Genomic DNA, 69,140 nt, shown 5'->3' on the forward strand with positions numbered 1-69,140 from the left:
TGTGTCTGTGTGTTTGTGTGTGTATGTGTGTGTCTGTGTGTGTGTACATGAGTTATGTGGACAGGCAGGGACCTGTAGAGGACAGAGGAAGGTGTCAGATCCCTTGGAACCAGTTACAGGTGGTTGTGAGCACCAGTTGGGTACAGCAAACCGAACCTGGGTCCTTTATAAGAACAGAAAGTGCAGACCAGGGCTGGTGATGGTGGTGCACACCTTTAATTCCAGCACTGGGGAGGCAGAGGTAGGCAGATCTCTGTGAGTTCAAGGCCAGCCTGGTCTACAGAGAGATTTCCTGCACTACACTTCCATCTAATGACGTTGAGTTGAGTTTTTCTTTTGTTCCTTGTGTTTTTGGTGTGATAGCTAAGGAGTATTACCAAACCCAAGGTTACAAAGATCCACTCCCATGTTCTAAGAGTTTTATAGGTTAGACCTCATATTTATGGCTTTGATCCGTTTCTTTGCTCTGACTTTTTTTTTTTGCAAGATGCACAGTAGGGGTTTGGTGGCATTCTTTTCTGTGTGGTCATTCAGCCCTCCCCTTGTATGTTTACAAAACCCAGGGGACTCTAATGCCCCAGGAAATGCCAGCTGGGAAATGCCAGCCTACCAAGACCTCAGGCCACGTGACCTGGGAGGGTCACTGCCCTGGGCACAATGCTGTTCTCCCATCCATTTGCTTATCACCATGGCTCCACTCACCTCGTTTGTACCAAAATATATTTACTGAGCGCTGCCGTGTATTTGGCTGAAATAACAAGTTAGGGAGTGTGTAAAATAATGGGCCCGCTTTGTCAGAACTGGAAGAGACCCAAACGGTGGGGTGTGTTCCAGGACAGCAACTTGCTTTGAAAGTTTGAGGCCTCTAAGACTCACTCGGGGTCACCAGGTGGCACAGGGCCATGTGGTCTAATTACTCCCTTACCCGATGTGTTTGACCCCATGCTGGCTGCACCCCCAGGCAGGCAATGCCTATTCATTGAGTAGGTCCCCTGTGTCAGGCAGGATCCTCTGAAGATCCCTGGAACCTTGCCCTATGCCTCTTCTCCAGGGACCTAAGGCGGGGGCTAAGCCTGGCAGAGCTATCTTGGGCTTCTAGACCCTCCCTTTCCCGAGCACCCCCCTCCATGTAGGGTCATCCCTTGGCTCCAGCCCAGCCTTCTCTATTCCCTTAGCTGGAGCACTGGGAATGTGAGGCGGGCGGCAGGCAGCCAGGGGCACAGGGCGGGCCGAGAGGAAAGGCCCAGGTCCGGGTCATTTCCTGACACCCTTGTTTGCCGCGTGCCCCTGACTTCTGGTGGCTGTTTCCGCCCCGCCCACAGCCTCCCTGTCTGAGTGGGCAGCTGGCCTGGAACTGGAATCCTTCCACTCTTGGGTCCTTACCTCAAAGCCCAGAGGTCCCTAGACTCCTGTGAGAATGTACCTCCTGAACTTGGGCATTCACTTACCCAGTCAGGGCGTTGGCAACCTTTTTTGGGAATATGGCTTACTTCCCAGGCTTTTTGTACACCGTAAGGGATACGTAGACGCTCAAAGGGCTGACGCAAGGACCCATCCACTAAAATTGTCATCCCTCTTTCTCAGTCAGCGTCTCCGCATTTTCTTCCTTCACAGCCTTTCAGAATGCCTTTCAGGACTCCCTGTCACCACAAAGGGGTCTTAATCTGAGTTCCTGGGTAAGCTTTCTGGGCGCCTCTGTGATGGGGGCGGGGCACCTCTGATAGTTGCCTCTGTGCGGGTTAGCTATTGAGTATCAACTTCCTTAAACCTGTGGGGGGCCTGCAGGGAGTGTAGTTTTCAACCGAGCAGGGAAGATTCTCTCTAATCCAGGCAAAGCATTATGGTCAGAGCTCCAGGCATGGTGCCTAGGGAGAGGGTACGAGTTTGCTTTTCTGGAGCTCCTGGCTCTTAGAAGCAAATCCACCACAGCCTCCCTCACTCCAACGGTTACTGTTATCACTTCCCATAAAAATGCCATTTGTTGAGTGACTACTTAGTGCAAGGCACTGTACAATTTCTTTTCTTTTTCTTTTTCTTTTTTTTTTTTTTCGAGACAGGGTTTCTCTGTACAGTCCTGGCTGTCCTGGAACTCACTCTGTAGACCAGGCTGGCCTCGAACTCAGAAATCCATCCGCCTGCCTCTGCCTCCCAAGTGCTGGGATTAAAGGCGTGCGCCACCACTGCCTGGCCACTGTGCAATTTCTAATACACCTCAGTGAATCTATAACTAAGGCACGATGGTTTATTTACGAAAAGTGAAGCACAGAGAACACAGACACAAAATGCCCAAAGCTAATAGGTGACCAAATATGGCAAATGCTTCTCAGAGTAGAATTCATGGTAGGGCGGGCATGCAAGAAGCCTGGGGGGATGGTGAGTTTCTACTAGGCAGGAGAGGACTGGGACTTGGAAAGCAGAGAGTAGCCAAGCTACGGGTCTTGAGAAAGCAAGGAGCAGACATGAACTTGAGGCGGCACCTGCTTGCTGCCTGGGCTTCGTGGGGAGGACAATAGGGTGACTTGGGGAGGAACCCATGTTGTCTGGGAAGGGATTGTTCCCTATGTCATCAAATCTGGGGCTTGGGGGTGGGGGACAGACTGGTCCCCCAGAGCCCAGGTGAGAAGTCTCCAACAGAAGAGAAGTGAAGGCCTTGGGCCAGATGCCAGGGGCTTCCCTAGTTCAACCAGAGCCAGTCCTCTGGAGTCCTGAGACTCTGGCATGGTTGTCATTCTTTGCAAAGGAAGGGACTGGAGGTCTCGATGGGTTAGAGTCGAATGCGTACTGGGCTGAGTTATTTCTCTCTAAAATCCCCCACCCCAAATCTAACCCATCCCATTCCCCCACCCCCACCCTGCTGGCATCGGGCCAGGGCCTTGGCCGTCTTTGCACACTGGTAGGTAATGTGGATGCCATTTGTGGACAGGAAAACAAGATTATCCTAAATGAATAAAGTGGAGGCCGCCAGGCTGCAGCCAGGCCACCTAGAGAGCCGCACAGGACTGAGGGATTCAGGGCAGCATTTAAAGGCCTGCTGGAATCAGCACCCCCACGGGGACGATGTTGTCTGAGCTTCCGGTGGAAGCCAGGCCAGCATGGCCTGCTCAGCATCACAAGGAAAGGGCTTTTTGTTGGTGTGTGGATCTAGACTGCCATAGGGTCCCTCTGGGCTCTGGACTCCTAGTCTTCATCCCGGTCCTGGACCTTGGTCAGGTTGCCAGCTTGTGTTTCTATCTAGAAGGACCTCTTGGTTCCACACTCACTGCCCAGTTGCTTTGCCCTGTCTCAGCCCTCACTCTGTCTCCTCCGCATCCTTCTAGGTACCAGCTCCTGCTCACACACCCTAATCTAAACCTCTCAAATCCATCCACAGCTCTACGACCTCTCACCCTCTCTTACCGCCATCCACCCACACCTGGTCTCCCTGATGCTCTGAATAATCTCCAGGTTGTCAGCTTGTTGCCTGGAGGACCCGGATAAACTTCCCTTTGGGTATACGCTGATGAAGCCCTACTCTCAACGAAGCACCTAGGGCTTCTTGAACATGGCCCCCAGGAGTATCTGTGCTTGTGATTTTCACTGTATACTCTTACTCTTCTGGTCCTCTCATCTCTTCCACTGCATCTGCCTCTCTAACCCCTGGTCCTTTTCACTGTAATGACTTCAAGCTCTGCCCTGCCTCTGCGCTGCACCCCAAGAATGTAACCTAGAGCAGTTCTGCCCTGAGGGTGTAGCTTGATGCCTTCCAATCCACACCCGAGGGTTGGAGTGGGTGGGGGTGGGGATGGGCAAGAAGGAAAGAGCCAGAAAGTAAGATTTCCATCTCATTCCCCTTGGACTGGCCCCACTGGCCCCACTAAATCTTTCCTTGCCTCCACCCACTCCCAGGCTCTGGTCCTTCCTCTCTCCCCCTTCTCAGTGGTCTGACTCATCTGTGCCCTGGGCCCTCATCTCTGGTGATACTGTCATATCCTGCCCCCTCCCTGCCTGGGAGGAGGAGGGCTACCCATGTCAGGTGGGACTCCCTGCATCTTAATAGGAGCCCTCGAAGGCCAGGCCTTCACCTATCCCAGAGGGTCCTGCTGATGAGCTTTTCTGTGATTCTCACAGGAGAGAGCATGAGACAGGCTCCCAGCTCCAAACCCATGTGGGGCCAGTTGGCCTTGACCTAGGATGGCTGCCTTCTCAGCTCTGTACCAGCTTGCAAGGAATTTTCAGGTCCTTAGTACATATGTCCACTGCCTTTCTGCCAGGTGACCCCAGGATGGGAGGAGGGGGAGGGGGAGGATGCGTCTACCTGTATTACTCAGGCCCTAGGTTATGCAGCGTTGGCCCGGAGGAGGAAGTGAGTCAATGGGCACAGCAATTCATGCCTCAAAATTCTGACTTTCCTTTTCAACCCGCTGAGCCAAAAAACGTTTGTCCCAACAGGATCTTAGGGTGGGGGAGGGGCCGGCCGTGGTGGATGTTAAAGAGACAGAGCCTCTCTCGATCCTCTCAATCGGTGCCATTGAATTTTGTTTTTTGAGGATGAAAGGTTATAAGAGTGTGGCCTTAGAGCTAGACATATGGGAAGTCAAAGACCTGCTGAATGTCAAGGGATGTCACAGGGCTGGGAGATACAGGCGTCATCACAGGGAATATGACAGTTGCCCCTAGGATGTTAATGGCTGGGCCCTAGGTTTGCTGCTTTAACAAACCTGTGAGTTTGGTATCTTTGTTCCCAATATACAGATAAGGGAGTTGAGGCTAATGGGAGGAGAGAGACTTGACTTGTTTAAAGTCACAATCCCATCACTTAATAGCCACACTGCTATCTCAGGCTCGAAGTCAGTGCAAGGCCTGGAAGTTTCCAGTGACTGTGTGTCTGTGAGGGATAGAGTTGCTGAGAGTGGAAACTCACAAAAGATTTTGAAGAACAAACAAGCGGACATTTTCCAAGTGCTCCAGCAAGCAGAGGGCATTCCAGGCAGAGTAGCCATATGTGAAGGGTGGTGGCCTGGCCTGTCTTGTTTGAGGAATTCCCTTGGGAGTGGAATGAGATACAGAAACTTTTGGGGGTGGGGGGATGGGAGGAGTGGGCTGTGGGTGGGAAGGGATGTGTAGAGTCTGAGGCTGGAGCCTGGGGAAACTCTGCAGGGGTCATCAGCAGGTAGAACAGTAGCCCATAGGGGTCATGGGAAGGTGACCTGCACTGGGAGAACGGTGGGAGGAGACAGTGAGGGGGAGCCCAGGAGAGGAGGGGTTTGAATGAAACACGGAAGGCCAGCTCAACAGGTTAGGGCTACCGCCCTGAACAGGTCAGAGCCGCGGACCAAAGCTGACAGGGACTTTGTCCCCCTGAGAAAGTTTCATCTGGAGGGCGAGAAGAGCCTTCAAAGAGATGGAGGGACTGAGGCTATGTTGGAGTGGTAGGAGAGGGCCATGATAACCCAAGGTCCCTGCTCCAGAACTGGGTGGACAGGTGACTCAGACGCTGTGAGCTCTAAGCTGTGACCCTTGAAAAGACACAAGGTAGCTAAGAGGACTGGGGCTGAGAACAGGGAGTGACAGGAAGCTGGAGGTTCCCTGGGGATCTGGGAGGGACTCCGGAGTGGAAGTGAAAGTGTGAAGAACACACAAGGTGAGGTCAGCGGGGTGCAGTCATTGTCCCAGTGTGCCACTGAGCGGAAGGAGCCGGCTCCAGGCATCCAGCTGGGAGACCTGTGAAGCAAGAGATCTGGGAGATGCCAGGGGTTTGACATCTGCTTCTCACTGCCTTCCCATCAGGACTTAGATTCAGCAACTGAAACTAGGTTGCCAGAGCTTGAGGTGGATGCTGATTCAGGACTAACAGCCGTGGGGTCTCAGACAGTAAGAGCCAGAGAGCCAGGCAAGGCAGCACATGACTGTAATTTGAGTACTTGGGAGGACTGAGGCAAAGAGGATTGTGGGTTCCAAGATAGCTTGGGCAGCATAGGGAGATGCTGCCTCAAAAGTGAGCCAGTGGAGGAGTTAGCATGATCACAGGTACTTACATGTCATGTGCACACTACATATATACATATGTACATACATACATACATGCGTGCATACATACATGCATGCATACATACATACTTGGAAAATGAAGAGCCATTGGGACAACTTTTACCTAATCGCTGAGGAGACAACGGTTGCGTGGAGTGGCACACACCTTTAATCCCAGAACTTGGGAGTCCAAGGCAGGCAGATGAATCACTGAGGGTAGCCTGGTTTACATAGTGAGACCCTGTCTCAAAAACAAAATAAAACCCGAAAGGAGAAACCATGGAAATAGGTTTTCCCCGCTTTGGTGGTATTTGTTTTTGTCATGCTTGAAATGGAACTGGAGGCCACAAACATCATAGGCATCACCCTATAATCTACCTAGAGACCCCCTCCTCCCACTTTTTGTGTTGAGACAAGGTCTTGCCACGCAGCACAGTCTGGCTTCAAACTTACAACCTTCCTGTCTCCACTTCCCAAGCACTGAGATCCAGGAGGGCCTGACCATGCCCAGTGGTTTTGTAATCTATATCCCTGTCTGAATACATGATTATATTTCTTTATTGTGTGCTGTGGTCCTTTTTGTTTGCTTGTTTGTTTTATTTATTTTGTCACTGTGACAAATATCTGAGAGAAACAGTTTAAAAGAAGGGTTTATCCATTCAGTCTCAAGAATTTCAAGTTCCTGGTCACTTGGCTCTGTTGCTGCTGGGCTGTGGGGAGGAAGAGCATCACGGTATTCTGTGTATTCTGTGTCATTGACACATGAGGTAGAGCCAGGCAGCTTACCTCATCACAGACAGGAAGCAGAGAGGCAGGAAGGGGCTAGGGCTGTATATAGCCCCAAGATGACGCACTCAATGACCAACTTCCACCAGCTGGGTCCACCTCCTAAAGTTTACATCACCGTCCAGATTGACAGCTCAAGCTGGGGTCCAGCTCTCCAACCACAGCCTGTGGTGACACTTCATATTGAAACTGTAGCAGTGAAACACATAAGATTCCCACAAAGACGATCAAGTGACTCCTAAGCCAGGAGGACCTCAGCTTCTCACAGGGTAAGACCAGGTGCATTAGTTACATGCATTGCGCAGACCGGGAGGATGTATTTGTGCAAGCTGGATACATGCTACCATTATCTTCACCAAAGCCACTTGCTAGGACTCTCTCCCATTGTACCAGTCAGCCACTGACAGAGGGCAAGACATAGGCATGTAAACCACACATACCCTCTTCCTGAGGAAATTACTGTGGAGAAAAGGACCTGTGTCAGATAGCCCCAGGGGTGGCTGGCTCCAGTAATATCAGAGAGTGTTTGCAACTGCTGCACCTGGGCAATCTTAGTGAGTTCAACTGAAAGCTGGTTGATACCTCTGTCACAGGGCTCTTAGAAGAGACAACACATAAAGAGCCAGGTCATAATAGGTGCTCAATAAATATTGGATCCCTTTCCATAAGTACATAAAAGATTCAGGAATGCGAGCCGGGCAGTGGTGGTGCACACCCTTAATCCCAGCACTTGGGAGGCAGAGGCAGGCGGATTTCTGAGTTTGAGAGTTCGAGGCTAGCCTGGTCTACAGAGTGAGTTCCAGGACAGCCAGGGCTACACAGAGAAACCCTGTCTCAAAAAAAAAAAGATTCAGGAATGCATGCACACAGGCAAACCAGTGCTGATATATTATTGCAAAGAAGAGAACATTTGCAGAGTGGTATCCTAATGAACAATTCTATAGGGACTTTCCACCCCTAGTGAAAAGAGGGGAGTGTGTGGATAAAGTCCACACCTGCCCAGATTTTCTACCTGAGCTTAGAATCTGGCCAATGAAAGCCAAGGGAAGTCAGTCCCACACCCCAATACACACACACACACATGCAGGACCCAAACATGCACGCATGCGCACATGCACACACACAGGAAGGACTCAGCCTGTGGGCCCAACAGTCTCTCCTCAAAGGGGCCATCCTGACTCTAGAACACAGCCTGTTAGAGTTAGGAGCCAGACAAGAGAGGAGACGGACCTTGGGGGCCAAGCCAGTGTGGATACAAGGCTATGCCTTAGGCAGTAGGAGGAGACCCTGCTGGAAGAGTCTGGAAGACTGAGCAGTGGCCAGCTGTCAAGGAAGTTTCCTTTGTTTCTGGGGACCTCACTAGGTCCCCGTGAGGGCCACTGCGCAGCAACATTGCCGAGCTCCTTGCTCCTTGGCTCTCCTATGTCAGCACCCCCACCTCGTGTGCCTGACGTCCATTTTCTCACTCACAAACTCTTCGTTCTCCCTCTTTCCCTACCCCTGTTCCTGTTCAGTCATTTTACATCTTCTTCCATCATTTTCTTCTTCTTGAGACAGGGTCTCCCCAATGTAGCCCAGGCTGGCCTGAAACTTACCAGTTAGACCAGGCCAGCCTCAAGTTCTCAATCTTCCTACCTCCCAGTGCTGAAAATACAGGTGTGTGCCATTACATATGTCTTCATTGTCTCCACTGTTACGTACTGGCCCCTCTAAGTCTGTGCTGGCTACGTCAACCTCATGCTGTAACTAGTGCGCGCGCTCTCTCTGTCTCTTTCTTTTTTTCTTATCACATATAATAAGCGTGCTGATTCTAACAGCCTCCCTTGCCTCACACACACCAACCCTATAACACAAGTCACTATCCGTTTAGCCTGTTTAATATTGAATTCCCAGAATGCTTCTCGGAGGCTGGAAGGATAGCTCAGCTGTTAAACACTAGGCTCAAAAGCAAAAAGACAGAGAAGGGGGCCAGAGGAAGCCCTGGTTTCCTGGCAGAAATCTTCACCTTTGTTAGTCCCAGTGGGGGGGACTCAGGTCTGAGCTGATACAGAGAGGGATTTTGCCTGGAGGTTTGAGGTAGAGAGGGCCAAATCTGGGTCAGTGGAAAAGGAAATCTGATAAACTTATTCAGGCTCAGCCACTCCTCTCTCCCTCCCTCTCCGCTCCCTCTCTCTCCCTGCCAAGTAATTTGTATCTTCAGTCTGAGTCAGGGAGTGACCTGAGTTTAGGTTCAGTAGCAGAGCTGGTCCATTTAGTTCCACAGATCCGAGGAGCCTTGAGACATGCTGAATGCTGACGGAGAATACTAAGAAGACGTTTTGTTTAGCCTTTTTGCTTACTGGGTGGGATTCCAAGGCCTGGAGTAGGGAGGTGCCTTTCTTTGTTCAGGTAAGAAGACAGATTAGTAAGTGCTCAGCCCTAGCAACAGGCCACTATGTGACCTTATAATCCCTGCAGCAGCTAAGGGAGGCTGCGTAGTCACGCTGGTGCGAACACAGTCAGCGCTCCAAGAAGAACGGAAGCCGCCTTCTGAGAATATTGACATTGTCACTGCTCCAGCTGGGAAAACTTTACCCCAACTTAGGCCAACTTCTACATTTCTTCTTTTGAGGTCTCCCAGGCCCATCTCTCCTTTGAGCTCCTCTTCCTTCTCCCGGAAGCCTCCCTGACTCCTACACAGAACACATAGCTTGCATATTGGTGCAGTCACCTGCAAAGGCTGAAGGGATCTCAACGAAGGTTGCATTCAAACGTCACGGCGGATGGCACCACTCATGAACGAAGCAAGAGAGGATGAAAGGTTTAATTGTTTACACAATGTCAGTCTCTGAGGTCAGCAGCTCCCAAATGGCTTGAGAGGCAGGAAGGAGAATAACGTGGATTTTCACCATGGTTGGGGGTGGTGGTGAAGGTTCACTCGGGGAGGGGCTCTATGACTCTCCTTCCCTCAGACAATGAAAGAGAAGCCCTGTCCATGCTCGTGGGCTTGTCCAGGTGTGAGCCATTAGGGACGAGAACAGGGAGGGGCTTAAAGGCTGCAGGAACACATCAAAAGCTGAGCCGAGGCCCATCCTTTCACACACATCCTGTGTTTCTAGGCCGATCCATTCTCCAGGAGGAAGAGCTGATGATGTAGAGGCAACTGCATGGATGAGATGAAGCCCTTGAGATAAAGTGCTCAGGAACGAAGAGTTTCAGCCCTCCGGCACAGAACTGGAAGTTCTCTCTCCCGATCTCCAGCCTTGACTTAGGCAGCTCATGTCTCCATCCCAGTCCATCCCCCATAGGTCTGCCAGACACTTCCCACATTCCTCAGCTGGGTCTGTCTTCTACTGCTCTCCCAGCTCCTGCTCCCACATTCCCTCTGGACACTCCTTTAGACTGGAAATGTCATCCCTCATCCCTTTCCTGCTCCTGGTCCCCAGATCGGACATGCTGGTCCTTCCTGTTTGGGATGGTTTACTAGATAAGGCCTGGCATGGAGCCCATCTGTCATCATCACATGACTCAAAGCTATTTTGGGCAGGACCCTTGCCTATGTCGAGTGTCCACCCTGGCCGTCCTGGCCCTGGCTATCAACACTCCTCCAGGAATAGGGCCAAGAACCAAGAGAGAGCAATCCAGAAGGGCACATGCAACGGCTCAACTTCCATCTAGCTTCCTGTTCCTTGACCCCAGATGTCTTTGGTAGCTCTAGCCCACAAGTCAACCCATGAGAGAGACTGAGTGGCCCTGGAAGTCATAGCTCTCAGACTAGTACTGTTCCGAGGGCAGCCAGGGACAAGTGTCTGTTCCCAAATGCCACAGAGAAAATTGTTATCGCAGCTGCTCTTGTTTAGGTATGTCTGACTGTCTGAACAACATCTGCCTGGAGTTGGTCTCTTAAAGACACAGCTGTGGTCAGTGGCTCTAGTCCCAGCTCTGCCTTACGCCCTTCCCATGAGCTCTATGACTTTGGACATCCAGGTCCACTCCTGAAGCGTTGCTCCCTCACGAGTCAAACAAGGATGACAGTCCTGACTTTCAGAGGGCACCTGGAAAGATGAAGTAGGTCTGCACATTAAATGATTTGTAAGACGTGAAGCCAGAGGCCACTCCCCAGGTGCCAATCCTCATGTCATGCTCCTAACTGCACCTGGATAAGGATGCTCGATGCTCAAAAGCCAATATTCTGAGGCTAGCCTGGGCTACATGGCAGAAGTCATACCAGGCTGGCAAGATGCCTCAGCATGTAAAGCACTTGCTGTACAAGGCTGATGACCTGAGTTTGACCTCAGAACTCATGTAAAAGTGGAAGGAAGAACGGCCTATCCCATGAGGTGGTCCTGACTTCCATATGCAGACTGAAGCATGTTCTATATGCTGAGTGAGTGGTCTTTGCCACTTACAGCTTACATTTCTGGGATTTTTTTTGTGTGTTAGTTTAGCTTTTCCCCCTCTGCCCAGAACACTGCAATCCACTTTATCTCCTGGGACTGGTACCTGTGTGTTCCGAAAACAGACCCGTGTCTTATCAGGAGCTAAACAGCCCAGGAGTGAATATGCGTTAGTTTGTATGCAAAGACAAGGGAGCTGGGTTACAAAGGTCATCAGATCTTCTGGTATCTGCAAAGCTGAAGGAAGGTAGATAGTTTACCAGTTGCCATTTTAACCATTTAGGCGGGGCATCTAGTTAGAATTCGCTGTGCCAGGAGGGAAGTAGTAAGTAATGGCTGAGGACACTCCCGAAGGAGGGGCTCTGTCACACCAAGTCTCAACAAAATCTGATGTCTCCTAAGTGTTAATCATTAGCATAATGGGTTAAGAAGGGTTCTGGGGTTAGATATTATGCTATTAAAATCCTAGCTGTGTGGCCTTAGCCAAATATCGTAACTTCCCTGAGCCTTGGTGTTCTCATCTTAAAGCAGAGCTAACACCTTGATGACTGGTGTAAGGATTGAATAATCGTAGAACACGCCTTCCAGTGGCTCACCTCTGCTTTCCCATCTTTCTTTTTAACTCCAGATTCATCTGGGCTGCTCTTGCACCAACGTGGCCACAAGGGGCTGAAAAGATTTCAGACTTACTGTATGCAGGAAGAGTTCCAGGGTTGTGTATCCAGGGTTGTGTTTGATGGAGGGACAGCTCTGCTCCTATATGTAAATAGAGTGACAGGTACATACCTGGATTTACACAATGGTGGCAATGACAAACTGTCAGTAATTGTCATTAGCAAAAGGACAGCATGGTCTATAAGGGCTGCAACTTTGAGTGCAAGGGTTAAGATCATCTGTGTGGAAACGGTCGTACCTTCTAAGGTCACACTGTACATATAAGGAATCAGACCCAGAATGCACTGGCTTCTCAAACACCAGAGCAGAATCCCATTGGATGGGTCCATTTTCTGCTTTCCCTTTCCCTTATTGTATGTATATGACTAGTGATACATACATATATACATGCATACACACACATATACACATACATACACTTGTATAATCTATATTGCCTTGAAAAAGCAGTACTTGTAAAGCAGTTAGCATAATGCCTGCTGCATGTGCAGTTCTTATTCAATTATAAAAACATATAGAAAACGATGCTCAGGGAAAATGAGTCTTTGTTGCATTAGGGGAAATCTGAGTTAGACTTAAATAAAAAAAAAATCCCATAATGATCTCTTGGAATTCCCTTTCAGTTTGATTCTTTCCCGTACAGTGAGATCTTTGAGTTTAGCCCACCTGTCTCCACTGGGCATCACAACTGTGAAGGTTGAGGTCCCATTCACTGCTCTTAGAGACAAAGGGTGCTCTTTGCTAATTACAATTTCTGATGGGTTGTCATCACCATCGCTAAATATCTGTCTGGCTTTGCGGAGGAGCCGCTTCCAGCTGGGATCAGGATGAGAGGAGGCAGGTGGGCAGGAGAAATACTCCTTTATACATAACATTGAGGGCACTTAGCACGAAGAAGTTAAGTCCGGAGACCTGCAGTCACCTCTTAAGAGACTTGCAGCGCTGCGAAGGTCCGCATTCCAAGCAGCCGAACATAAACGACCGTTCCCCAAAGAGCCTGGTTTGTCCAGCGGGAGATCGCGGTGCTGGCTGTGCCTTGAACAGCCTTTCCAGTTGCAACCGCTGCGAAGCGCCAGGCAAATCCCACCTCCAGCCCCGCCCGTCCAATCCGTCTTGTAGTGAAGGCAAGGCTCCTAGGAAGAAGCTCGCCGCTGGAAGGGGAAATCCAGGCTTTAAGGGTTCCCGACAGGTGTCTGAGAGAGAGGGCGGAGTCGCGATCCGATTGATGGAGAGGGAGGGGCGGCGCTGCCCCTTTAAGAGGCGGCGGCCGAGCGGGGACCTTTTCTCTTTCCCCGGAAGGAAAGCGGAGCCCGGACTGGGCGCGCAAGGTGGGGAGGTGCGGGGCTGGGCGGTGGGGAGGCGGGGCGCGCGCCGGGGAGGATCCCTCCCTCCTGCCCTCCTGGCGATCTAGTGCTTGCCTTTCTAGATCCTCCACCTAGCAGAGATCCAAAGAGCTAACACCTTCAAGGGGGCGCGGCAGGGACCATCTAGGGTGCGGGGTGCCCGGAGCCCGGAACGGTGACCGGTCCAAGGGACCAACGGGAGAGTAGATCCACGGATCTGGAAAAAGGACTGGAGAAGCACCCGGAGCAGACGTGAAACTGACCCGGACTAGGGCAAAAAATTGCCTGACTCCGGGTGCAGCGGCTCTGCGGGCTCGGGTGTCCTCTGGCGGCTCCTGGAGCAGGTGAACCGTTCATCACTCCGGTGCCGAGCCCTCTAGCGATTTCGCCCGGCCCGGCCCGGCCGGCAGCCATGGGCCCCGGCCCTCGCCGCGCGCCCCGGGACCCTGGCTGGATGCTCCGCGCCCTGGCCTTGATGGTGGCAGCTATCGGCCGGGTCGCCTTTGCCTTCAACCTGGACACCCGATTCCTGGTGGTGAAGGAGGCGGTGAACCCCGGTAGCCTCTTCGGCTACTCGGTCGCCCTCCATCGGCAGACTGAGCGACAGCAGCGCTACCTGTAAGTCAGCCTGGCGGCGATGAGGTGGGGTGCAAGAGGGGCATGTGCGGGGATACCTGACCTAAGCTAAACTGGAGCTCCAGGCCCGCTGACTTCCAGGCCTGCTACTGCTGGCCTTTCCTTGTGAGGCAGGATTAAGAGGGCGGGTACGACGGCAGCCCTCAGATTGTGGGGCTTGGCGGCAAGTGGAGGATGGAGGGGGGGGGCGGCAGTAATCTTGGCAAGTGCTGACCTGGCCAGAACCTGTCTAGACGCAGCCGCTCCACGCTTCAGACATCTTCGGAAGTAGGGTCTTTGTTGCCCAGCACCCTGAGAATCCAGTACCTAACATTAGCTACTTTCCCTGGCTAGGAGAACTCTGTACATTAAACACCTACTACATCCCTCTTCCCCTCCTCCCGGAGAGAACCCGAGAATATACGCGTTTAAGCCCCTATTAGTCCTCTCATTTAGCCTGTGGCCAGAGCAGCCACGCCCTCTGCAGAACCAGGCTGGATCACACTTCTCAAGGGCTTGGCATTGCCGAGTGAGGTGATGAGGAGGCTGGGCGTTCGGAGCTGTCCAGAGGCTCCCTCTGACCCCTAGAGGAACGGACAGTAGAAGACAGAGGAGGAGCTGTCTTAAGCCTCCGAGGCCTGAGCCCACCCGGAAGCAGTGGGGGTCCTCCCACCACGTCTCCCTGCATTCCACAGATTCATGTTGAATCAGCAGCCCTGAGTGTGTGTTTGTTTTGGTTTGAAGAGGGAGATGGTGTTTTCTCTTTTCTTCTGCTCTTCTTTGCAACAGCTGCAAGAAGCGGGAAGAGCCTGGCAGAGTGGAGGAGGGGAGGAGATCGTATCCAGCCACCTGCCCCTCCTTAGGCACACTCATACCCAACGGGTCATGTCCAGGTGTCTGAGGTTTCTCTGCATGGGTGCTGTGTGCTGAGGTTGGCTAGCTGAGGGAAGAGGGTGGCCAGAACAGGTGAAACTGCCCAGGGAGGGACAGTGGTGATCAAGCATAAGCCCCTGCTACCTTTTTGAGCTGGGTAGCCTGCCAGGCCTACCCTGCCTCTGACAAGTTACTAAATCAGAAGACACAGTCAAGATAGAAGTGTTGAAACCTCTCCCTGCTCTGACTGGGGCCTGGAGAAACTTGAGGAAGGTTGGAATGTTCAAAGTCCAACTCAACTTCAGTCTTTGCCTCTGCCCTGCTGGCCCAGCCCCTGTCCGGACTGCCCACCTGGACTTGGTCTCTACCCTACCTGGCCCCTGCAGAAGCAGGTGGATCCACCACACCCTTCCTGCCCTGACCGGGCAGATTTAACCTTCTACCTTTCTGAGGCCCTCTGATGATAGATAGTTGCTACAGCAGTGCCGCTGCCTCCCCCAGCCCAACACAGAGTTTTCAGATGTTCTGATGTTGAATGCGCATGGCCGGAGGAACTAACACAACAGAAGAGATTCTGCAACACCTCCTTCTCTGTTCTGTGACTTTGAGGACGCTATTACCCTCTCAGGGGCAAGTTTCCCCCTGGGTGAGGTTATACCTGGACCTGTATGCCCCCTCATTTCTCTGCTGGCCTGTGAGAGGCACCTTGGCATTGTAGAGAGCGAAGCTGACCGCTGCCGTGTCTTGGCTCTGGCTCTAACACCTGAGCCTTAGTTTCTCCAGTCATGGAGAACACACCTTTTTAGAGTTAGTAGTACTTTAGTGTGATAGTGTGTCTAGAATGGTCCTGGCGTGTCCACTTCTCCAGTGGACACCAGAAGGCTCTGGGGCTGAGACTGGATGGAAGTGTACTTCTTTCACCTATGGGTCCTACCCAAGTTGGCCACATGAAAGGCTTCTGCTCTCCTCTCCAGGCAGCTGAAGAGAACGCCGAAACTTACCGACCTCTGAGGGCAGGTTGTTCTGGCCAGATGGGTCTTCTCTGTCTTGTCCAGAGCTGCTTCTGTGTCTCGGCTCTGTCTTCATCTTGCTGAATTCAGCTCTCCATCCTTTTGGGAGAAGCAGCTGGGATTCACTATAGCCAGCTGCATAGCCAGATGTGAACAGCTGCCCAAGCGTTCTAGGGAACTAATACATCAAACTGCAGCCTCAGATTCTCTCAGTCTCAAAGTGTCTTTGGAAGAGTCGGGGTGGCTCACAGTCCTTCCTTTGGGGTCTGCTAGCTCTTCAGAGAGCCCAGAGAGTGTACACACAACCATAGGATTGTATACAGTCTCTAGGAGTTCAGGGAGGGAAAGCATAGCTTCTATGTTCTTAAAGATTTCGGCCTAGAAGTGGTTAAAACTCCAAGATAGACTCTTTATCTCCATCCTGGGGTACCCCACCCATAACCCAGGTTCACAGAACTCAGTATCTGATAGTAAAAATCTGGGGCAGTCAGGTGGTGGTAGTGTATGACGTCAATTCCAGCACTCCGAAGGTAAAGGCAGGTGGATCTCTGTGACTTTGAGGTCAGCCTGGTCTACAGAGTGAGTTACAGGGCTACAAAGAGAAATCTTGTCTTGAAGAAAACAAAAACAAATCCCCAAAGCCAAAGCTCCTCCCCAAACAAAAACAAAAGGCAACAACACCTCCCCCAATGGATAGACCACTCACTTCAGGTCTATCTAGCTATCTATCTAGCTAGCTAGCTAGCTAGCTTTCTGAGACATGGTCTCTTATGTAGCTCTGGCTGTCCTAGAACTCAATTTGTAGACCAGGATGGCCTCAAACTCAAAGAGATCTATTGGCCTTCCTCTGGCTCCCAAGCTACCATTAAGAGCTTGTGCCATCCTGTCTGGCTCACCATTGTTCCATACGCCCCCTTGGAGGGAGAAGAGCTGCTCATCTGGGAGGTGGTAACTGACCCTTCCTGCACCTGCTCTGCTCTGCTCTTGCTCTGGCCTGATCTCATTAGCTGGATGTGGAGATTCCTCTGGGCTCCCCTCCCTTTCACTATTGGAAGTGAGGGTGTCTGGGAAACCTGGGAGGGAGCGGCTCCTGGAAATGAGGTCATGCTTGAGGTAGGCCGGAGCCTGGCTCACCTGCTGTGCTCTCTTGAAACATGCTCCCTGGGGAGGGCAGGTTCCTGGCAGCCTTCTCGGCTCGTGCCAGTAGGAATGGTACAGCAGCTGTGGCTGTGGGCACAAGGCCTGAATGTGGTTTATCCTTATCTTCTGGCCTTCTCCAGTGGCCACTGTAGGCCAAAGGACTGTAAGATGGGAAGGAGGTAGAGGAGGGCAGAAAAAGAAGCAGCGAAGAGGGATTGGCATCCGGAGGGGTATGGTGGGGTGCTCCACGACTCAGAGAGGAAGGCAGGAGGGTCGGCAGCTTGCTGCTAGTCCAGGCTACATAGTAAGACCCTGTCCATTGTGGTAAAAGGACTGAAGTTAGACAATTCAAAGGGTCAAATATGGAATACCCACTGAGAAGCCAGGAAAGAGGAGGAATGAGAAACTCAGCTTTATCCTTTTACTCCCGAGCTCCCACCAAGACACTCCTTTTTCCATCTTTCTCACTCTCCCCTTCCCCTACTCCCCAGCTCATTGCTCTGGTTCTAGGGCTGAGTCACCAGGGGAGAGGGGGCTGAGTGGGCAGCATGGGGGGGGGAAGGGAGGGTGGCGAGGGCAGCAGCTTCAGCCGCCAAAGGAGAGCCTCTGGGGAGGTGGCTAAATCAGGCAGCCTGGCATAGAGCTGGCGTCCACAAGTGGACTTCCCTCCTACCAGGGCTGGAGCAGCTTTTGCCTCTCCTCCTACTCCCATACCATCAGAGGTGAACAGTAACAAAGACCCCAAAGACCTCCCCAGGGGCTCCCCCAGATCTCCTCATAGGCGCCACCCCACTCCTCCCTGAGAGGAAGTTTAATCGGATAGACTTTCTTTGAGTGCCATCTCACTCCCAGAATCCCGAGGGCCTCTTCCTCTTCGGGGTGAGCCAGCCCGGTGCCCTGAACTCTCTTGGGTCCCATTCTCTGCCATTCTCAGAGAATGGCATTTTCGTGCAGTTATTCTATTAGTTTTGAACTGCTTGGGAAGAAGAGGTATAGAGGGCTGGGCAGCCTGAAGAGCCCTACTTGTGCTTGGAGCTCAGGGGCTCCCCAGAGGCCAGGAAGGGCTTTCTAGTCGGAGCCAAATGAAAGGGCGAGCAGGTGGCTGTTGAGAGCTCTTGGTCTTCCATTTCATCCACCCATTTCTTCCTGGGGTGCTTGCTGCTCCCCACTGCCACGCTTGACTCTAGGAGAGGGAGGTCCTATCTCCTGAGAGCTCTGTCTACTTGTCTTTGACCCCTCTGGCTGTGGCTGGGAGGTGGTGGTCTGGAGGAGATCCGTTTTTTAGATTTTTTTTTTTGATCTACACCCAATAGCATTACTTAATACTTTGCATTTTAATTTACATACCACTAGAGTTTGCTCCAGTCTCGGGATTCCCTAACCCTGACCTTACACATACCTGGCTTTGGCAGGAGGAATATGAACCCTACCCTCTGAACCCCCTTCCTCCATCTGTGTGCAGGCCTCTGGCTGTAGACCACTGCATCCCGGGCTGGGAGCCAGGGGGCCTTAAAGGGCCTCTGAGTGGGCCAAGTAGGAGCTAAAAATATTCCAAAGGGTGTGGGGGAGCTCCCGTTGGAATCTCTCAGGAGGGAGGAGCCTAGAGGTTAGGGAATTGGCTCCTCCCCAGTCCCCACCAGTGGGCACAAGGCTGGCACCGCACAGGAACAGGAATTCGAAGATTGTATGGAGTCTTATTCTAATCCAGCCATGGTTTGGGCTTGGCTCTGCCTGTTCCGTACCTCAGGCAGCTAAGAGGAGGGGGTCACTCAGTTCCCTCCTACAGAGACAGACTTGGGAGGCATGGAGACTCTGCTCCTTAGACACCTCCAGCTAGACAAGTTAGGCAGGACAGTGGCAGCCATGATGGTAGAGCATACATTACATTGTATGCTCCCCAGAGCCCCCTTTTATCCACTGAGCCTACAGGCTAATTGTAGGAGACCCCACCTCCAGCCAACTCTGAGCTTCTTTCAGATACTGGCCTATCTCTCCCCTCCCCCAGTGGCCGCCTGCTCGCTTCAGGATGTGGAAGTTCTACTTCTGTTCAGCCCTCATTCCTTCTAAACAATGAAGTAGTCTGTTCTTTTCTCTGTGTCAGGTTCCCTAACCTGCAGTATTGGAATTCCTGGGTCCCTGGAGAGAGTCTGGAGTAAAGCTCTGATCAGTGCTGGCACCGCAAAAATCCAGAGCAACAGTGTTCATGCGCCCACCGGTGCCTCCTTAGTCAGAGAGTCCTTTTGCAGGGACGCATGTGTTCCCCCCAAATCCTGGAATAGAGAGTTCATCTGGCATTCCCATTTTACAGATAAGACACTCAAGTCTCACAGGGAAAGTAAATCACTTCAGAAGCAGGGCCCTAGCTCCGGTTGAGGTGTTCCTTTCCCACAGGCCCTTTCTTCACTCCTTTGTCAAGCATGCCAGCGGGTGGGTGTGTACCTGTGGTGAGACAGGGTGGCCAGGCAGCTACCCTCCCTAGCCTGAACAGAAGTTGGCTAATAGTCTGGCTGTTATATCTCTTCCCTTACCCCTCCCTAGGGTGCTCAGAACACTACTCTGTTTGGGGAAGCTTTATCCCTGCCCTGAGGAACAGCAGCCTCTGAGGGTGATGTCTGAGCTGCTGTGAGATACAGGTCCACCCACTTCCTAGTACCTCCAGGCAATGCATTCCTGACTCCTCGTAGGTGGAGGCACCCCAAGCCCCAGCATGCCTGGGCCCCACCCTGCCTACTCCCTGCAGCCCTCACTCCCAGGTGCAAAGCAGGGCTGTAGGTACAGCCATTGCTCAGCACTTCCAGACGGGCCAGCGGCCTGGAGCCTGGGAGACTCAGGGCCACAGTGTCGCTGGGCTAAACAGAGAGGCACCTGGGAAGTTCTGCTACCCAGGAAGCTGAGTTGGCAGGAAGGTGCAGAGGGTATGTTATAAGAGGAATATTGGCTGGGCAGTGGTGGCGCATGCCTTTCATCCCAGCACTTAGGAGGCAGGGGCAGGTGGATTTCTGAGTTCGAGGCCAGCCTGGTCTACAAAGTAAGTTCCAGGACAGTCAGGGCTACACAGAGAAACCCTGTCTTGAAAAAAAAAATTAAGAAGAATATTGATAGGGAGAAGATACAAGGAAAAACTTGGTTCTGAAGCTGGACTGCCCCAGATACTATAGCCTGTGGGAGTTGGAGATTTTCTCTTATAAATACCCAGGGATTGTCTGAGATAGGATTTCAGGACTGATCTCTTGTCTGCCTTGCCTAAGTTACCCTTTTGGTGTGGGATGGGGCTCCAGAGTCCTAGCCCCCTTGTGGGAATTTCTTGGTGTCCCTAAAGATGGATTCTGAGGGCAAGGTGACAGAGCTCTTGTCCACTCCCACCATTGGAACTCAGTTCTTGGGTCACGCTGGTATCCAGCCCCACCCCATACCCATGTGCTAGTCTCAAGGTAGGGGTGGGGCCAGTGGAGGCATCACTCACTCACCTGGAAATCTGTGCCTCCCAGAGCTATGTGCTTGATAGTTTCAAGAGGAGAGATTTAGGCTCCTAAAAACACACTCATCCTCACACAGATTCTCTCTTCTGCCCTCTCTGACGCCCCCAGCCCTTGAACCCATAACTGCCATTCCTTCACAACGACCTTTACTTCTGAGGCCAAAAGATTCCTTCAAAAACCCAGATCTGGGGCTGAGAAGGTACCTCAGCTGGCAGAATGTTTATCTAGTGCTTATTCTGGAAGCTCCGGATTAATTCCTAACACTACATAAATCTGGGCACGGCGGTACATACCTGAAAATCCAGCACGTGAGAGGTGGAAACGGGAGGATCAGGAGTCCAAGATCATCTTTGGTTGAATAGGGAGTATCCCAGCCTGGGCTACATGAGACCCTATCTTGAAAAGAGAATGAACTAAAGGAAAACAAACAAACAAGGGACCTGATCTTGTTGCTGCCTTGCCTGGGGTCCCTCTGTGGTTCCTCTAAGGCCTTTGTCCTGGCTTGTGTGCCTCCACCAATGTTCTTCCTGAGTTCTGGTTGTCCAGAGGGCTGGTGCCTGCATCACTCACTGGCTTGCTCATGCTTCCTGGTCCTTGTACATATTGTACCCTTGTCTCTGGTGTCCTTCCTCCCCTTTTTCATTGGGTGACCCTGGCCATTGTCCTTACACTGAGGCCAGGGCACCTTGTGTACTGACTTCCATGCTTTCCACATGAGATCCTTACTGAGTGTTTCCTGGCCCGCCTTCCTCTGTGGTAGGCTCTTCTGGAAGACAGAGCCAAGGTTTATTGATGTCCTATCTTCAGAACATGGATATGGAGTTCCTGCCTAGAGATTGTTGATTTGCAAGCTGGTTAGAGGGAGGCTTGTAAAATCAGGCTGACCCACCTGCCTTCCTTTCCCAGCCTTCTGGCCGGTGCTCCCCGGGACCTCGCTGTGGATGACAGCTACACCAACCGGACTGGTGCTGTGTACCTGTGTCCCCTCACTGCCCTCAAGAACGATTGTGAACGGATGGAGATTTCAGAGAGAAGTAAGAAGATCCTGGGGGCAGAGCTAAGTCAAGAACCTGGCAGAGAGAGCCCAAAGAGGAGATACAAGGCTAGCCTGTCAGCGAGGCATGGTGGCTCATCCCTGTTTTTCTAACACTTGAAGCTAAGGCAAAAAGACAGCGAGATCAGGCTAGCCTGGGCTACATAGTGAGTTCTAGAATAGCTTGAGATGTGCAGTGGAGATCCTAGCTCAAAAACAAAACAAAAAGCAAAGCTGATTTGTTTCTTTTCCACCTGTTTCTTGTCACACTGTCATACAGTGTGAGCTCAGAGAAACGACAGACAGGAGGTAGAGAAGAGACAGCAGCTGCTGCCCTCAGGATGCTTTGGATGCTGGAATATGAGGTGAGGGGCCCGAGTTCACGATCCCTCCCATTCTTGCAGGTGACCCTGACCATCACATTATTGAGGACATGTGGCTTGGAGTGACGGTGGCCAGCCAGGGCCCTGCGGGCAGAGTCCTGGTAAGTGAACACTTAGCATCATCTTCCCTGAGCCAGGGAGGACTGCAGAAGGTGGGAGGGGATCCTCTGTGATGGCTGGGGCCTTTGCAAATGTCCGCTTCTGTGGCCTCCTGTCTTTACTGGCTTGTGTGTTCCCTGATCCCCGCTCTCTGGGGAGAGGATTGTCTGACACTCCTCCAAGGCTGGACATGGCGTGGATCCTGTGCAACCTGCATGGATGCTCACCATCCGAGGGAAAGAGCAGAGAGAACTCGAAGCGGGAAAGGGCAGAGAGTGCCCCAGGCAGTTGGGCACTGGCAGGCGTTCCTTCCTGGGAGGCTGGCTGCCAGAAGAGGCACAGCCCTGATGGCCCTGGCTCACCCTGGCACTGATTTGAGTGCCACTCCCTGCTGTCAATTGTCACCTTTTGGTGCTGACAGTTCTTCAATCTCTGCCCTTTTGGGATCGTGATTTCTGTGTCCCGGACAGACATTATTTAGGTTTATATGAAATCTATATATAGCGAAAAGGGCAGATCTTAACTTTCTATGACCAATGATAAGCCTATGTCAGCAGTGACACACATGAAACAGAACATACTTACATCACTCCAGAAAGTTCTCTGTGCCGCCTCCGAGTAGTCGCCACTCCTATAATCATCACAGCTGTGACTTCTGTCCCAAGACCGCTATTGTAAGCTTTAGGCTGTCAATCGGTTCATTAGACGACTCTTTTGTACCCTCTGTTGTTTGTGGGTGTGTCTAGACGTTTGTTTAAGTGATTGTAGACTCTAGGATTAGCTCCTTACCCTTACTCAGTCAAAAGATATTTAGCTAGCACTTACTGTGTTCCCAGCACAAGAAGTTTAGCAGTGCCTAAGGATAAGCTCATGTGAAGTGCTGGTGGTGCTTACAGCTGGGATGTGACAGAAGAAGTGAATAAACAAGAACACCTCCTGTTTCTAGACACTGTAGAGACCAGAGGCTAATTTAGAGCACTTTTTGTGTAGCCATGGTTGCCTGGAACTCAACTCTGTAGATCAGATTAGCTTCAAATCCAGAGATCTACCTGCCTTTGCCTCCCAATGCTGGATTTGACTCCAGTTTCTGGGAATCTGATGCCCTCTTCTGCCCTCTGCAGGTACCAGGCATGTACATGGCACACAGACATACATTCAGGCAAAATACCTATACACAAAAAATAAAATAAAAAACCCAGACAAACTGAAAGCTGCTATACAAGAAGAATTTGTGCTTATGTGTATGGTAAGTGCTCAGTAAGTGTTTGCTGAGCTGGGTAGTGGTAGCACAGAGGCAAGTGGATCTCTGAGATCAAGACCAGCCTGGTCTATATAGTGAGTTCCAGGTCAGCCAGGGCTACACAGAGAAACCCTGTCTCAAAACAAACAAACAAACAAACAAACAGACAAACAAACAAACAAACAGTGTTCAGTGCACTTATTAATGTTATTATTATTACTACTAATTTTAAATGACCCTTTCATTAAACAACAGGGTTATCTAGGGACAAGGGAAATGAGTTCCCTAATCTCTCTGTAAATAGCTCCTTTTAGACCCAGGAGCCTAAGTGTCCCACATTCCCTCATCTCCCAACTCCTTTCACCAAGATCTCTAAGCTGCTCTCAAATTCATGCCTTCTGGCTTCCCCAGACCTGCTCCCGACCCTTGATTCCAGTATAATGGATAGGGAGGTACAGGTCTCAGCGTACCCACAGGAAGAAATGGAAGCCAGACTTCCACTTGGGCCTTGACTCATAAAGCCGGGAATGTGCAGGGTGAGAGGTATAGATTGCCATGGTTCCCTGATCTTGGCTAACCCCATGTGTGTGTGTGTTTGTGGGTCTCTAGGTCTGTGCCCATCGATACACCAAGGTGCTGTGGTCTGGGCTAGAAGACCAGCGGCGCATGGTGGGCAAGTGCTATGTGCGTGGCAACGACCTACAGCTCGACCCTGGCGATGACTGGCAGACATACCACAACGAGATGTGTAACAGCAACACTGACTACTTGCAGACTGGCATGTGCCAGCTGGGCACCAGCGGTGGCTTCACCCAGAACACTGTATACTTCGGTGCCCCTGGTGCCTACAACTGGAAAGGTAGGGGACCTGGGAGAAGGAGGTGCAACAGAGACCACACAGCCAGTCGAAACCATCTAGGGTCAGGGTCACAAGAGACAGGATCACAGGTCAACAGCAGTATTAAAACACTCACTGTGGGCTGGCAGTTTTACATGTGCCATCTTTAACTCTTCTGTGTATGTACACATGTGCACATATGGCTGTAGAGGTCAGAGGTTGACATCAGTCCCTCGGTTGCTCCCATGGTCTCTCGGTACACCTGGAGTTCACTGATACAGTGGAAGGGGAGTGGCTGGCCAGTGAGCTCCATGGATTCACCTGTTTTTACCCTGGCAGAGCTGGGGTCATAGACACATGATGCTGTGCCTGTCCTTTTGTATGGATGCTGGGAATCTGAATCCAGGTTCTCATGCTTCCATGGCAAAGACTTCACCAAATCCCCAGCTCCCTGCACATATTGTCTTAAACAATCTGAAAAACACTCAGGAAATAGAGACAGGAGAATTGCCATGAATTTGAAAATAGCCTAGGCTACGTAGAAAGTTCATAGAGTGATCTACTACCCCCCCTCATATATATACACACATACATATATATGTATGTATATATGTGTATATATATGTATACACACACACACACACACACACATATTGAGTATTTCTAAAGTCCTCGGGTGACACAAGCATTTTATACCCATTTACTTAATTAAAAACTTTGTCTTAGAGAAAGCCTAAATTAAGAAACTAGATTGGATTGCAACCTGTCTGATGTCAGCTCAACCTCTGGGAACTTTCACAAACATGCTTCTGGAGCAGCACTAAAATCTTAGCTAAGGATTTGTTAGAAGCAAGAGCAAAAATGGGCAATCCCAGTGCCACTGTCCTGTGATCCCAGCTATTCAGAGCCTGAGACAGGAGGATTCCATAATTCTGCATGGGATATACAGTGAGTTCAGGTCCAACATGAATAACTTAGCAAGGTCTGTTTTAAGATTAAAAAAAAAAAATTCAATCTTCAGTACCTCAAAGTAAGGAGAGAGAGAAAAAAGTCCCTCCTGTGCCTCCACCTCCCTCATCCCTTTTCCAGCATTCAGTGTCTCAGGACTCCTTCCACACTTACTTGTGCATTGGTGTTTTGCTGGGATGTGTGTCTGTGTGAAGGTGTCAGATCCCCTGGAACTGGAATTACAGACAGTAGTGAGCTGCCTTTGAGAACAGAACCCAGGTCCTCTGGAAGAGCAGTCAGTGCTCTTAACTACTGAGCCATCTCTCCAGCCCCTTGTTTTGGTATTTATGGGTATCTTCTTAAAAGAAAACAGGATCAGTTTGGCCTTCCACATTCTCCTTACATGCATCATAAGCTAAAAGCAGTGTCTTGGTCAATACTTACAGGACTGTCCTTTTGAGGTTACAGAATGTTTCATTTTCTCAAGATCCTCCCCCTTAAAGAGCTGGAGAGATAGCTCAGCACCCACAGCTCACAGCTGTCTGTAACTCTAACTCCAGGAACCCAACGCCCTCTTCTGGCCTCTACAGGCACTGCAGGTGGTGCACAGACATACATGTAGCAAAACACCCATACCTATAATCACATAAACCACATGTAGTGCTACATGCCAGCAGCTGGGAGGCTGAGGCCTGAGGATCATGAGCTCCCGGCCTGTCTGATCCCCTGGCACTGGAGTTACAGACCACTGTGTGCTACTGCTGGTGTTGGGAATCAAACCTGGATCTCCTAGAAGAGCAGCGGCCAGTGTTCTTGTCCACTGAGCCATCTCCCAGCCCTATCCCACCCACCCAGCCTTCTACCTCAAAAACATTCTTAAAGAGGAAGTGATTTATCAGCCAGGCAATGTTGGTACACACTTTTAGTCCCAGCGTTCAGGAGGCAGAGGTAAGCAGATCTCTGAGAATTCAAAGCTAGCCCAGTCTAGAGATCGAGTTCCAAGACAGCCAGGGCTACTAAAAGAAACCTTGTCTTGGAGAACAAGACAAGACAAAACAAAACAAAATAAAGAACAAAAAACCAGGAAGCGATTTATCAGCGCAGTGCTCACCCACAGTGTTATTGTTGTTGTGGGGAGGTGGGCTTGGTAGAAGAAAAGGCTGTGGCTAATTCGTCCTGCTCCCCTTCCCCAATTTTTCTGCAGGAAACAGCTACATGATTCAGCGGAAGGACTGGGATTTATCTGAATATAGCTACAGGGGCTCAGAGGACCAGGGAAACCTCTATATTGGTAAGCCCCGTGCTGGTGGCCCATTGTAGGATGGGAGGAGCTATCTTGATTCCTAACACACTGGCCCTCTTACTCCTGGTGTGCTGTGGGGTGACACTACCATGCAGATGTGACTGGAGGCACGTAGTTCAATTAGCACACGCTCATTGAGCACTGTCTGCATGTGTGACCCTGCACATGGTTTAAGCTTTCAGATGCAAAGTCGGGTCTGTCATGAAACTCAAAACCCAGTGCGCAAGGAAGGCTCCGACTGGCTCTGTGGCCCACTGAATTACTCAGCTTGGCCTAGTGGAATAGAGGGTGGGCAACGAGGATAGGCTCAGGGGGCAAATTCCCTGGGGCTTTGATTGAACGCTTTCCCCCTCATCCCAGGGTACACGGTGCAGGTAGGCAGTGCCGTCCTACATCCCACGGAAATCACTGTTGTGACGGGCGCTCCACGGCACCGGCATATGGGTGCCGTCTTCTTGCTGAAACAAGAGTTAGGTGGAGACCTGCAGAGGAAGCAGGTGCTGAAGGGCACGCAGGTGGGCGCTTATTTTGGCAGTGCCATTGCCCTGGCAGACCTGAACAATGATGGGTGAGAATCCAGGGACACGGGGCACCCTCTGGGGCTAGGGGGAAAAGAGGGCGGTGGTGGCAGGCTTGCTCAAGCTAGATCAGGGAAGTAGAAGCTTTATGTTCTCACGTTTGCATTCACTGTTTTCAAGGTCTCAATCACACCTTATGGGAGTCTGGACATTTGCATGTCATTTGCATGACACCTGTGCTTGCTTGTCTGTACCTGTCATTCATAAGGTGCCAATGGGGTAGGGGTGTTTTTTGGGGGTTTGATCTTTGCCTGCACGATTTCTCTGTACATGTTTGGTGGGTCTTGCTGGCTTTCTCATGGATCGTAGTCAGACCTGGTGTCATTCGCTCTGTTGCATGGCCCTTGGCAACATCATGCTCATCAGATGGCGTTTGCAATGTCTATCGGGCCAACTTCACACCTCCATTCCCACTCTTCCCCTGTGCAGGTGGCAGGACCTCCTGGTGGGTGCTCCCTACTACTTTGAACGGAAAGAGGAGGTAGGGGGTGCCGTCTATGTCTTCATGAACCAGGCGGGCACGTCCTTCCCTGACCAACCTTCCCTCCTGCTTCATGGCCCCAGTCGCTCTGCCTTTGGCATCTCTGTAGCCAGCATTGGTGACATCAACCAGGACGGATTCCAGGGTAGGAGCCAGTATCTCTCCTTCAGAACCCACACTGACTGAGCACCAGCTGCATAGCTTGACAGGACTCACAGCTCAAGGATGTAAAAGAGAGGATGCGCAGAGGGTGATAAGTGGGTTGGGTTGAGAGTGCACAAGAGAGAGATCCAGATAGCATACAGCGGGAGCTCAGGAGCAATGTCATGTATACTACCGAAATAGCTTACACGACAAGCTGGAGAATGCTCTGGAAGCCAGGCAGAGGAAATGGCGCTTTCTGTTTGGGTCATAGTGAGAGTAAGGTGGGAAGTATAGCTTGGTACTTTGGAGGGTGATTCTTGGTGGCGGTGGTAGGGGCTATGGTGTGGAAGCAGGTGGGAAACCTGGGGAGGTAGGGTTAAAAATGTACCATATCAGGTGATAAGAAAGGGCTGGCAGAACGAGGGAGCCCTAGGTATAGTGCCATTCCCTTGCTAGTGTTCTGTGGGACCCGGGGGACAATACAATCAGACCCAGGGAGAAGTCACAGGGAGGACACGGTACGCTATGAGTCCAATTACTGTGGAAACACTTAGCTTACCAAAAGTGAGTTTTCTGACAATCTTAGTTTCCCACAACACAGCAGAGAGCCAAAGGAGGGAAGGCAAAGCTTCTCAGGAGGCAGACATGTATGCCGGAGAGGTCAGCCCACAGGCCTAGATGCGTCCCACAGAGGGCTCAGTTGTTTTCAGCCTAGGGTCTGATCACTGTCCTTGTCATCCTTTCCAGTCACCCTGGCCTCAGATCAAATGTAGCCGATGAGTCCAGCAAAGACTGAGATCATCAAACGTGTTGAGTTTACTTGACGAGGCCTAGCTTAGCATTTTAAAAGTCTTGACACGTGAAGTTCCGTTATACTATAGCAAAATCCACTGCAGTGTTGTACGTATAATCCAGTTTCCTGGCTGTGTGACCTTGTGACCTTGGGATTTGAGCCTGCTCATCTATAAAGGGAGTAAATAATAGTACATGATAGCACCCCATCCCCAACACACACACACACACACACACACACACACACACACACACACACACACGGCATTCTTGTAAGGGTTAAATGAAACGGATGCTGTGAGCACTGTGCTGGTGGTTATCCATGGAGAATGGCTTCTTTTCTGGTCCTGATAGTAGATAGTATAAGAGCCAAGGTATCCAGAGAGGTGGTTGTTGGGGTTGGGGATATGGAAAGTGGGAAACACTGGGTTCTGCTGGGGAATGTGATGCATGGCTCTGTGGCGCTCACTTGCTGTGTGACTTTGAGGAAGTTTCTTCCCCTTTCCTGAGCTTCCATTGCCACCAGAGCTCTGGAGCTTGGAGGTTCCTCCTCTGCTGCTCTGAACACATCTGCCAGGTGAAGTCACCACCACAGTGAGGTCACCACCACACTGGGCTCAGTGGCCTGGAGCAGAGAGTGAAAGGGATATGGGGACCGGTATGCCTAGTGACTCTTCCCCATCTCTCCTCAGACATTGCTGTAGGAGCTCCATTTGAAGGCTTGGGCAAAGTATACATCTACCACAGCAGCTCCGGGGGGCTCCTCAGGCAGCCCCAGCAGGTACGAATGGGTGGAGACAAGTCAGAGACCCTCATTCCCCTGGGCCCCCTCCTCCGGGCACGTCTCCGAGCCCGTCCCTACCACTTCCTCTTGGCTTCAGATAATCCATGGAGAGAAACTAGGACTGCCTGGCTTGGCCACCTTCGGCTACTCTCTGAGTGGGAAGATGGATGTGGATGAAAACTCATACCCAGACCTGCTAGTAGGAAGCCTGTCAGACCACATTGTGCTGCTGCGGTGAGCTAGGAGACTGGCCAGGGTCATGTCCCTCCTCCGCTCTGTCCACCTTCGTCAGTGATCCACACAAACCTGAACCCCAGCCCTGGCTTGGGATAGGCAGGAAATACTGATTCTGCGTGGTTTCTTGTTACTATAGGGCCCGACCTGTCATCAATATCCTCCATAGGACCTTGGTGGCCAGGCCAGCTGTGTTGGACCCCTCGCTTTGTACAGCTACTTCCTGGTGAGACTGTCAGCCCAGTTCTTCCTACCTACTCCTTAGACCTCAGGCCCTAAGCCCTTCCCCTAGACACTCGGGATGTCCCACCATCAGCAGCTGGGTTCTAGGGTCAGCAGTATCTTTTCAATCTCTTAAAGTCAAAGTTCCTTGCAGGAGCTAATGTGTGAGCACAAGCTTAGGAACAGCTCTGGACCATTGGGCTCAAAGCCCAACCACTCACTGTCAGGAGAGAGCAAGGGGAACTCTGAAGAGTGAGGGATGGAAGAAGAGGGAAAAGGAATGTTCTTAGGTGGCTGGGCGTGGGGAGGGAGATTCACTCTGGGCAAATTATTAGTCTGAGTCTCAAGCAATGTATAAAAGGTAATAACCAAATAACAGGGTTCTTGAGATGATTAAATGAGATGCTATATAAAAAAGTCCTAAGCACAGTAGTCTATACCTTAGGTGAAAAACAAAACAAAAACAAAAAAAAAGAAAAACAAACAAAACATCACTATCACCCAAAAACCCAGTTGCTGATAGAGTGTACATCAGTAGTCACCCTGAAGGCTTTTTTGTGGATATCAGTCTGGTAGCAAAAGGTTCGGGGGCAGGCAGAGCTGAAAATCAAGGGATCGGAGACAAAAGTAGGATCTGTAGATCCCAAGACCTGGACTGGGCCATCAGTCACCTGATAACATCAGACAAACCCTGCTGCTCCCTGGACCTCGGTTTCCCCGCTGGTGACCTCTAGAAGCTGTGAGAAGTTACCTCAGCTTTGTGGACTTCCCACTTTCCCCCACAAGGGTCCTGAGTTCTTTGCTTAGCACAGGAGTGAAAGGCAGGATGTGACTGTCCTTCCCACGGTGACCAGGCCCTGCTCTGCATCCCCCCACCCCCAACAGTGTTCAGGTGGAGCTGTGCTTTGCCTACAACCAGAGCGCTGGGAACCCCAACTACAGGCGGAACATCAGTGAGTGCTGGCCACAGGGTGCTCAGGCGGGAGAGAGGGGTGTGCTCACCTGGCCACCTGCTGACTGCCCTGTCTGTCCACAGCCCTGGCCTACACACTGGAGGCTGACAGGGACCGACGCCCTCCCAGGCTCCGATTTGCCCGCAGCCAGTCGTCTGTCTTCCATGGCTTCTTCTCCATGCCAGAGACACATTGCCAGACACTGGAGTTACTGCTGATGGTGAGAGAGGGGCTGTAGGGGAGGATGGGGGCCCTGAGATCTCCGAGAGAGGTGGCCAGTGTCCCTTTAAGTCAACGCTCACAGACGGGGTATCCCCAAAAACCAGAGTTTGGGGAAGTCAGTCTGGTAAATATGGATTGGGTGGATGGTGGCTACACAGCAGGTCGTCCATGTTAGGAGGAAGATAAGCCCCATGATGGGGCCAAGGGGCTTATCACCTTAGAAAAGAGGTGTTGCCTCTGGCTCAGTCTGGAAAGAATGGGTCCCCGATTCAGGACAAGCTCAGTTCCTCTTTGAGGCATCATGGCGTTATGGGAAGTAGACCTGGAGGTCCATAAAGTAAAGAGGAGTCCCCGTCTCAGGCAAGATAGTAGGACTCGATTTGGTGAGTGGATTAGTGGGGGTTCAGCTTAACTAGGGGGTTAGTGTAGAGAGAAGCCCAGCCCCTTCCTGGGTCTTAGTCTGGCTAGGGTTTAACGAGATGGGAGGATTCAGCTTGGGGACTGTGTTCACGGCACCCTCTTCCCCAGGACAATGTTCGTGATAAACTCCGTCCTATCGTCATTGCCATGAACTACTCCTTACCTTTGCGCATGCCCGATCGCCTCAAGCTGGGCTTGCGGTCTCTGGATGCCTACCCAGTCCTCAACCAGGCACAGGCTATGGAGAATCACACTGAGGTGAGCAGGCCCTCTCTGGGCCAGGAGGGCTGCAGGGTCAGAAGGTGGTGTGTGGGTTGCAGTCCCTCAAGCCTTCCGCTGCCCCCTAGGTCCACTTTCAGAAAGAGTGCGGGCCAGACAACAAGTGCGACAGCAACCTGCAGATGCGAGCAGCCTTCGTGTCTGAGCAGCTGCAGCCTCTAAGCAGGTGGTATTTGGGTGACCCTGATTGGTCAAGGGCTAGGCGGGGGAGGCGGGAGCTCGCTGGCTGACAGAACTGGGGCAAGGCCTCACTGGGCAGGGGTAGGGTGGATGTGAGCAGAGGTGCTTTAATTAGCCTAGTATGACTTGGTTGCCCACCCCCACCCCATGGCTTTCCTAGCCCTGAAGGCCTGAGGGGCGGAGCCTGGAGGCCCAAGGGGTGGAGCCAAGTGGAGCTGAGGCTTTTGGCTGAGTCCCAGACTCCTCTCTTCAGGCTCCAGTACAGCAGAGACACTAAGAAACTCTTCTTGAGCATCAATGTGACCAATTCGCCGAGCCGCCAACGGGCTGGGGAAGACGCTCATGAGGCGCTACTCACCCTAGAGGTGCCATCCTCTCTGCTACTGTCCTCAGTGCGCCCGGTGAGTGCCCGCTGTCTAAGCTATTTGCACCCACTGTATATGACATTTATTTGAATTATTGTTTGCTGTGCTGTGTTGATCTTTTTCGGAACTGGGGTACCTCTGCTACTCGGTTGACAAGCCTTCAGGGCTTCTAATTGTGCTCCCTCGTAGACGGAAGACAAGTATAACCCTGAGCTTATTTGCTTTCTTTCCTCAGTCTGGGACCTGCCAAGCTAATAATGAGACCATCTTGTGTGAGCTAGGAAACCCCTTCAAACGGAACCAGAGGGTGAGACCTGGCCACATCCTCCTCTCCTGGAGAGCTTCTAGCCATCTTACCTGCCCAATTCATGGGATTTCTTGAAGCAAAGAACCAGAATGGAGGAGGGGAAGGCACAACAAGGGGTGAAAAGAAGCCCAGAGACTAAAATATGGAGCCACTAGGTATCTATGGATGATTCTAGGGGAGGCGCAAACAAGGAGACCACTTGGGCTGAGCCCTGATACTGTGCTCACCCTACAGCTAACGCTACGTCTTTTATCTGTTGTACTATCTCAACTTACCCTAATATAAAAGCTATTTCACAGACTAGGAAATGCAGGCTTAGAGAGTCTCAGTAACTTGCTTAAGGTTTCCCAAAGGTGGCAGAGATCCCCAAGGCAGCAGTGATGTCCAACGATCTTATCACTGAGACAGGAAGCAGAGATGGACAAGGGGGAGGGGTGGAGATCCCCTCGCCTGGATCTTCCCGATGCCACAGCCCCCTGCTCTGTTTCAATGCTCCTTTCTGTTTCCCTGACCGTTGTGCTAGATGGAGCTGCTCATTGCCTTTGAGGTCAGCGGGGTAACCTTGCACACGAGGGACCTTCAGGCACGTCTACAACTATCCACGTGAGTGACCCAGTGGAGGTAGTCTGGTTAGGGCTGAGCTCCTATCCAGAGTCTCCTTCTTACCACCTGCATTTTCTCCTCAGGTCAAGTCACCAGGACAACTTGGAGCCCGTGCTCCTGACTCTGCAGGTGGACTACACCCTCCAGGCCTCCCTCAGCTTGTGGGTATTGCTCTGTTCCCGGTCGTTTGTGCCTGAGCCAGGGCTTCCCTACCCTCAAGGAGCCTCCTAAGCTCCCCTGACACCTCTCTTGATTCTGGGGTCTTCCTGGGTCATCTTTTCCTGATAGCCATGGTCGCTATGATGGTTGCATTATTATTCCCTGTGTGTAACACAGGTAGGAGGGGCAGCATTAGCTCTTGAGGCTAAGGTGGTGGTCTGTCTCTTCCCTATCTTTCATTTTTTCCACTTTGTTTTCTTGATATTTACCTTTGTGTATGCGTGTGTGATGTGTGTTAGCACGTGCATGTGTGAGAGTGCAGGCGTGTGCATGATATGGTCCACATGTAGAGGTCAGAGGGCAATATGAGGTGTTGCGTCTCTCCTACACCTTGTGTCGGGCAGGGGTTTCTCTGCTGTTGGCCACCGCATTCACGAGAATGCATATGCAGGCTAGCGGGCCCATGGGCTTCCTCAGGGATCCCCCTGTCTTAGGGATCCCACGCCCACCTCACATTAGGAGAACTTGGATTACAGATGTGTGGTACCGCACTCAGCTTTTAAGTGGGTTCTGGGGGGATGTAAACTCAGAACCTCACTCTTTCCTAACGAGTGCTTTACCCACTGAGCCACCTCCCCAGTCACCCCCAATTTGAATTTTTTTTTCTTAGATTTATTTTATTTCATGTATACAGAGTGTTTTGACTGCATGTATGTCTATGCACCATGTGCGTGCCTGGTGCCCGTGAAGGTTTGGAGAGGGTGTCAGGTCCCCTGAAACTGGAATTACAGATGGTGCTGAAAACTGAACCCCAGTTCTCTGGTAGAGCAACAAGTGCTCTTAACCCCTGGGCCATCTCTTCGGCCCCTCCTCCACCTTCTTGGAAAACCTACTGTGCAAGGATGTCAAAGACATCTTAGTGATTTTTGCATCGCTGCCCCGCACTGCACCAACTCTCACTAACCCCACCTTGAAGGCGAGGAACCTGAGGCTCAGGAAGGATCTGTAGTCTGTGTGAGGCTGCACAGCTGGGGCAGGGTAGAACTGGGGTTTGTGTGCCAGGGGCACTGTAGGCGACCCACCTCAGCACTACAGTCCCCTCTTGCAGGGCTCTGGCCTCCTGTCCGCTTTGACTCAGGTGTCTTCTTACCCAGGATGAACCATCGGCTGCAGAGCTTCTTTGGTGGGACAGTGATGGGTGAGGCTGCCATGAAAACTGTGAAGGATGTGGGAAGCCCCCTGAAATATGAATTCCAGGTGAGGGCACCTCTAGGGTCCTGGCTGGCAGCTCTTCCTAAAGAGAGCAGGGAGACTGTTCTGAGTCTGGGGTTCAAAAGTGGAAGGATTTAGGGTTGTTGAGTTGTGGATGGTTTTCCAAAGGATGGTAACCATGACACATGGCTCATGTGTGCCCACAGGTGAGCCCAGTGGGAGATGGGCTGGCAGCCTTGGGCACACTGGTTCTAGGTCTGGAGTGGCCCTATGAAGTTACCAATGGCAAGTGGCTGCTGTACCCCACAGAGATCACCATCCATAGCAATGGGTCCTGGCCCTGCCGGCCATCTGGAAACCTTGTCAACCCTCTCAACCTTACTCTCTCTGTAAGTCCATCAGCAGGAATGGTTCATGTGCATCTTGTTTGCGTCCTGGAGGGCAGAAAGGCCAGAGTCTTCCCTTGCCGCCTCAGTGGTCTTTGGGAGCCTGACTACACCCTGTCCCTTTCCTGTTTCCCATCAGCTATTCTATCTCTCTCTGCCTTCCCAACATATCTCTGCCCTCTTCAGGACGCTGGAGTCAAGCCACTGTCCCCACAGCGCCGGCGGAGGCAACTGGACCCAGGGGGAGACCAGGGTTCCGCGCCTGTCACGTTAGCTGCTGCCAAAAAAGCCAAGTCTGAGACTGTGTTGGTGAGTGGCCAGGGCAGAGGCAGGGAGGACTGCACAGCCTGTCGCAAGGTGCATCGGCATCAGGGGCCCACAAGCAAGGGTGATAGATAGAGACCACCCACACAGAGACACCAGTCCAGAGAGGTGCTGTAGACCTGGGCCTCAAGAACCTTCTGACAGAAAAACAGCTTCTATCCTAGAGCGCATCCAACACAGTGGTCTCAAAGAGGAAATGCTGGCAGATTCCAAGGCTTCACACCCTGTTGGGTGTAGCTTGGGCATTTGTTGTGGGGAGGATGTGTAGAGCAGAGTGGTCTATGCAGGAAGAGGTTGAGAAGGGGGAGCCTAACTGGCTAGAGAGGTTGCAGGGGTATCCTAAGCCAACAGACAACACTCACCGTGCTTGGCCTGGGAGAGGTTTCTGAGGCTGCACCTTGCCAGCCTAAGAAGGGACTATGCTTCATGCTTGCGTTCCCTGAGTCAGATGGGCTTGGCCCAAGAGTGCATCTTGAATGTTCCTGAAGTAGAAGAATGTGAACGAGCAAAACAGTGAACCCTTGTCACTCCAGGGTGGGACGAAGTCTAGGAGGGTAGAATGTAAGGAGCCAGCATCAGGTCTAGAGACTCAGGCTATCTCCCATCTGTCCTCCTGCTCACCTCAGACTTGTTCCAATGGCCGCGCCCGCTGCGTGTGGCTGGAGTGTCCCCTTCCCGATTCCTCCAACGTTACCAATGTGACCGTGAAGGCACGGGTGTGGAATAGCACCTTCATTGAGGTTAGTGCTGAATGTGGAGGCCTTCATTGTTATCCACTTGAGTGAAGAGGGTTATAGGGAGGGATGGAAGCCAGTGTGTGTGTGTGTGTGTGTGTGTGTGTGTGTGTGTGTGTGAAACAGTATCAAGTTCTGCACAGTTGTATGTCTGTTATTGTGGTCATATCGGTGTTATGGTTGCTTGTATGTGAATGTGTGATACTTCCAAAATGACCTTTTATGTGTCCTTTACATTCTATCTCTGTGCCTTTGCCCCTGTTGCCCCCTGCCCACTGGAATGCCAGCTTTTTGTTTTTCCCTGTCTCTGTGTGAATTCCCTATTCAGCCATCGAAGTCTCCAGCAACCTTTGCTTGTCATCATTGAGATTCTAGCTAACTTCTCAGCTGGAGTCTTCTCCTGAATAACATGTCTTCCCTGGAAGTTACCTGGGTTACCGTCCTGCTTGGATAGGTTATGGTTACCCTTATGCCAGCCTTCTCTTGCTACCTAGTCTAAACCTTTTCTTAAGACTAGACTATCACCGGGCAGTGGTGGCGCACGCCTTTAATCCCAGCACTTGGGAGGCAGAGGCAGGCGGATTTCTGAGTTCGAGGCCAGCCTGGTCTACAGAGTGAGTTCCAGGACAGCCAGGGCTACACAGAGAAACCCTGTCTCGAAAAACAAAAACAAACAAACAAGACAACACAAAACAGACTAGACTATCAATCTTTCTGGCTTATGTGATTGGTTTCTATCATATCTACTAAGTTTCCAACACTGGGCCACCACAAAAGTTACCTTAGGTAAATGAAGGGGTGTGGCTGTGTACCTGAACCGGTGCTGTGTGGGGCGGAGGACCGTGAAAGGATAGCATGGTTTGTAAAGCTGGGGTGGTAATGAGGGATGCACAAGAGGAGCTTGTTTTTATTATCCTTCGGAGCTGAGCATGCGGGATGTGAGGGAAGCGAGCATGAAGCCCCTTTAGATTTGTGTGTGTGAGTGAACGAAATTGGTCTGCTTGCTCAGTGGAGGCTATGAATGTCAGGCAGTTTGGTCAGTGAGTGCATTTCCCTCAGATATAGGACCCGGCAGGGGACTGTGGGGTCGGATGTGCTGGATATGGATGAGGGAGGCTCTCTCCTGTAGGAGGGCAGAGAGACCTGTGTGAGTAGAGGGGAGAGCGGGTTGTCATCTAGTTTGACAAATGATCTCGACAACCAGGGAAGCAAGTTGACAGCGTATACACTGTCTGAAAAGAGGATAAGGGGGCCCTTGACTTCTTTTAGAGCTAGGTAAATGGCATATAGTTCTTTGTATTGGGGGGAGTGGTGGGGGAGCTCTTTGAATCGGAGGATAGGGGGGTTCATCCTCAGGGAAGTAGTATATTACTGCTGCAGCTCCCCTCTTCCCCCATCGGTAAATATTAAGGGGGCTCCTGCTATGGGCTCTCTTGAGAATAGTTTGGGGGGGTAGCCATCGCAACAGAGGGAGGGCAGAGGCTCATTTTTTGTCAGGATAATGGTTGTCAATTTGTCCTGGGAACCCTATTAAGCTGATAGCGAAGTGGGAATGATTTTTAATTAGCCACTGAACATCAGAGAGGGAGAAGGGGGTGACAAGAACGTCAGGTTCTTTTCCTAGGGTTTGTAAGGCTCTATCCCTGCCATTTTAAATCATTCTAGCGAGTGCATCCACTTCATTTAAAACTTGGGGTGCAACACCCATCGGGGTATGGAGCCATTCTAGCACCCCCTGAGGTTGGTAAAGGCCTCCTACAAGTGTAGGGGAGGAGTTAAAGATAAGGAGATGTACAGGTATTGTTAGGTCATACCTAGCAAGAGCCATATCTTTTTTTTTTTTTTTTTTTTTTTTTTTTTTTTTTTTTTTTTGGTTTTTCGAGACAGGGTTTCTCTGTATAGCCCTGGCTGTCCTGGAACTCACTCTGTAGACCAGGCTGGCCTCGTACTCAGAAATCCGCCTGCCTCTGCCTCCCAAGTGCTGGGATTAAAGGCGTGCGCCACCACTGCCCGGCCTTTACTTTTTTTTTTTTTTATGGTTTTTTTTTTTTGGAGCCATATCTTTTAGGGCTGAATTGACAGAATTTAGGGCTTGGACTGCTTCTGGGGACAGTGTTCTTGGGGAGGAGGCAATCTGTCCCCACTGCAGAAAAGGTTTCCACTGGAGGAGGCACTGTACTGCTCTATATGACAAGAATGGCCACTAGAGCCTTTATACTTTAAATGGGGAAACCCTCAGCCCTTACAATAAGAGGGACAACTACTCTCCCATAGAAGTCTTATGGGTGTCCAGGATCTCAGAAGGTTCCCACCCAAAGTTAACCATTAAAATAGATAATAAACCATTCACATGTCTTATTGATACTGGAGCAGATAGGACAATTTTAAGACAGCAAGAGGTCCCACAAGACGGGCAACTGATCCCTGGGCCCCAGGTCCTAAGCACAGGGGGTACCTCTCACGCATTCATCACCAAACAGATCTACAGGTGGGAGGACCCAGATGGAGCTACCGGCCATACGCCCCCCTGGTGGCTCAAGTAGCCACCAAGCTTTTAGGGAGAGCTATCTTCCAATCCTTAGATGTGATTCTTACCACCCAACCAGAAAGAGACCACATTAAGATAGAGGACATTACTTATGAAGAAAATAGTATCCAAGGAGACTGGTGGTCTCAGCCCTTGGGCACCCAGACGCATTGGGGACTGCAGAAGGACTGAGAGGGGGCATATGGGGTGAACTGGCCTGCAGCCGAGAGGGACAAGGGGGTGAAGCTTCAGCAGCGCAACACAGGGTGGAGACTCTTGGTTACTGCTACTCGCTTGGCTGGATCCTGGCTGGCTCGGCTAGCTTGCTTGAGTTGTTGGGCCTCTGTGGCTGGAATGCAGAGAAGTCCTCCACGGGAGATTAGATGGCAGCTCATTAGTTGAAAGCCTCCTCCACGGTTCTCCACAGCGGGATCCAAAGATGAGAGGGAGTCCATGGTTTTAAAACATTTATTGTCATGGTGGAAAGTGGATGAAGCTGTACACCCCCCCTCAGGGTGGGCCTGAGGTTAAATATCTTTTGTAAGGAGGAGGGTCTGAGAAGGAATGCTTAATTGGCTACACCCTCTGGCCTTTAGGTATCTCATTAATATGGAGATATCTTAAGACTCTGCAGCCTGTAGTCACGTCCTCTACCTGTGGAAGGGCTGTAGGGGTGTTGCCCTATGTGACTGAAAGGCACACAGATCAATAGAGGTCTTAGGCCTCCTGTCAGAAGCCTGGAATCTGGGAGCGTAGTGAAATGCATGCCGTCCCTTGCAGGGATACCTGTTGGGTCTCCAGCCATCTCTAGCCAGTGCTCCACCAGAAACCATGCTATCCTTTCACAGTCCCACAGTACTGGGTAGATTTAGTCCATGAACCTAACTTATTAAACTGTGACTTTCCCTGTCTCTGCTGTCCTGGCATCGGCACAGGGCCCAGTGCACAGAGGAGTGAAAGGCATACATTTGTGTGTGCAGGAGAGGCTGGATGGCAGATCCTTTGAGGGTGCTGTCTGGTGGAACACTGAAGAGGGAAGAGAGTGTAGAGTTAAGAGGGAGGCCAAGAGAGACTCCAGCTGCTCGTTCTTACTCCTCTATCTTCTTGGTAGGACTACAAAGACTTTGACAGAGTCAGAGTAGATGGCTGGGCTACCCTGTTCCTGAGAACCAGCATCCCTTCCATCAACATGGAGAACAAGACCACATGGGTGAGTAGGTGTGTTAACAAGGGCAGCAGCCTCAGGCCAGGCCACATAGCACAGAGCATCTCTAATAGGACAATGATGCTGGTCCTGATGCTGGAGGCTTGCCACCTTAGTTTCTTGGGAGCCAGGAGAATCATTAAGTCCCAGGTCTGCCTAGGCTATAGTGAATTCAAGACCAACCCCGGGCAACTTACTGGTATTCTGCCTCAAAACTAAACTGCCACTCGTGTCTGAATACTCACACCCAGGTTTTCAGACCTGTCAACAAGTGTCCTAGCCTTCTGAACCATCTTACCAGCTCTAGTTATTCATTTGGGGGCACCTAAGATCTCACTATTTAGCCCAGGATAGTCATAAAGGTTTAGAACAATCCTCCTGTCTTAGCCTCCCAAGTGCTGGTATTAAAGGTGTGAGCCACCAGGAGTGGCTTTTACTTTATCACAAGCCCAAAGTCACAAAGGAGGAATTAAAAACTTAGACACAGCCCCTCACAACTGCCTGTAACTCTACCTCCAGGGGATCAGACAACCTCTCCTGGCCTCCATGGGAGTCTCCACTAATATACACATATCCCCACAAAATGCACACACTTGGATACACACAATTTAATATTAAAATTTAATATTTAAAACGTAAAACCTGCTGGGCATGGTGGCACACGCCTTTAGTCCCAGTGCTTTGGAGGCAGAAGCAGGTGAATCTCTGTGACTTCGAGGCCAGCCTGGTCTACAAAGCAAAGTCCAGGACAGCCAGGGTGGTTACACAAAGAAACCCTGTCTAAAACAAAAACAACAAAAACAAAACCCTTTAGCTGAGTGTGCTGGTGCACACCTTTAATCGCAGCACTCTGGAGGCTGAGGGAGGTGGATCACTGTGCATTCAAGGCCAGTCTGGTTGGTCTACATGGTGAGTGCCAGGCCAACCAAGGCCACAAAATAGTGAGATCCTATCTGAAAAAAACAAACAAACAGAAATCAAATTAAACTAAAAGAAAGAAAGAAAGAAAGAAAGCCTTAAAAATAAAAGCAACAAGGAAGAGCTGTCTGCCCATCTGATTGGAAAATACTAAAAAGAGAAATGCCATCCCGCGATGCTCCATGGTGGGAAGCCTGCTGACGGGAGTATAAATTGGTGGCTCCTTTGTGGAGATGAGTTTGTCAATATTCATTAAAATTTAAAGCACCCATTCCCTTTGATCTAGCACATGCTCATATATTTCAAGGAGCTAACAGGACAAGTATGCAAAGATAAATGAAACTGTGGGGGTATTTTAGAGCCTCGTTAATAAGAACAGAGAATTGGGAAGGCTCTAAATGACCGTCAGTAGGAGACTGGCTCGATACAGTGTGGTCCATTTCTACAGTGACTGTGCACGTGCGGTCCTCAGAAGAGATCAGGTTGGCCTTTATCAATTGAGACAGAAAGATGATGTTATTCATAAAAAAACATGAGGTAGACAAAGCTTGCAGAAGTGTGCATGTAGTGTGATTCCATCAATGTGGTCCAGGTGTATTAAAAATACAGAGATTGGTTTTGGGCCCGAGCATAGAGTAGGTCGCAGGCGGCAGCTCCGTACTCAACCCCAGAAAACCGAGAGAAACAGGGACTCCCAGGAGCTTGAACTCACGCAGCATCCCAGGTAAGGTAAAAGCAACACTCTCCCCAAACAAGGAGCAACCGGGACCCACTGGGACCCAGGAATTCGCTCCTGGCCCGGGGCGGGCTCCATCCGGTCTGGGCCCGAGCACTCACAGGTCCCGGGAGGCAGCTCTGCACCCAATCTCGCAGATTCCAGAGGAAGCGGGGCTCGCAGGACCTCTGTACCAAGCAGGGTCTTGGGCTAGGAGGTGGCAGTGCTTGCCCCCAAACAGGGAGCAGCTAGGACCCACTGGGACCCAGGAATTCGCTCCTGGCCCGGGGCGGGCTCCATCCGGTCTGGGCCCGAGCACTCACAGATCCCGGGAGGCAGCTCTGCACCCAATCTCGCAGAATCAAGAGGAAGCGGGGCTCACAGGACCTCTGTGCCAAGCAATTTCTTAGGCTAGGAGGTGGCAGTTCTTGCCTCCAATCAGGGAGCAACTGGGACCCACTGGGACCCACTGGGACTCACTGAGACCCAGGAATCCTCTCCTGACCCGGAGCCCAGGCCCCTTCCGGTTTCCACCTGAACACTGAGCACATCTTGGGCCTCAGCTCTAACTCAAGCAGCAAAACTCATCCCAAACAGTTCTGACACAACCTAGATAATAGGAAAGACAGGCCCCAGTCAGAGACAGCACTGATAGCACAAAGGCGATCCAGATGGCGAAAGGCAAGCGCAAGAACACAAGCACCAGCAACCCAAGGTACTTGCCAGTATCAGAACCTAGTTCTCCCACATTAGAAAGTCCTGAACTCCCCATATCACCAGGAAAACAAGAACCAGATCTAAAATCACTTCTAATGATGATGCTAGAGGACTTCAAGAAAGAAGTAAATAACACTATCAAAAATACAGAGATAGCTCAGGAGGGCACATGGATGCATGCCTATAATCTCAGCACATAGGAGACTGAGACAGGATTAAAAGTTTGAGGCCAACCTGGGCTAACATAACAAGACCCTCTCCCCAAAATAAAAAAGTTCAGTTCAGAGATTTACTATTCACTTCTGCAAGTAAACCAGGCTGGCCTCTAACTCATGAAGAGCCACCTTCCCCTGCCTCCTAATGCTAGGATCAAAGGCCATGTCTGGCTTGTTTGTTTGTTTGATTGTTCTTTGGAGGTAGGGCCTCCTGTAGTCCAGGCTGGTCTTGAACTCTTGATCTTCTTGCCTCCTATTGGGATCACCAACATGCACTAACCACTGTTCACTGTGGAAACAGTCTTTTCCAGAGCACAGAATTACTAGAAACCTTTAATTTTCCCATTACCTGTTTTTGTTTGTTTGTTTGTTTGTTTGTTTGTTTTTTAAATCAAAATTATTTTAAAAGAAGTGAAAATCAACCATAATCATATAGAGAAGTTCTATTCCAAAAACTGGGATTGCAAACACTCCAAATTGGAAACATTTTGAGCCACAAATAAAACAAAATCCCACATTTGAAACACTTCTGGGCCGGGCGGTGGTGGCGCACGCCTTTAATCCCAGCACTTGGGAGGCAGAGGCAGGCGGATTTCTGAGTTCGAGGCCAGCCTGGTCTACAGAGTGAGATCCAGGACAGCCAGGACTACACAGAGAAACCCTGTCTCGAAAAACCAAAACCAACCAACCAAACAAACAACAACAACAAAAATGAAACACTTCTGGTCCCAAGCATCTCTGGCGCTGGCTATTTAACCTGTACATACACATGCATACGGTACATAATGAACAAATACATGCCATTGTAGAGGGAAAAAAACCATGCCAATCGCTATGCATTGTCTGTGTTTTCAATAATTGTGAAGAGCTTGCCATGTAGCCGGTGTCACTCATGGGAGCAGTCTACTCATGCTAACCATGTTTAACCCTGTCCAACAGCCCTTGAAGTAGGGAATTATCATTCCCAGATTACAGACGGTAACAGAGATGTTGAGTGACTTGTTCAAGGCTACTCAGCCAGTGAATAGCAATGCTGGACTTGAGCTCAAGTAGCCCAGCTCCCGAATGCATGCTTTTGGCCATGGCTACACTGTAAAGTAGCCACAGATAATCTCTCCAGAGCACACGAAAGATCTAGAGAGAGAAGAAAGTACTACACTAGCCCAAGGTCACACAACTTATCAGGAACAGAGTTGATATGGCAAGTCCAGATTCGTGTGTCACAAACTCAGACACCAGGCTACCTACCATATCTAAGCCTGCCCCTGAGGCCAAATCTGAGTCTAAGAACACAGCAACCTACCAGTGTCAATGAGTCCTACGGGGGCTTTTTTTAAAAAAAACTCTTTGACTGCCCCCTAGTGGTTGCAGGTCAAACAACAGGGACACAGGCCGGGCAGACACCGGTGACCAAATGTCGGGTCTCAGCAGGCTAACCCAGGCCGAGTCTCTTCTCTCTCCTCTGCAGTTCTCAGTGGACATTGACTCAGAGCTGGTGGAGGAGCTGCCGGCTGAGATCGAGCTGTGGTTGGTGCTTGTGGCCGTGGGTGCTGGGTTGCTGCTGCTGGGGCTCATCATCATCCTGCTGTGGAAGGTAGAGACTCTCGGCCTGCTGGGGCTTCCCACTTCAGACCCCTTGGCAGCGCCAGCATGGCTCACCCGCCCTCCATCCCGTGGCTCTGCAGCCCATTCCTCATCTCCATCTCAGCTGCCCTTTCCCAGATACCCCTTGCCCCTCCCACTAGCTTACGGTCCCACCCACGCCTGGGGAGCTGCAGGCTGCGAAGGGGTCTGGTATCTGACTACCTACCAAGCTGGGCTCAGGACTTAGCTTTCCAGGTTCCTCACCTCTAAGCCCCAGCTCCCCAAGTGCTGATAGCCAGGTCTACCAGCACCCCTGATGGCCATCCCCACCTCCTCCCTCCAGTGCGGCTTCTTCAAGCGAGCCCGCACTCGTGCCCTGTATGAAGCTAAGAGGCAGAAGGCTGAGATGAAGAGCCAGCCGTCAGAGACAGAAAGGCTGACCGACGACTACTGAGGGGGCAGTCCCCCTGCCCCGGCTCACCCGGGTAACACGGCCTATGAATCTCCTCTCCAAACCCCCAGCTGGCTGGGGCTTCTGATTCTGTCCTGTCTGCTCCTCTTGTCTTGGGGTCTGCTTGGATCTAACTTGTCTACCACCTCAAAGTACAGGCCAGCCTGGTTGCCCCTGGTACCCCGACCTCCACCTGGTTCTCAGGAGCTTAAACTCCCAAGAGTATGCTGGGAAATCCTTCCAATGAGTGTGCTGCTTTCTGGAGGACCAGAAAAGAGAAATAGTCAGGGCTAGACCCTGTTTCTGTCTGATCACTAGCATGTCCACAGTAACTCTAAGTCCTCTCTCCTCCCACAAGGACAGAAGGGACCAAGAGAGGCCAATCTCTTTTGTCTTGAGTCCCACCATCTCCCTAGCATAACCGTCTTACCTACCTCTAGTACTGGCCATTGAGACCACCCCATCTTCCTGCCCCACAGTCTCTGCAGCCGCTTAGTCTCCACCTGCCTCTGCTCTCCTCTGTGTCTTCCTCAGCCCCTCCTTCCTCTGGGCCTGGGGTGGGGGTGTTCATCTGCCCATCTCATACTGAAGTTGGGATGTTTGAGTTATGGCCTGTTGTAAGGACCCTATGGGGGTGGGGGTGCACATCTTCTCCTGCTTGAATCCTGGATACTGACACAATTTCTCTTCTGCCTAAACTCCAGTGTGACTTCTTTAAGCCAACCCGCTACTACCGGATTATGCCCAAGTACCATGCAGTACGTATCCGGGAGGAGGACCGCTACCCACCTCCAGGGAGCACGCTACCCACCAAGAAGCACTGGGTCACCAGCTGGCAGATTCGGGACCGATACTACTGATTGCCTTCCCTGACAAACCTCTCAGCGCTCCCTTCCTTCCTATTTATCATAAATTATGACTCCAACAGTCCAAAAGGGACCATACACTCGGCTGGCACCAGCAGGCTCAGGCATCTATCCCTCTTCAGTGCAGGCATGTCTTCTGGGGCCCTGGAATCTCCTTCAAGACCTTGCAATGCTGAGCAGAGTACAGCCCTGCACACTGAACACACACACACAAGGCCTACTGCTAATGGCCTGTTTTGATAGACCATGGAGGGTGCCATGTCCAAGTCTTTGTCTGTGCCAAAAGCAAACCAAAGCGCCTCCACTGGGAGACAGGAGGAAAAGTTCCCTGATGTGGTGACACCTCTCCTCCACACTGGATCCCCCTTGAGCCATTGTCACTGGACAGAGTTCACTGTCCAGAATAAAACTACTGACAAGGAGGAGACAGTCAAGCCCAGCTGCAATTCCTGGCATGCACTGGAGCGCAGGGCCACACTAAAGGCTACCCAGGGGATGTTCTTATGACCTGCGTGCTCGGACCCAAGAGCGATGAACTAGAAAGCAGGTCCCCAGAATGGGCTTTATGAGTGGCTCTCTAAAATTGTGGCTACAGATAGAGTTGGCAAGAAACGCAGCCCAAAGGAACAATGAGAAACCGTGGGCAGCCTGGGACACACTGTGCTGGGACTGACCTGGAGCACGGTGGCATCCTCCAGAGAGCAGGGTCGTGGCGCAGCAGACGTTGGGAGGGTGAAGAGGAGAGACTTCTGATCCATCCTGACCACCTCAGCCTGGGCAAGGCCTGGAGATCCCCACAAGACCACGTGGGGTGTGATACTTGAATGTAGGGCAGGGGAGGGCCCAGCCCCTGCCCCAGTTGGCCAGACTTAACTCTGCTCCCTTGAGCACAGAGATACATTCTGAGCTGCCTGTGGCTTTCTGAGAAACCTAGCCCTTCCCCTCTCCTAGGAGCTGCATCCCCATACTAGCAGTGGAGGCTGCTTTCTCAGGTCCTCTCCACATCCCTGACCACAGGCAGCCCCACTCCCCTGCTCTGTCCCCTCCACCCCACGGTACTACAACAACTTCCCCCATCCTGTGCCTTCTTTGTATATGGGCTTCTCACTAAAATAAATAAAAACAGTTCCCAGTTTGTACTGCTGTGTCTGTTCCTAGCCGCCCCCACTCCCCCCCCAAACCCCCACTCCCCAGTCCTGACCAATCTCAGTTCAATCTGGAGGGGTGATGACCTTCCCTAGCTGGTCCCTTGATGATGGACCTAGCATCCTACAGCAAGCCATGCATGAGAGATTTTGATTGGAGCCCAGAGTTCACGGAAATCCAGTTTTAGGGAGAGTGCCGTGGAGGAGTGCTCTCCTCCCCTGTGGCCTGTCCCCGCTGTGTTCATTTTGACATCAAACACTTCCATTTAGGCTCCGGGCTTGGATTTGTCGAGGGAAGGGAGTTGAGAAAGGACCTCACGCATCTCCAGCTGAGCTCAAACAATGTAGGTCAGGATGGTCTTGAACTCATCCTCTCCCGTGCCAGGGTATCAGGTTTGACCCAAGCTGACTTTGGGAAGGGAGAGAGGGAGCAAGGGGAGAGACAGAAGTCCCATCCACTTTGCCTGGCCCTTGAATGTACACCACCTGTGCCATCTGCCACCTCTAACTGTTAGGCTGGTAGATGTCTAGGGATCCTCACTCACAGCCCTGAAGCCCCTCTGCCAACCTCACTTCCTATCTTCAGTCTGTTTACTTTACTACATGCCAGGCTCCGTGCCCAGCACTGCAGATAAAGCAATGGCCAGGTCAAACACAACCTTAAGCTAAAGTCCAGTGGGGAAGACCCATGAATCAGCAGTTAGCCCATTTTGCGAGAAGCTCTCATGCCGTCGTAAGATCAGGAGAGGCATGCAGGGAGCCCAGCCCAGCACAGGAGCTCAGCAAAGGTTTCCTGGAGGAGGAGATGACTAAGCAGCCAAGATCTGAAGAATAAGTACAAGAGGTTGAGAAGAATAATACACACACAGACACACACACCCCTCTTCAAGTAAAAAGAGATTGTCAATGGATTAAAGATTAGAGGCTGGGGCAAGATGGAAGGTATATAGTGTTGGGAGTTGAGCCTGGGAATGTCAAAAGATGAAGCTAAGGAAAGGAGCCAAAGCGGATATTGGGACAACTGGAAAGGCGCCAGTAAGAGGTGGAGAGGCGGAACAGGAGAAATGGCTGAGCAGTTAAGAGTCCTTACTGTGCTCCTGTACAGGACCTGGGCTGTGTTCCCAGCATCTACATCAGGCAGCTCATAACCTGTAACTCTAATTCCAGGCAATCAGATGCCCTCCAGCCCCCACAGGCACCTGTGTGCTTGTGGTAATGCGAAAACTCACTCGGGTACACATACATACAGATTACAGAGCCTTCTTTAAAAATTATTATTTGTCGTCATTGTTGATTTTGTTGTTGTTTGTTTGTTTGTTTTAAGATAGGGTTTCTCTGTATAGCCCTGGCTGTTCCTGGAACTCATTCTGTAGACCAGACTGGCCTTGAACTCTGAGATCATCCTGCCTCTGCCTGGGATTAAAGGTATACAATGATACTTTTTTTTTTTTTTAAGTGAAAAGGCTCTGAGTAGGGAACCGACAAGGTCAGATTTGTGGTTGAGAATGCTTGCCGATTCTGTTTTCCTGTCTATGAAATGGAGAGAATGATATAATAATCCAGGCAAACAGTGCCTGGCACACAGCGTTATGAGATTGATTGGGGGTCAAACCCATAGTCTTGCAGATTCTAGGAAAACACTCTACCACTGTGATACTACCAGTTCAACCCCACCTCCTCTCCCTTTATGAGAAAAGATCTTATTAAATTACCCAGGCTGTACTTGAACTCACACTACCTCAGGTAGGCCTTGAACAGAATTCCTCCTGCCCCAGCCTCCAAGAGTAGCACCAGGCCCTAGTAAAGGCCAAGCCTTGATCCTGCCTGTGCTTCGCAGGGGTGTTGTAAAGGCGGGTAAACCACTGAATAATCAATAGAAAAGAATTAAGAGACCCACGAAGGCCCAGAGAGTGGGGAACATACCTAGTTTTACCAAGAGAGGGCGCATGACATTTCGCAGGAAAGAGGCAGGGAACTGCTAGGAAGATGGGCCTGGGCTCTCAAGCTTATAAGATGCCTTAGCTCCCGGGGACTTGCAATAAGGAAGCCAGCGGCACAGACAGTTGCCGTCTCAGGTTGGGTGCACAGAAGGTTGCTTTCTCAGGTGGTCATGCAAGACGCGCAAGTTTTTATGCTCAGTCAAACGATATAGGTAATAATAAAATGGAACTTCTTAAAATTAGCACTGACGGTAGCTCCTGCCCCCGCCACTGTCAGTCCTGAGGGGTTTGGCTCCGACTGTTTGTGTTGTTTTTCAAGTGCCAGAGATCAATACAGGGCTTCATGCATGCTGAACAAATGCCATGCCCTCTGAGCTACACTCCTACCCTAATTTTGGATGTTTTTCACGAAAAAAAAAAGAAAGAAAAGGGCACCTTTTCCTGGGCCTCTTGGATATTTATGGAAGTCAGCGGGTTGCACGCATATAGGATAGCTTAGTATAAGCGTGCATCCTGGTTCCGCATTTGCAAGTGTTCATTTGGGTCCATCATAGGAGTGAGAAACCATTATGAGCCCCTATGGCAGAATAGGTAAGCAGGTTGTCAGGTCAAACAGGTGCCTTTAGGGAAGGGACAAGGCAGGGAAAGGAGGGTTAAAGAAGGAGACGGGCATGAACCAGGGAAAAGTAGAAGGTCAAACGAACTAAGCTTAGCGGGACTCTGGGAAAGAAGGGGTTAACTTAGGGCTCGCCCCTAAGAAGTCCGTGGTAGTTGGCGACGGGAGGCGGGACTTAAGCACAGCCCAGGAAAACAACAGGCCGTCTCCAGCACCTTCACGGTTAAGGGGGTGGGCCCCGTGGAGAGCCACGTGTCGAAGCGCAAGGCTATTGGTTCTTCTGGAGTTGTTTGTGCGCGGCCATTGGCGACGTCGGTGCGCCGGGACAAGCCGATTGGCTAGGCGTTGGAGGCACCGCCAGGGCAAGGGTAGGGAGGGGGCGGCCGGAGCTCGTCTCCCGGCTAAGCTGGGCCGAGCGGAGGGCTGGTGCCAGCGCCTCCAGCTCCGGGACAGCAGCGGGAGCCAAGCCCGAGCCGCAGGCGCCGTCGCCATGCGCTGGGTCCGGGCGCTGTTGAAGAATGCGTCCCTGGCAGGGGCGCCCAAGTACATCGAGCACTTCAGCAAGTTCTCCCCGTCCCCGCTGTCCATGAAGCAGTTTCTAGACTTTGGTACGGAGTCGGCGTAGGCGGGCACCGGGGGCGGTGGGCGCGGGGAAGGAGACCCTGGCAATGAGAGGTTAACGTCCGAGGAAGAGGTCCTGGGTGACAGGAGGGTTGGCTTGAAAGAGTCTGGACAGGAATGGGTAAACGGCGAGGCCAGCCTGGCTGCCCACAAAGAGTTAAGAGTTCCCTCTTCACAGTTAACTAAGAATGGGGGCGCGGAGAAAGCGTTGCGAGGAATTGTGGAGAGTAAAAGGCAGTGAGGGTGTAGGAGCCCATCTAGACATGATAGGGTTAGTGGGGGATCCCGGACGTTGCGAGTGGGCGGCTAGGAGTAAATAAGGGGCATGCTGCTGGGAGTGCTAAGGAGATTCAGCCATCTGGAAGACCTGTGCTGTGTATGAAGGGTGGGGGTACTTCTGAACAGACCAAGGGAGAAATCCCGGGGCAGGTGGGAAGGGGGCCCCTTGAGTAGGAGGTGCTAACAGGAGGAGCTCCCCTGACTGGTGAGCCTCCACTCACTGCAGCTGCCCACTGGGCAAGGACACTTGAAGATCAAATTGGTTCTGGCCTGGCAGCATTTCCTAGCTGAGCAGAGCCCAACTTACCATGAGGTAGTCAGGTGGCTTGCACCCTCCCATGGCTATCCCTGGGTTTCTGAAGATTACCCACTCAGTGTTGTGAGGGTTGAGGTGGTTTTGGGGGCAGGAGAAAGCTGTGCCAAGTGGTGGATGGCGACATTGTGTGGCCCTGTCTGTCTACATGGCATTCCCGTGGTGCCAGCTGGTGATCAGGAGTAGGCCCAGGTCTTTCAGGAGTTGGCTGTGTCACAGGCATGGGGACAGGGAGATGGCAGACAAGACTTGGGCACCTGTTTTCTGGGATGTGCTTTTGTTACTCCCTGTTCAGTTGGAGTTGTGAGCTTTGCTCTTGTAGGAAATCCTCCAGGGCCCACTCCAACCAAGTCCCAGCAAAGTGTCACAGCTAGAAGGGACTACCTATGTGGGGAACACTGATGATATACGGTAGGTTACAGAAGCAAGGCCTGGTTGTGATCCCAGGTCTCCTGTCTCTAGGCTGACACTGCTCATTCCTCTACTGCCTAATAATCTTGACCCTGGACCAAGGTTCCCATTTGCCTCACAGATGGTCATTAACGTGGCCAATTCTACATTGGCATTCATCTGTTTCCTCAGCCTGCCTCAAGGATAATGCTGAGTTCCTACAGTCCTGGGAACCTAGTCCTAGCACCCCAAGGAGGGAAGGATTTCTTAGGTACCTCAGCGCCCTGGGCTAGTCCTTCAGGATGAGTGCCTACCTAGAGGGATGGAAAGTAAAGAAAGGTGAGTTAGGTCAGAACAGTTCAGAGTAAGCCCCGGGAACATTTTGTTTCCCTGGTTAAGAACAGAGTTTTAACTGAGGGTCAGCGGGTGATACATTCTGTTCCTTAAGTGTCATCCGGGTGGTAGGATGTCTGGGGAAGGCTCAAGCACTGTAAGGCTCGGAGGGCTACCTTGCTGTGTGCCACAGATGGGTCACATAGTCATTTCAGCTGGCCCAATCTCCAAATGCGTGACTGTTCCCGTGGTCTCCAAATGCGTGACTGTTCCCGGGGTCTGCAGCTATTGATCGACCCCTCTGTCATCCTCAGGATCCAGCAATGCCTGCGAGAAAACTTCCTTCACTTTCCTCAGGCAGGAGCTGCCCGTGCGCCTGGCCAACATCATGAAAGAGATCAACCTGCTTCCTGACCGAGTGCTGAGTACCCCCTCGGTGCAACTGGTGCAGAGCTGGTGAGGTCCCTGGCATTCTGCCACCCCTCCATCCTCACCATGTTCCTCGGTTCTCGTGTCAGAAGCTAGGACAGAGGCAAGGCATGGGGGACCCAAGAGGCTGGAGAGTTAGCCAGGATCACGTGGACATCCTCCGCCTGAGCAGGGACAAAGGTCAAGTTCAGTCTGTGTCTCACCATCCTGCTTTCTCTGGGAAATTAGGGTCCATCCAAGAAAGCACAGCTTTCCTAGTCAAGAGCAAAAGTCATGCTAACATCAGCAGGAATCCATGGCCTGCTCCTGGAGCCCAAACTCCTGTTTGTCGAAGAAACTTGGGAAAACAAGAAAAAAAAAAAAAAAAGAGGTGAAGTGTCAGTTATCCAAGTGGCAAATCTAACTGTCCTGGATGTGACGAAACAGTTAAACACAGATAATACAGTCCCTTCCTAAAGAGTTCAGAGGGCAAGGATCAGAAGTTTATTACAGGTAGCCGTAGGCACAGAGCTGGGTAACTGGAGGCCACTAGCCCAATAGCCTTACAAGAAACATAAACAAAGGCGTGTCTGTCACTGGGCCTGTCCCTGGCTGATCATCAGTAGACTTTTGTGACAACTGGGCAGCAATCTAGTCATCAGGATTTGCAACGTGGAATGACCGAGGATTTCCCGAGGCTTGGGAGCTTGTGGGCTTTGACGCTGTACTGTGTCTAAGCATTTGGCAGCAGCTGACCGTGCAGCTCAAGGATAAAAGCCGCCTTTGCCCTGGGCTGTTCCTCTGCGGCTGAAAGGATAGATTAGGCTGTACTGTTGTTGCTCAGCTCAGAGGCTGAGGTTGGACAATCATGATTGTAAGGCCAGCCTGGGGGAACTTAGTGAGACCCTGTCTCAAAATAAACAAAGGCCTGACTGTAGCTCAGTGGTGAAGCAGTTGCCTCATATAGATGAGGCTCTGTGTTCGAGTCTAAATATCACATACACAAACACATACAAAGACAGTAGCAGCTTTCTACAGGAAGTCCAAGGCATTCCTGGGAAACGGCCAAGACAGGCTAAACAAAATGCAATGCAAATGCCGGGGCGCCGGTGGTGGTGGTGGTGCACACCTTTAATCCCAGCATTTGGGAGGCAGAGGCAGGCGGATTTCTGAGTTCGAGGCCAGCCTGGTCTACAGAGTGAGTTCCAGGACAGCCAGGGCTACACAGAGAAACCCTGTCTTGAAAAACCAAAAAAAAAAAAAAAAAAAAAAAAAAAAGAGCAATGCAAATATGGGAGTCATGATCAGAGAAGGTTTGATTTTTTTTTTTTTTAATGAAATGAACATTGATAATGACATCTCCCATTTACAGAAGTGTAACATGTTCATTGTGACACTTGGAAAACACAAAAGCATAGATAGAACACATCACTCTCCTTCTTACCAGCCCCTCCTAGGGTGGCCTGCGGTTTTTTGATGCCCTTCCAGCATTGTGTCTGTGCATGGATATGTCTTTCCCTGGTTGATTCTAGAGAGACGAGCTCCAGTAAGGGATAGGGTTGTACACACCAGGCCATATACCTTGTAGGTATATGATGCAGGCTGACTAATGTCAGGAAGAAAACTGAGCACGTTGGAGACCATTCCTGTTTTCCTAGTGGTTAGGAGGTTGAAGCCAGAGGGTAATGAGCAGCGGTTCAAGACCAGCCTAGGCAACGTAGTGAAGCATGTTTGAAGACAAAACACATGGAAAAAATGGAAAAGAATACAGGAAAGGACTTGGATACTCAGAGCTAGAAAGGAGGGGCTATGAATAGACTCAAGAAGGTGAGGGGTGGGTGGAGGGCAGGGTTTGAATTTCAGGTGGCCCAACTAAGTTACCTGTCGCTGAGCCCTGCACTAGGACGTCCAAGACCTCTGAGCCATTCTGTGTGTCTTCCCACAGGGTGGCAGGGCTGTGGGGAAGAAACAGAAGGTACCATCTGTTCTCATAGCCCTCCTCCAGTCTGTCCGGTTGACTGGCTTGGCTGACTCACCAGCTGGTCCCTGACTTCATGACAAGATTTCTCAGACCCTTCCCAAGAAACTATTCTGAGGCAGCCAGGAAGGTTGACAAATGGAGGGCCAGAGGAGGGTAGGGGGTTACTGGACTCCCCTTCTGTGCAGGGAGGCAGAGCTTGGCTGATTCTCTCCTCAAAGCTTGGAAGGAATGCCAGGGCACAGCAGGGAGGGGTGGCGTCAGAGCAAACACTTCTCCAGTGCATGATTCAGCGTTCCAGAGAGCATGCCAAGGGGTGGTCGGTCATCCTGATACACTACAGAGAACCACTGAGGGGGGTTGCAGAGCCAATGGGTCTCAGCCACAGCAAGAGAAGCTAAAATGGCCGAGCAGGAAAGACTTGCTCTCTATGAGAGAGTGCAGTTTTCTTCTAGAATAAAGTCAAGGTGTCTGGGGTGGCGGAGTAGTAGAGGTAGTCAGGGCCTTCATGAGAGGAACGCTTGACTTCACAGGGAGCCTGGGAAGAGGGCCGCTAGCCTGAATCTGATGAGTGGAGAGCTGAACCTCCCTATATGGGGATGTGGGTGAGGGGTGTGTGGAGGGAGGGAGTTGTTGGCAGCACGGTAGTTAATACACAGTCATAGTTAATGGAGTGCTAAAGGCCTGGGCTGGCGCTCGAAATGGTGACTTCCCAATTCAAAATAAACTGCATCAACTCTTAGCTGCTTAGACTTGGAGTCATGGGACCGTATTTGGGAGGTTACTGGAAGGTGGGGCTGCCCCCTAGGCTTGGCCACAGCATGTGTGACATATGTGACGTAGAGTCTTGATAGGTGCCCCTACATAGCAATAGGCCTTTCCTGGGCTCAGCTTCCTAGCCTGTATAGTGGAGTGGCACTCATCTGTTTCTCAGGGTCCTGTATTACTTAGAGTGTGAAACACACTGTCTCTGTTAGGGTTACCATTGCTGCGGCCATGACCAAAAGCACGAAGAGGAAAGGGTCTGTTCAGTGTATACTTCCACATCATAGTCCGTCACTAAAGGAAGTCAGTACTGGATTGCTTCCTGTGGCATGCTCAGCTTGCTTTTTTATAGGACCCAGGACCACTAGCCCAGGCTGGCTCCACCCAAATGGGCTAAGCCCTCCTGCATCAACCACTAGTTAAGAAAATGCTCCACAGACTTCCCTACGGCCCAGTGTTCCGGAGGCATTTTCTCACTTGAGGCTCCCTCCTCTCTGGTGATCCTTGTTTGTGTCAAGCTGACAAAACTAGCCAGCACACATGTCAAGGGCAGTTCCAGCCGTAGTCCCATGCTTTTGGGCAGCCATACTTGCAGGTCACAGGTGACACAATTACGTCAGAGGTTTCAGAGGCAATGTAGCAATGAGAAAACAGGGTAGACACCCCCCCACACACACACACACAGACACACACACACACCAAAGACTAACACACCTGAGGGCTTGTGGATTGTCAGGGGCCACTCTGTTTGCTAACCCAGATGGTCCTGTAATCTGAATGACTTCCCTTCCAAGTGAGTCTCCTCGTCTCCAGAGGAGAGACGGAGGCTCAGGACAGGGGGTGTCTTGGCTAAGATTGGTTAGGGGGTCCTGGGGGATTTTGGATTCAGGTCCAGGCCATGGGTTCTGGAGGTTGCATCTGAGGAACAGGAGGAAGGTTTTGAATGAGTCATGCTGCCGGGTAATGATTTCCACGTTCCCATGCAAGCCTGTGGGTAAGTAGGCTCACCTACAGAATGGAATGTCTCCTACTCCTGCCAGGGTGCACAGGATTATCCAGTGGACCCTCTCAGGAGGAAGTTGGGAGGAGGACCACCTGAAGAGCCATGGGCAGGTGGAGTGTGTCTCCCTAAAACACAGCCAGTGAGCCACTGCCACTGCTGTCGCCGGGTTTTGTAGAGTTGTAAGGGGTGTGTGGGAACAGAGGATTTAGTGGGTATGTATGTATGTGTGCAAGAGTGGACATCCTTCTCCCTGGCTTGTCCACAAGGTATGTGGACCCCAAGACCTGCCTGTGAAGAGTCACACTCCCACCCCACAAAAGCCATCTAGCCCTCGTCTTGAGCAGAGTGAGAGGCAGAAGGTCCACAGACAAGGGGTGGAGCCTGTGTTAAACTAGCCTGTCCGTCTGTCTACCAGCACACCTGGCCCAGTAGTCGCACAGGGAGTGGTCCCCAAGACAGTTTTAAAGCTAAGCCCTACCCAACCCTGAGCCTCCAGCTGTGAACCTCGTTTTGCAGTTGGGCTGGGGCATCCCAGTGGCCTTCAGTGAACAGCCAGTGTCCAAACCCACACCCACTGCCCATTCACAGAGTGACTCCAGATCTGCCCTCTCCCTTCGTGCGAGTAGCCACCCTCCTCCTGTAACTTCGGTCTGGTTCACACCGTTGTCCGCAGCGGCTGTTGATGCTGGTACACACCCACAGACACACACTCTTTACTTTTACTCCTGTGGCTCAGCGTCTCTCTGCTCCCACACAATGCTTGCAGGTGGCTGCGAGTGCCCTCCTCCCTCTCCTAGTTCTACTGCGCGCCTCTCCCCTCAGGCCTGCATCCCACTCCCTGGAGGGTATTGGCTAGGGAGTGGGTGTGTGTCTCTGTTATCTTGGGGCGTTGGAAACACTAGATTTTTACCAAGGAGGAGGGAAGTAGGTTAGACCCTTGGCCTCCCTCTCTCAACCTGGATACATACCTTGCCCTCAGCCTGACCCTTTCCCTGGCTCCGGAGAGGGCTATCCAAGAACTAACATAACACCACCCCAGGGTCTCTCTCTGGAGGATCCAGCTGTATCTCAGGGTGACATGGAAGGCCAGGCCCCTGGGCACCTCAGGGCTAGAGCCCCTGAGCAAGAACCTGTGTTCTTCCCTGGAGAACCAGGAGCACACCCAGCATGAGTTCCCTGTGGAAAATGGCCCCTTGAGGGGCAGGCAGGGATGTAAGTCTCCAGTGTCCCCACAGCAACCCTGACAGTACTACTTTTGTCAACGTATCCAGGTGTCCCTTGTTCCATGTCAGTGGCCATGTAACCTGTTCTACTTCTGAAAGTTCACTATACAGCCCTGCCGGGGCTTAGAACCTGGGACCCTGCTTCCTCTGGGCATGCACGGAGCCTCCTCATTCTGAGAACCTTTCCTGGTTGAAGAGGAGACCTGCCTCTCCCACCAGGCCTAGAGGCTCACCCATACCCACCACCTCTGGGCAAGCACAGAGCCTACTGCTTCTGACCCTTCTGTCTGTCCCCCTCCCCACTAATGCCATGAATCTTGAGAGGGGTCATGTGGCCCACCCTCCAACTGCCCCCTCCTCTCCCCTTGCCTCCCCTGACATTCACACTTGTAGTTTCTCTCCCAAATTCCCTCTCCTTCCTAGCCACCTCGCCTACTAGTTATTAAAGGCCCTGTGTGGGCCTCTGAGCCCAGGGAGGCAGCAGTGATCAGGCCGTAGAGGGAGCTCAGTGAGTGTCAGCTGTCCTGCCTCTCTAGGGAGACTAAGAGCTCTCCTGATGGAGATATCTGGGCAGGGATGAAGGCAGTCTGTCAGGAAGCTGGTCTCCATTAATCCTGCCCACAGCTACTCAGCAAGACGAGCAACTACTGTTGATATTGTGTTAGCTTCTGACCAGGAAGAACAGGAAGAAGCCCCAGACCAAGCCTGTTTCTGCTCCCAGTGCGGAATAGCATAAAGCAAGGCAGTAGTGGAGCTCAGTGGGTGTGCTCAGCTGGAGACAGGTTTTGAGTGACCGGGCTCAGAGTGTACACTGTGCAGTGATAGGTCAGAATAAGAACTCCTACCTTTCCTAGTGAGGAAACAAACCCTGAAAAGCTCCCATAGCTAACCCAGGGCCACACTGGAACTCAGCAGAACCAGCAAAGAGCAGTTGTGGAGTGCAAAGAGAAAGGCTTTCTACACAGAAGGGGAGGCTGTGGTGAGATCCAGAGCAGTGGCAGCCCTATCAGTGGCAGGAGTTCTGGAGACCCGCAAAGCTTTGCTACACTCCACCCAGTGGGGGCACTGCTGCAGGGCTCCTTCCTTCCTTCCTTTTCTTCTCAGAGCACTGGGTACTTTGGAATAGGTCCTAACCTAGTGTCTCTGCTAGAGACACCGCTGGGCCTCAGGAGCTCTCTATGACAGGACTCCAGGTAGCCCTTCCAGTCCTCAGGCCAGAAGTGTTTCTGCCCCAGGGGACAGAGGGAGGTTGATACTTTCATAGTTCCAGAACAAGATACAGGCTGGGCATGTCTGTAGGGGAAGCGAAGGTCTTGGCTCAGTCAGGCAAGGAGACAATGACACTAGACTGGCACTGTCTACTGCCTCAGGCAGACCTACCTCACCTGCAGAAGCTCGATGCACAGGTCCCATGTTCTTTATTCATTAACCTTTCCTAATTGGAGAGGAGACCTGCCCTTCCCACCAGGCCTAGAGGTGGAACAGGCAGCAGGGCTCACCCGTACTCACCCTGCTCATTGGCTTTGCAGAGCAGAGTGAGCCCCCTGGTCCTACCTGAGGACAGAGCTAGCCACATCTAGGGAACTGGGGTTCCCCAGGCAGGTTCCAGATCACTCTGGGAGAGGTCCTGTGCCAGCAGCTAGCCTGCTGGCACCACCCGTTATCCACTGGAAGCCTCAGCCCCCTATAGGAGATAGCAGGATCTTTGTCAGTAAAGGGGCTCAGCAAGGCAGGTAGATGTCTGAGCCCTCTGTTACTGTGGCCTTTAGGACAGTTGGGGCTCAGACCCCTGTTCTCTGATTTCTGGTTCCTCCTAAGGTTGCTGTTAATAAGGTTTTGAAGCAAAGACATGCACTCTTTTTTTTTTTTTTTTTTTTTTTTTTGGTTTTTAAAGACAGGGTTTCTCTGTGTAGCCCTGGCTGTCCTGGAACTCACTCTGTAGACCAGGCTGGCCTCGAACTCAGAAATCTGCCTGCCTCTGCCTCCCAAGTGCTGGGATTAAAGGTGTGCGCCACCACCACCTGGCAAAGACATGCACTTTTAAGGGAACTAGCAAATTCAAGGTTTCCTTGTACAACTTACTAGGTTGTCGGGGAGACCTAGAGCAGATGAAATGGGGGTGTTGATTGTCAGCCCGTTCAGCTGTGTGTGCTACCTACTGTAGCATCTGTGGGAGTGAGAGGGAGCATTGCATAGTCTCAGCTGAGCTCACAAACCTCTCTGCTTTCACATAGGTATGTCCAGAGTCTGCTGGACATCATGGAATTTCTGGACAAGGACCCTGAGGACCACCGGACCCTAAGCCAGTGAGTGAGCACCCTCTTTAGGGACAAGAAGGCGGGTGCAGGCAAGGACATCTTGGTTAGGGCCCCAAGGATGGAATGCCAGCTGGGTGCAGGAAAAAGCCCTGCCTTCAGGGGTATGCCAAGAAAGGGGAGACAGGCGACTTCTGGGAAATCCAGGTCTGCTGGGAGAGATGAAGACGCTAATTATCAGTATGCCAAGAGGATGTGGGGGAACCCTGCCCTCAGGAACAAACCTTCAGAGGACCTGAGAGGCTTAGCTATAAACAGGAAGATGAATGGACAGGGAGAGTAGTGTGGGCTTCAGGAGGGTGAGCACCGTGTGTCTGTGAGGCTGGAAAGGAGAAAATGAAGGAATTGACAGGCCATTGGGAATAAAGGAGAGCTGGGATGGCTCCAAGCCTGAGACTGGGTAGAGGTAAATGTCTGCCTCTCTGAAGGTTCACAGATGCCCTGGTCACCATCCGCAACCGGCACAATGACGTGGTGCCCACCATGGCGCAGGGAGTGTTGGAGTACAAGGACACCTATGGCGATGACCCCGTCTCCAACCAGAACATCCAGTACTTCCTGGACCGCTTCTACCTCAGCCGCATCTCCATCCGCATGCTCATCAACCAGCACAGTGAGTTCGGGCTGCTTCAGAGAGGGCAAGGTGCGGGGCGAGGTGTGCCAAGAAGGGCGCCGCCCCCTGACAAGAAAGCAGGGGTCCCCACTTCAACCACTGTGCCCAGAGGCCTGAGCGGCATTCGGGAACTGAAGAGTGTGGCTTAACTCAGATGTGGTAGCGTGTACCTAGAATCCTAGCACTTGGGAAGCTGAGGCTGAAGGATCATATGTTTGAGGCCAGCCTCAAAAATAAATAAAAAATTTTAAAAATAATTGGCGTCAGGCGGTGGTGGCGCACGCCTTTAATCCCAGCACTTGGGAGGCAGAGGCAGGCGGATTTCTGAGTTTGAGAGTTCGAGGCTAGCCTGGTCTACAGAGTGAGTTCCAGGACAGCTAGGGCTACACAGAGAAACCCTGTCTCGAAAAACCAAAACAAACAAACAAAAAAAATGGCTTTCAAAGTAAAGTAAAAGTGCAACACTGAATTGAAATATATTGTTGTAAATGTAAGTGTAAAACATGCTACATGTTCTGAAAACAGTTTTATTATTGTATTTATTTATCTATTTATTTATGCACATGCAGTGGTCAGAGATCATCTGCATTTCAGTCTCCCCTTCATCATCTGGGCCTTGGGGACTGAACTCATGTTGTCAGGCTTGGCTGCAAGCACCTTTACCCACTGAGCCATCTCGTCAGCCGTTTATAAATGCTATCCCCCACCCACCCACACCCACACCCAACACGTTAAAAACTCCATTGTATTAAGAAACAGTTTATGGCTTACCCTTTCCTGTTGAGAGTTTCCTATGCTGGTTGACAAAGCAGAGCCATCATAAGTTAAGTGAGTTCTTTATGTTCAAAGAAAAGCAAGCTGGTGGAAGCTCTCTTACAGTATTGTGTGAAGATATGAAAGCAAAGTGTACATTTAAAGCTGGGCTTGGTGAGCCACACCTTAAATCCCAGTACTTGGGAGGGAGAGGAAATTGGATCTCTGTAAGTTCAAGTCCAGCCTGGTCTAGAAAGTGAGTCCCAGCACAGCCAGGACTGATATACAGAGAAACCCCATCATGAAAAATACACACACACACACACACACATATATATATACACATATACATATATATATGCATATACATATATATACACACATATATACACATATATATACACATACATATATGTACACACACATACACATATACATGCATACACACATACATATGTACATACACACACATGTACATACATATACACATAAACATATATACACACATATATTCATTCATACATACATACACATATATACATGCACACATACATATATACATACACACATAAATATATACACGTATATACATACACACATATATTCATACGTACATACACACATGTATACATATACACATACATACACACATGTATACATACATACACACACACATATATACATACATACACTTAACAGGGTATGATGTGGAGAGGCCTATGGAAGGACTGCTGTAGGGGGCAGAGGCTCTGGAAAGCCTGAGCTGGGGGAAACAAGACTTGGGGGATATGGTTGGCATGGAACATACAGAGGCCTACGGATAAGGTGAAGGGTGGGGTGTTTAGGAAGAGGGAGGACTAGCTCCTGTGAAGCAGCCAGCAGCGCCCTGCCCTCTGCCCACAGCCCTCATCTTTGATGGCAGCACCAACCCAGCCCACCCCAAGCACATCGGCAGCATCGACCCCAACTGCAGCGTGTCTGATGTGGTAAAAGGTGAGTCCCCACCACCACAGGCCGGGCCCATAAAGGAGCTCCCGGGACCCCTCCCAGATAACCAGGTCAGAGGGTGATCCATTCCCAGTGGGTGTGGGGCCAATGTCAGTGCCAAAGGGACTGCTGCTGGGTTAGCCACCCATAACCTGAGTGATCCTGTCTCCTCTCAGATGCCTATGACATGGCTAAGCTCCTGTGTGACAAGTATTACATGGCTTCCCCTGACCTGGAGATCCAGGAAGTCAATGGTAAGCAAATGAGTGTGTGCGCGCGTGCGTGTGTATGTGTGCGCATGCGTGCATGCCTTTGTGTTCGTGCGTGCGCTAGTGCGTGTGTGCGTGTGTGCGTGTGTGTGTGTGTGTGTGTGTGTGTACACTTGCATGCAGGCCAGAGTAGGGGAGCTGGGGGTCAGACTCCCCTAGAAAAGAGCTCTCTGTGTTATAAATCTGTTGGGTAACTGCTCACTGTTGGCACATGCATCCTGTGAAGAAGACAGGCAAGGGCCCTGTCCTTGCAGAACATACGTTCTTGTGCTAGGGAAGGTTGGGAGCTGTGATAGGTGACCACTGAACACCAGCTAATTTGAAAACTTCATAAGTGACCAGAGGGACAGGATGTGGGGTAACAGGGCCAGGACTGTGGACAGTGATGTCTGACGGGATACCTCCCCAAACCAAGAACCAGCAGCTTCATGGAGAGATGCTTCTGGGTGGTCAGAGCTGGCACCCACTCCCAGGCCTCCCATGCAGCTGGCAGGAAGAAGCAGAGTTGAACTTGGGCCTTCCACGGGTCACTAGCTGTGGCAGCTTGGAAGGGGCACAGCCGCTTAGCCGCCTAGGCTAGGTACAGCTGTGGAGAGAGGGAAGCAGGTCTGCTCTGAAGGAATAAGAGGTGCAGGGTCACGCGGTAGATGAGATTGTGAAAGGTGGCCTTGGTATATGACTCCTGCCCTTGGTCTGGATTCCCACAGCCACCAATGCCACCCAACCCATTCACATGGTCTACGTCCCCTCCCACCTCTACCACATGCTCTTCGAACTCTTCAAGGTAAGAAGGCTGCCCTTCTCAGGGGAGGCTGGGCGGGGTCTGTCCTCGGCCCTCAGCTTCAGCAGCACCTTTGGGGCTGGCTTCTCTCACTTCGTCATCCTTCCTACCCTTCCCAGAATGCCATGCGGGCCACAGTAGAAAGCCACGAGTCCAGCCTCACTCTCCCCCCCATCAAGATTATGGTGGCCCTGGGTGAAGAAGATCTGTCCATCAAAGTATGTGACCCTTGACTGGGCCATGGGAGGTTATGGGGTGGGGTGGGGTGGGTGGGTAGAGCGAGGAGTGGAGCAGATAACCTTGGAGGGTATCTCACGTGCCCCTTGTCTCCCAGATGAGTGACCGAGGCGGGGGTGTCCCCTTGAGGAAGATCGAGAGGCTCTTCAGCTACATGTACTCCACAGCCCCCACACCCCAGCCTGGCACTGGGGGTACCCCGCTGGTGAGAGGCCTTCCTCCAGTCCCCTGGCTCCTACTTTTTAAACTCCCAGTCATACTCCATCTCCTCCCACTCCACCCCGCATGGCTGTGTGACAACAGTCTCCTGTTGTGACTCCAGGGCCCTCCATCTCTGCTGCTTGCTAATAGTCCCCTCCCTGGTGATCATCCACCCGTTTGCTTAGCTGTCACTTCTCTTCGGTCCTCTCTCCTCTCTTTCTCTACAGCATTGCTAACTGCTGTCACCTCTGTCCCTGCTCCTGTGGAACAGGCAGTCTTGGGCTTAGGGAATAGATTCTAAGGGCTTTTAACCACCCAGGCCTCTGGGTAGAACTCTGCCGTCCAGCATCTCTCTCTTTGCCTCCTCTGCAGTTCCCCTGCCTACCACCTTGTCCCGTCTGCTTCAGAAATGCCCCTTCTCCACCCCTCCTCCAGCACTCCTGCCTGTCCCCAGTTCAGCTTCTCTGACTCACTTTATGACCTGTGGCTCCTCTGTAGGCTGGCTTTGGGTATGGACTCCCCATTTCCCGCCTCTACGCCAAGTACTTCCAGGGAGACTTGCAGCTCTTCTCTATGGAGGGCTTTGGGACAGATGCTGTCATCTATCTGAAGGTGAGGCCCACCAGGGGCAAGCTTGCTGCTAGCAGGTTTCTATCCATCCCTCATCCGTCCTGGCTCCAAACTCAGAGCTGAGCCTTGACTCCTCGGGTGCTGTAACTTTAAACTAATATGGTAGGCAACTTTAGGGGGTCCAAGGTCTGTGAGTAAGGCCCCTCTCCTGAGGAACCTTAGGTTGGAAGGAAGGGGACCTTCCAGGTCTTGAACTTCAGTTGATAGGACTGTACCTTGGGGATTAACAGGGATCACACAGCCCAGCCTCCTCCCTCTTGATCCTTTCCCCCTCCTGACCTTTGAGGGAACAGCTTCATGGAATGGGCCAGGGCAAGGCACAGAAGGCTCAGAACCTTTTAGGGTCATTTCCGGGTCTGGGGTAGTGTTTCAGCTAATGTCTGGTTATGGGGCTGACGTAGACCTGGGTTAGGACTCCAGGGACGGAGGCCATCAGGGCCTGGGTGGGAAAGGGCAGTAAGCTGGGCAAGCAGGAGGCTGATGGCAGTGCTCCCTAGGCCCTGTCCACGGACTCAGTGGAACGTCTGCCTGTCTACAACAAGTCTGCCTGGCGCCACTACCAGACTATCCAGGAGGCCGGTGACTGGTGTGTGCCCAGCACAGAGCCCAAGAACACATCGACGTATCGGGTCAGCTAGGGGCCTTCTCTCCCTGGCACCTGGGAGGATGCTGCCACCTCTGAATCCAGCCACCACAGGGATCTTCCTTATCTATCCCCTAGGGTACAGGGGTGAATCTGGGTCTCCCTGATGGCCAGATCTATCTTTGTAGAAATCTCAGAGGTCTAACTGTGGTGGTCCCTAAGTGCCAATATGTCTCTATGGAGAAACCTAGGGAGGTTCCCTGGAGCCTGGTCTTCATGGTGATGCTTGAGAGTTGGGGATGGCTCTACCTGATGGAGTGCCCCAGAGACACTTCTCCCAAGACCAGAGCTGTTCGTTTTCTACCAGAAACCCTGGGTCCCCCTCACTGCCTGCATAGTCCCAGCCTTCCAAGTGGCTGCCCCGCTTCCCTGTACAGGCACATTGGGCTGGGTTCTTTCTCAATATTAAGAAGGATGGAGTGCCCTCAAGTCTGGAGAGAGACTGGAAGAGATAGGGTCCACCCTTGACTCTGATCCTGCAGCCTTTCTCTGTCTCTACTCTGGACACTAAAGTTGCAACTGGGAACTTGTGAGTGGGTAGTGGTTCTTATGTGGGGCCCATGGAGAAGGCCTAGGAATAACCTGCCCCAAGGTGATCTTAGCAATTGTGTATGTTTAGCCGCTTCTTAAATCCTTGCCAGGCGTGTCCTCACATGCATAGCTCCCCCACCCAGTCTGTGCCCACCCTACCCTGCCTGAGCTTCAGACCCCAACCCCCCCATGCCCACTATGTGTGCACAAGTGACTCATCCCTAGGACACCCTGTGTACATAGCCAGTTTTGTAATCTCAGAAGCCTCGCCCCTCCCCTCCGCACACAGGGGTTAAAGCCGCGTGCCCCTCCCAGTGGCTGGGATGGTGACAGTGACATCTACAGTAAATAGATGAAAAGTGTCTGGTGCCTGGCTTCCTTGCTTGGGGAGGGTGAGTCCACACATGCAGCACCTGTGAAGACTGGTCCTCTAGGGATGACTGTACTCAGGACCTGGCCTAGCTGGCAAGCTGAGCATGCCACCGGGCGGGGCCATCCACTCACAAGCCCTGGCAGCCCACTACCCAGTTGTGCTCAAGGCATAGCTGAGTCCCTTGTCGCAGACGGAAGGATCACTGGTGTGTGGTAAGTATTTATTGAAAGAAGGTGATAACCATCCTCCTCCTTCACATGCAGGTGGGCACACTTGGCTCCTCACGGCCTCAGGGACAGTCGAGCCTCCACCCTCCCCACCCAGTCTAGGAAGTGCCAGTGCCCTTATACCTTAGTTTCCCTCCAAGGCCTCCACTCCCAGTGAAGATGACTGAGCCTAAACACAGGGTGCTGGCCTTCAGCCACTTTCACAGGCAGGAGAGAGGGAGTTAGCATGCAGGTCCTGTTCACCCCTCCAGGAAACTGGGAGGGGTGGAGGTTTCTCGTCAGAAACCTGGGCCCAGTAGTAACTGACCAGCACCCAAGAAGCTGGGTCAGCGTGGCACCTGGACCCTCTATCTCTGAATACGTCCTACAAAGGACTTGTGCCAGTCCCACCCAGGGCTGGCCCAGTCCCCATCTGTAGCCTAGCGAACCTAAGCCAGCAGTGTTTGTCCACTCTGGGCTCACTGAGGCCTTGACACACCCAGGGCACCTGGGAAGCTGACGACCCTTTCAATCCAGCAACATGTAGGCCACCTTAGATCGTGCCTCTTCACCACCTAGGCACTAGTGGGGGAATATCCTGTGTCCCCAACAGCTCTCAATTTTTTTTCTGCCCTCAAAGGCTCAAGTACTCACTGAAGAAGTAGATTCTAGCTCTGCAAAAGGGTCAAAGTCCTGACCCAATGGGAGAGGAGCGGACCTGTGCGCTGGAACTTGCAGGGGAGAGAAGGGGAGAGAGAGAGAGAAAGCTTCCTTCCCCCTCTCTGTCCTTACAGAGGCCAGCTTACCCTCCCTGCTCACTCCTCTCTCCTCTGAGGAGGTGTCTAGGAATCCACCCTGAGTGCTACTGGCAGAGCCCACTGGCCTCTCTGGAGAGAGCTGTTCTCCCACTATACAGCCACTTTCAAGAGCTGAGGAGACACAGCTGTCTCCTGTCTCCAGTCCGGTTGCCTAGGCTACTCTCTAAGCCTAGGAATCCTGGCTATGGTAGGGCCTCTCCTGCTAGATCACTTCCTGCTCAGTACCACTCTAGTCAGAGGGCGCAGGTTCAGCCTGAACCAGGCTCCTCTGGGCTCCACATGTTTGCTGAGTTCCTGGCCTCTGCCCTCTTCATCTGCCACCTGCTTCTCCCGGAAGTCTGCGCCAAACAAGTCCTGGAAATTGGGTTTATTACTGAGCCCTCCCCCTGGGGTCTCCCTCTAGAGGTCTCAGTCCAAACAGGGTGAGAGGGGGCCATGTCCTCCAAGAGCCTGGTGCCTAGACCCTGCCTCCCTGATGAGGCCCATGCAGGTGGCTCCAAGTGTGCCGGGGTGCCAGCCCCGCCAGCCAGCCATCCCTAGCTCTTCTTGGCCTCGTGCTCACGGCGCCGAAGCTTCTCCCGCTGCCGTGCGGTCTTCTCCTGCGCCTTCCGTTCCTTCTCAGCAGCCGCTGCCAGCTCCTTCAACTTCCGCTTCACCAGTGCCCGGTCATGCGAATTGCTAAGCCCCAGGCTCTGGGAAGAAATCCAGAATGAAGGAAAGAGGCCCAGAACACTGTCCTGCAGACCTGCTGGAGTCTGCTCTGAAGTATGGCCTTCGCCTAGGGATTGGGCCCCAAGGTAGAAGGACTGGCGTGCAAGTGGTCAGAGGTGACAACTGGCCCTAGGTTATTGGCGACCTTGGTTCCAGATCCTCAACCTAGGATTTCAGCCTTAGCACGACCCTGCTGAGGTCCTCAGAGTGGAGAGTGGCTTGATCAAGGTCATGTGGCTAATTGGTAAGGTCCCTCCCCACTTCAAGATTTCCTATGGATGGGGCACTCCTTCAGTTCCAGGAAACTGCAGATGTTGGAGGCTACCTCTCCGCACTGTCCACTTAGCACACCAGAGCCTGGTGGTAACCAGGATCTGAGAATGAATATGGGAATGGAGCTGGCCAAGAAAGAGGCCTGGCTTCCCACTGGATGGTAGTCCAAAGGTCAAGGTCAGCCTGGGCTGGAGCTAGGTCAGATGGAAGTGGTGGGCTTGAGTTTCAAGTCAGACTGAGGTGTTGTACTACACCGCAAAAGGTACCCTGCATAGAGGTCAGACACCAGGTCAGAGGCTAGACAGGGAGAGGAAATCCCAGGTCAGTCCAGGAGGTAAGTCAGGGTCAAAAGTCAAGACCAAGGGCGGTCCCTAGCCTTGAAGGCTTTCTCAGTCTAGCTGATTATCACCTCTGCACTCTGACCCACCTTCAGTTTGCTTCCGTCCAGCTGCAGGAGCTGCGGCCCATCCACCTGCCGGGCAGCAAACTCAGCAGCATACTGTTCCAGGTTGAGGCTGTGCAGCCACTGGCCCACCTGCTGGCTGGTCCAGTGTTGTACGGCAGGGAGGGACTCATCCAGGAACTGTGGTAGAGATGGGGAGAGTAAAGGGAGCCCAGCCTATGGCTGGGTCCCCTTGGCAGGTACAAAGGCCAGCCCCACTCACCTCATCTGAAGACTGGGACAGCGTGTGGTAGGGATAGGAGCACTTGGTCTCCTGTCGAGGACCACCTGGGATCTTGGGGCTGCTGCTGGGAGGTGTGGAGTCATCGCTCAGGGTAGATTCCTACACAGAAAGGGATGTGTGCCAAGAAGTAAGTTCACCTCCCACTTCCAAGCCCATCACCTGACCAGATGGGGCTGAAATACTACACTAGGTACCAGCAGCTGTTCAATGCTCCAGGACCAGGGACTCAGAACTAGACAAGACACAAGACTGTGATGACTGAAGTGACATATCAGAACCTGAGCCCTCTAGGAGGGAGCTGGCTACGTAGAGGACATGGTCCTAGCATTAAGCAGATGAATTATCAGGAATGGAGGGGGCTAGGTGCTGCTGCCTGTAGGCAGCCTACCAGGATTCCTCCCCCAGGCTGGGTCCTATGTCCCTGTTACATAAAATCCTTCTCCTGGGCTAGAGGATGGCTCACAAGTTAAGAGCACTGGCTGATCTTCCAGAGGTCCTGAGTTCAATTCCCAGCCACCACATGGTGGCTCACAACCATCTGAAATGGGATCTGGTGCCCTCTTCTGGCCTGCAGGCATACATGCAGGCAGAACACTGTATACCTAATAAATAAATAAATCTTTTAAAAAAAAAACCCTTCTCCTAGGCCTCTTGCATCCTGGCTGGTGGGTACACCCATTGGCCTTGGATCTCTGTGAAGACTTGGGCTGTGTCTCACTCAGCATGATGTCCCCTGGGACCAGCACAAAGGGACTGAAGAATTCGAGTGGTTAAAGAATAAAGTTGCACATCAGAAGGGCCTCTCCCCTGAACCCCACGACTTCTGATTCTCCTTAGCCCTAGCACCATACACAGCTGTTCACACCTGTGGGTGAGTCCCTTTTCCCCGAACCTCATTTGCTCATCTGTACAATGCTAATAAGAATGACTGCCTTGCCTACATCACAGTTAAAGCCACACACAATAGTGGGCTTTGTAATGTACAGTGGTCTCTGTGAACATAAGGAGACTTTGGTATTGGTTGTGTTGACGGTTCTTATTTCCTAGGGTCTGGAGCTTTCAGAGGACTAGGTAGGGGTCCTGCTCATCTCCTTATCTCCAGGACTTCCCACCATGCAGATGGCCAGCTCTTGATGGCACAGTCCAGACCTGACTCAGACAGAACAGTAAGAAGCAAGGGTCCCTCAGACTGAGTGAGCAGTGTGGGGCTCAGTGTTCCCGCAGGAAGTATAGGAAGCAGTATGAACGCATGAAATGCGAACAGGTATGAATGCATGAGCCATGAATGAATAAAGCCAGAGAGTAGATGCAAGTCATGCATGCCACCAGGCAGCTCTGTGGAGGGATACTGTGGGTCCCAGAAAAACCTGGGTCCCAGTCCAAGCCACGATAAATATGTCCTTGTTGTGAGTCTAGAAGCCAGTGTAGGTCAAGGACGGTCCTGGGGTTACACTGCAAAGGATGGCATACTCTTGTAGTCCCAGCACTAAGAAGGCTAAGGCAAGAGGATAGGTAGTTCCAGGCTAGCCTGGGCTATAGAGTAAGACTGCCTCAGCAGGGAAAAAAGAAAATGGGAGGGAAGGATGGATGAGAAGTAGGAAGGAGAAAAAGAGGGAATAAAAACCTGGGCTTACCTGGGAAGCTGACTTCTTGGGGCTCAAGCCCTCGTGTTTTGGGGAACAGGTTGGGGAGGTGGTACTCCCCGAGGAAGCAGAACCCTTGCCGCTGTCTGTGAACCAGGAAAAGGGCAGGAATGGGGAGCTCCCTGTCCTTCCAGAGCCTTCTACAGACTCCCTGTGGAGAAAGCATCCAGCATAGTGTGGGTGTCCAGGGGGGGAAGGGAGCTGTGGGTGAGTGCCATGGGTACCTCTCACCTGCTGCCCATGGACAGGCGGTTGCTACCCTTCTCCTTCCGGCTCTTGCCAGTGGACGCTCGGCGGAGAGTGACCCTGTAAGGAGGTGGGGGAGTAAGTAGGGCATACCTGCCCACCATGATGCCCTGACCCCATCAGTTTCAAGGACACTTGCAATACCTGGCCTCACTCACCCCAGGTCCAGGAATTTCCTGCGAGTCTTCTTATCCAAGCCAATGGTGGGGCTGGCAGGCTCAGGGGGGCTGGCATCCCGGCTGTCATCTTTAGAAAGAGAAGGGGAGGAAAACAGCTAACTCAATGGCCTTCTGCTGCTGCCCGTGTTGGGTGGTAGACATCTTATCTTAGAATTAGTCCATTTTGCTCTAGGCTCTTTGGTCCTTCATTAGCTGTGTGACCCAGGATAAGACACTGTCTGTGTGTCTTATTTCAAGCAGAGATGCGCCAATTTTACAGTATCTAATGGGAGCCTAGGCTTTTGCCTTTTACAAACTGTAACAGTACT

At 51.7% G+C, this 69,140-nt stretch overlaps 3 protein-coding genes across 5 annotated transcripts in view; 2 read left to right on the plus strand and 1 right to left on the minus strand.

Moving 5' to 3' along the window:
• The first annotated feature begins 13,209 nt into the window (after window positions 1-13,209).
• Window positions 13,210-45,862, plus strand: Itga3 (integrin subunit alpha 3). 2 transcript variants are annotated; one of them, XM_028755135.1, is made up of 26 exons: window positions 13,210-13,804; window positions 21,210-21,337; window positions 21,741-21,820; window positions 23,668-23,917; window positions 26,049-26,135; window positions 26,508-26,715; window positions 27,155-27,351; window positions 28,835-28,923; window positions 29,024-29,160; window positions 29,300-29,386; window positions 30,268-30,335; window positions 30,419-30,555; window positions 31,086-31,235; window positions 31,325-31,422; window positions 31,690-31,837; window positions 32,037-32,108; window positions 32,632-32,711; window positions 32,795-32,872; window positions 34,025-34,127; window positions 34,289-34,471; window positions 34,655-34,777; window positions 35,419-35,532; window positions 39,165-39,263; window positions 43,291-43,416; window positions 43,750-43,891; window positions 44,562-45,862. In XM_028755135.1, exons 1-25 carry the CDS (start codon window positions 13,599-13,601, stop codon window positions 43,858-43,860), a joined length of 3,159 nt encoding a protein of 1,052 aa, XP_028610968.1. In that variant the 5' UTR covers window positions 13,210-13,598; the 3' UTR covers window positions 43,861-43,891; window positions 44,562-45,862. The 2 variants fall into 2 exon arrangements, with proteins under 2 accessions (XP_028610968.1, XP_028610969.1); XM_028755136.1 differs by lacking the exon at window positions 43,750-43,891.
• A 2,870-nt stretch (window positions 45,863-48,732) lies between these two features.
• Pdk2 (pyruvate dehydrogenase kinase 2) lies at window positions 48,733-64,059 on the plus strand. The gene is made up of 11 exons (XM_028755047.1): window positions 48,733-49,032; window positions 50,675-50,816; window positions 57,972-58,043; window positions 58,481-58,665; window positions 60,322-60,411; window positions 60,582-60,659; window positions 61,382-61,458; window positions 61,575-61,673; window positions 61,790-61,897; window positions 62,392-62,505; window positions 63,021-64,059. The coding sequence occupies exons 1-11, from the start codon at window positions 48,915-48,917 to the stop codon at window positions 63,159-63,161; spliced, it is 1,224 nt and encodes a 407-aa protein (XP_028610880.1). The 5' UTR covers window positions 48,733-48,914; the 3' UTR covers window positions 63,162-64,059.
• Window positions 64,060-64,273: 214 nt separating this feature from the next.
• Window positions 64,274-69,140, minus strand: part of Samd14 (sterile alpha motif domain containing 14) — a 15,777-nt gene continuing 10,910 nt past the window's right edge. For both annotated transcript variants that reach the window (XM_028755017.1, XM_028755016.1), the window contains 6 exons: window positions 68,812-68,899; window positions 68,639-68,713; window positions 68,399-68,558; window positions 66,744-66,863; window positions 66,506-66,661; window positions 64,274-65,786 (listed from right to left, as the gene is read on the minus strand). In XM_028755017.1, coding sequence (XP_028610850.1) covers window positions 65,631-65,786; window positions 66,506-66,661; window positions 66,744-66,863; window positions 68,399-68,558; window positions 68,639-68,713; window positions 68,812-68,899 — 755 coding nt within the window. In that variant the 3' untranslated portion in view covers window positions 64,274-65,630. The remainder of the gene's footprint in view (window positions 65,787-66,505; window positions 66,662-66,743; window positions 66,864-68,398; window positions 68,559-68,638; window positions 68,714-68,811; window positions 68,900-69,140) is intronic.

The sequence above is a fragment of the Grammomys surdaster genome, unplaced genomic scaffold (assembly GCF_004785775.1).
Source record: "Grammomys surdaster isolate TR1022 unplaced genomic scaffold, NIH_TR_1.0 126048, whole genome shotgun sequence".
Taxonomy (NCBI): domain Eukaryota; kingdom Metazoa; phylum Chordata; class Mammalia; order Rodentia; family Muridae; genus Grammomys; species Grammomys surdaster.

Bases quoted from the DNA above. Each gene is read 5' to 3' on its own strand.
- Itga3 (XM_028755136.1), top strand. From the start codon at position 13,599: ATGGGCCCCGGCCCTCGCCGCGCGCCCCGGGACCCTGGCTGGATGCTC. The intron at 34,128-34,288 runs GTGAGGGCACCT...GTGTGCCCACAG, and splicing joins CCCTGAAATATGAATTCCAG to GTGAGCCCAGTGGGAGATGG. The intron at 39,264-43,290 runs GTGAGTAGGTGT...TCTCCTCTGCAG, and splicing joins TGGAGAACAAGACCACATGG to TTCTCAGTGGACATTGACTC.
- Pdk2 (XM_028755047.1), top strand. From the start codon at position 48,915: ATGCGCTGGGTCCGGGCGCTGTTGAAGAATGCGTCCCTGGCAGGGGCG. The intron at 49,033-50,674 runs GTACGGAGTCGG...TGTCATCCTCAG, and splicing joins GAAGCAGTTTCTAGACTTTG to GATCCAGCAATGCCTGCGAG. The intron at 61,898-62,391 runs GTGAGAGGCCTT...GCTCCTCTGTAG, and splicing joins GCACTGGGGGTACCCCGCTG to GCTGGCTTTGGGTATGGACT.